The sequence below is a fragment of the Nilaparvata lugens genome, chromosome 4, assembly GCF_014356525.2.
Source record: "Nilaparvata lugens isolate BPH chromosome 4, ASM1435652v1, whole genome shotgun sequence".
In the NCBI taxonomy this organism is placed as follows: domain Eukaryota; kingdom Metazoa; phylum Arthropoda; class Insecta; order Hemiptera; family Delphacidae; genus Nilaparvata; species Nilaparvata lugens.
In genome coordinates, this window is record NC_052507.1 from 56213402 (window position 1) to 56285490 (window position 72089).

Here is a 72089-nt window from a genome sequence, read left to right on the forward strand (position 1 = left end):
AAGGAAATTAGAATAGGAGACTACTGGAATATCTGCTTGTATTTTCCATGCTAAGGCGCAGGTATTAGGGTTTCACAATGCAGACAGACGTCCGTCTTTCTGCATATAACTTTTAAAATCTGCAGACGTTTGATTTTCCTTCATCTGTCTGCATGTAGCTGTGTGCTTACAGTATGAATCCGTATAAGCCAAGGTGCCTAAAGACATGATGTATTCTAGGTACATTGTTATTTATGCTATAGAGAGCATCACTTTAAACTGGCAGAACTACTCCCTAATAATATCAATGCTCCCCATTCAATCAATGCTGACAGTAAGTGATGATGCACGCAGCAGACTGGAGTTGGGCTGACAGCTGACTCATGTTTTTAAATTGAATTAGAAACGAAATGTACATACAGTGCTGTAATTTATACAGTAGTCTATATGTAATATGTGTATATATAATAATATTGTACACACCGGTCACGTAATTATTATAATACCAGATTAGTAGTCGATCGACTATGATGGCGAGGGGAAGAAGAAGAAGAAGAAGAAGAAGAAGAAGAAGAAGAAGAAGAAGAAGAAGAAGAAGAAGAAGAAGAAGAAGAAGAAGAAGGAGAAGAGAAGGAAGAAGAAGAAGGGGAAGAAGGAAGAGAACGGGATGAAAAATGTGTGAAAGAATCCACTCACATTCGAGGAAGAGTTGGAGGAGAAGGTGGAGGAGGAGAATGAAAAGGAGAAAGTAGGAGATAAGTGAAGTGAAATGAACTCACCGATGACTGCATTGCACTCATTGTCACTGACATTGTTGCACTTGCACCCCAGTGCATCCGAAATCACATTGTCAGACACGTGTCACGTATCTGGTGAAATTATGCAAATTATGTTGCCGCTAAGCTGCATCACCGGGTAATGCAGCATCGTTATTTGCAGGGGGTGTGGGCTGTTATGAGCGGGGTGGATTTGTAAGTCGGGAGCAGTTAGACCTGCCTCGAAGCATCGAGATTCGGGAATCAGCTCTGGGACACTTTGAGGGCACTCATGCATGACTCAACGTCACGAAGGTCTCCTGCTATCGTGACGTGGTCCCAGACACTCTAACTGGTTTACCTACTGTAGTTAGATTCACAGAGATGTGTCAGTAATGGTTAAATAGGGAGCATCGATTCCAGTAATAAGGGAAGCTGACACTGGGAAGTTTACCTCGACATGGCTGTCATGTTTGAACGGAATCAAGAGCGCTTGAATATGGAATTCGTATAGATTACCAGAGGTTTAACTTGGACCTCATTACATCATTCTCAGTCAATATTGGGCTGAAATGTTTGGTCATTGTCAATGGAAAATAATTTGATTTTTTTTCATGTGATGTTATAACTTTATAATATAATAATGTGCTGAAAATTATTATAATCACATAGAAAGTGAATTCCTATGGCTCCTTGTTGGTGAGGAGTCCTTTATGGGAAGGTCCTTAAACAGCCTTAATATAATTATAATCAATTAAAACCGTCAATGGATCGCACGACTGATATGTATTACCTGAGACCGACAGTTTAACACGCCCATAATAGAGTAGCCATGCAAAAACCCTTTGATCATATTTCATCGCCTGGAAGCGATATGGTTTCGAAGCCGTGCTGAAACCTTTCGATATGATAAGTTGAGCTCCATGCGCTTGCCACTACCATTGCAAGGGTCACCACCTGAAGAGTTGAATTTCCCTGATATGCCATTAATTAGTTTAAAAATCGCTTCATGGTGCTTGAGAAGTCACCTGAAGCTGCAGGCTCATCTCTCATGATCGTCCGTCTCAGGCCTTAATCTCATGTGAACAACATCCTCAGCAAAAAATAATAAATGGATGAAATAGATTTTTCTATTCATTTATTTATTCATTTGTTGATATAATTACAAATCATATGAATATGATCGGGATAGAAATGGATGAAATTATCACATCATCCACGAAGATTCTCTCCGTTCCTCTCTCTCGCTCGCTCTCTCTTGGTTATGTCGAGTGAGTAAACGTGTGTTTGTTCGGCTCTGTCTTCTAATAGATATTTCGTAGGGTTCAATTCACTAGGATATATTATACATCAAGTTATTCAGTTTCTCAAGCTAAATTCAATAGTGTAATTATATTTTTGATTAACTCACACTCTTTTTATTTATCTTGAAAAAACATTCCTAATTCTTCAGTTCACCTTCCCACCTATAAAAGTGTAAATCCACCTAATGGTACACGATGGTTCGACCGAACAGAGACACGCCAAAGAATGAGGTCAATGCTCCAAAGCCAGCTATTTCTGAAGCATTGTCCGAAGAGACCCTCCACATTATTCGACAGCAAATCGAAGAGTCTGTCCATAGTGCTGTTTCAATGGCTGTGAAGTCTATTTTCGAGGAACTTCAGGCATTGAAGGAGGAGAACAAACAGCTGCACGATAGAATTCGTGAGCTGGAGGTGTCTTGTCACCTGAAGGTCGACGACCTCGAGCAATATGGGCGCCAACATTCCATACATATTTTTGGGATCCCGGAGAGCGACAAAGAAGACACAGACCTGCTGGCACTCGATGTCTTCAACAAGAAGCTGAAAGTACCCATGACTCTGGCGGATGTCAACCGCTCGCATTGTGTTGGAAGGCATCAACCACCTCAACAAGGGCAAGCAAAACCCAAGGACCGACCCATCATAGTTCGACTCTGCAGCTACCAGACCAGGAAGATGATCTTCGACGCTAAGAGGAAGCTGAAGGGTTCCGGCATCACCATTCGCGAGGATCTGACTGCGGAGCGTCTCAAGATCCTCAATGATGCGGCCGACCAGCATGGGCACAGGAATGTCTGGTCATCTGACGGGAGGATTGAGATCTCTATTGGCGAGGGAGGATCTAAGAGGGTCCACACAGTCGAGAGGATGACCGACCTCCAAAAAATAAAGGAAAATTAAATCATTTCAGGATTCGATGACTAAGGTGCCCTTCACTACAATAATGGGAAATTTGTATTAATAGATTTCACAGTAGATATACCTTGGCATTTTTCATGACCTGGCTTCCTGTTCTATAAATGAATCTTGCCACTGCTATTTATGATTATATATAAGGCAATTATTTCAAACTGAAGAGATCCACATTTGTTAATACTGATTAATAATTTATCTTGATATTAATTCCTGAAACTACGTTCAATGCATCAACTAATCTACTCCAGAGGGTACTAAGAAAATCATTATCTCCATTCTTACTAATAATTACATCTCTTACCAAAATTATTTCCATAATTAATAATTATTTTCGAAATGCTGAATTTCAAATAAAATGGATGATTAACATACATTATAGATATAGATGTAATCTATAGGTATAGATAGTAATCTCTTCTATATTAGGTGTACATAATGATATCTTCTACTATTGCCACAGCTTGAACAATAAAAGCTAATGTGTGAAGAGTTATTGATGGAACAGAGAGGTGGGTAGTCTGTTCATATGCTTATAAAGGGGCTGTTTTTCATTTAACGTTATCTTAGACATTCATCACTAAAATATTACAGTACTCAATTTACTACTTCTATCGTTATTGCAGCTCCCAATGGTTAATTATACTTCTAATACTATATAATATTTTTTAAACTTCACCGTTCAATCCTATTTAAAACTCATCTAGAATAATCTAGCTCTTTCTCAAGCGTCTCCTCTACTTCTTATTTTTCTTCCTCATTTCTTGATTTTTGCAATGATGATTATTATTCTTCTCTATTCTTCTTCGTTTTCTTCTTCTCCTTCTCTTTCTTTTTCTTTTCTTCTTCTTTCCTTGATCAATTCAAGATCACAATACGATGTTCTATTTCTTATTCTATAGTTCAGTTTCAGAATTTCTTCTCAATTGTGCACATTCCTTCTTTCTCTTCTCTTCTTCCCCATTATTATCATTATTTTCCCTGTGATTTCCCCACTAGCTATCCAGCATGTTCAAATGTTTATTTCTCTTTCTATCTCTATTATTCCTCTTTCTATCTGATTACTTTCCACTAATATCCAAATTTGATATTGGGCTCTTTCTCACATTAAATCATACTATTTCTCTTCCATTTTATGCAAATATCATCCATTATCAGTTGTATTATGTATCTTTCCTCAATTGATAACTTTCTTAAAGATTTTTCGTTTTTCTGCTGGCTTTTTCTCCTCTTTTGCAGTTTTTAATGGATCCCATTTCGCTCTATCTCCACCTTGAACACGATCTTCCACTACTGAATTCCATCTCTCTCTATCTCAAATTGGACTTGATTTTCCACCACTGAATTTCATCTCTCTCTGTCACCACTTGGACTCGATCTTCCACTACTGGATACCTTCTCGCTCTACCTCCACTCGGACTCGATTCTTCCACTACTGGATACCTACTCGCTCTATCTCAACTTGGACTAGATCTCTCACTACCAGTTCTTCCTCAATCTTCATCTTATTCACCATTAGGATTATTCATCACTGTCACTCCACAGATCACAACATCTACATCTTATTGATGTGTTTAGTGAATTTTTTGAACTAGTGTTTTTAAATGGTGGAGGGAGCCGAACTGTCAAGGCATACAGGATGCACTCGAATCAAGAGACTTTTTCATTTAGGTTAAGTTTTAACAGTTTCATCCCCATTTTCCCCGTCATGTGTCGTTCTGAGGTCGGTTCACGATTGGTCTGCTGCTTCCATGATGCCTCTCACTGACACATCAGCTCACTCGCCCTCAAGTACGTATGATTATTTCAATAATAGTAATAATGACGCAGGTATGTTTCTAGCAAATAAGCTCAACTCTTCCAAAAAACTTTTCAAGGCTACTCACCTTAACGTCCAATCCCTCAGCTGCCACATTGATGAACTCAGAGCAATCTTCCGTTTTCAGGACTTCAATGTAATTGGAATTTCCGAATCATTTTTGAAGCCTAGTATTTCATCAAATTTTGTTGCATTACCTGGATATAATCTTTTCCGGAATGATAGATTAAATAAAGCTTGTGGAGGTGTAGCAATTTATGTGAGAGATGGTATCAAAACAAAAGTTTTAATCACATCTAAACAAGAGTATTATTACAGACCAGAGTTCATGCTACTTGAATTATCCTTATCTAGTACTGATGAATTACTCGTTGGTATCTGTTATCGCCCACCAAAAATAGGTCATTTTACAGATTTCGAAAATGACTTGCTTTCTCTTATGCCTTGTTATAGCCGTATACTAGTTATGGGGGATATGAACACCGACTTGAACATGACAAATCGTAACTTTGACTACTTCCAACTGACTACTATTTTCCAATGCCTAAACATGACTATTTTACCTCTTGATCCAACTCATCATACAAATGAATCTGACACACTCATTGACCTTCTCATTGTTAGTGATCCTAACGAGATTGTTCAAGCAGACCAAATCCCAGTCCCAGCTATTCTGGACATGATTTGATCTACTGTGTACTTTCCCATAAGATACCTAAGCCAGAAAAGAAAATTATCACTCATAGAGACTTCAAAAACTTCGATGAAGCCGCCTTCCTGACTGATGTAGCTCCATGGCATCAAATTGAAGCGTTACCCTCAGTTGATGACATGGTCAAGACTTTCGAGAATTGGACTCTGACTTTGTATGACAAACATGCACCTTATGTGACAAGGAGGATTAATAGAAAACGACGAGTACCGTGGATGACTGAAGACATACTTAAGATGATGGGGCGTAGAGACAAAGCACATAGAAAATATAAAAAGACATTTGACTTGGACAGTTTGATAGAGTATAGGAGCCTTAGAAATAGAGTTAAACAGGAATTACGGAATTCAAAGATTGAGTACTTGAATTCGTTTATGACAAACAATGGACAAGACTCTAAATCACTCTGGCAGGGAATAAAAGAATTCGGGCTTGGCAAACATAAATCGGATCCACTAATTGACTTACCATTGAACAATATAAATGACCATTTCGTTTCGCACTCTAACCAACGTGACGAAGTTGTCATTGCTAATCATATAGATGATCTTGAAGAGCAGTTTACAAACTTAGATTTACCAATTACTGATCAATTTCATTTCCATCCAATCTCAGAAGAAGACCTTTTCAGAGCAATTCAACGTATTCATAGTAATGCTACGGGTGTAGACAAAATTCCCATTAAATTTATCAAGAAGATGTTATTTGCTGTTTTACCAACCATTACATAAATTTTCAACAAGTCACTTGAAGAAGGCATTTTCCCTGAAAACTGGAAGTTTGCTCTGGTTCGCCCTCTAAATAAAGTTCCATAACCCAATAAAGTTGAGGATTTTAGACCAATCAATATTTCACCTGCATTGTCCAAAGTGCTAGAAAGACTCATTCTTGCTCAAGTTGTAAAATTTCCAGACAACAATAGTAAGCTTCATAACTTTCAATCAGGCTTTAGAAAATTCCATTCAACTGAGACAGCTCTGCTTCGTGTCACTGATGATATAAGGTTAGCTATGGACCAAAGGAAATGCACCATCCTCACCCTATTTGATTTTTCTAAAGCATTTGATACTGTTGATCATACAGTACTTATGAATAAGTTGGCTATTCTTGGTTTCAGTCACAACTCATTAGTTTGGTTATATCCTATCTATCAGGTAGGAAACAATGTGTATCTGTTGGTGACAAAAAGTCTACTTGAAAAAACGTTATGCATGGAGTACCACAAGGTTCAATTTTAGGCCCTCTCCTCTTCACTTTGTATGCTAATGACCTTTCTTCCATTATCAAATTCTCCAGTTTCCATACTTATGCAGACGACCTTCAAATCTATTTAAGCTGTCCCATAACAAAAATAATTAATGAAACAGTTGGAATAATGATTCAGGATATCAATTCGATAGTGGAATGGACAAAGAAAAATGGCCTCAAGCTTAATCCCATCAAAACACAACCCATTATAATTGGATATTCTCGTCTCATAAACAATATTGACCTTGAATCGATTCACAAAATTAGTGTAGACGGTAATGACATTCCTTACTGTAGCTCAGTTAAAAATTCAGGCATCAATATGAATAATACTCTTGACTGGTCAGAACAAGTGAACAAAACTTGTAAAAAGGTATTCTCAGCCATGCATGCATTAAAGAAAATGCACAATATTCTCCCTAGAAACATCAAATTATTATTGGTTCAATCTCTCATCTTCCCACATTTAATGTATTGTAATTCTGTTCTTAACGATATGCAAGTCACTCTGAATGATAAACTACAGCGGTGCCAAAATTATTGTCTACGTTTCGTCTACTCTCTCCAACGCCATGATCATATCATCCCAGCCCACATTGCTAGTTCAACATTAAAGCTTCCCGATCAAAGGCTTTTTCGAATAGTCAAGCTTGTTAGAGATATCTTGAAATACGGTAATCCGAACTATTTTAAAGATGATTTCAAATTTGTCTCTGAAGGTAGGAGGATAGATGCTTCACATACTAGAACCGGAGAAAGTACTTTAAGGATACCCAATCATCGAACTACAAAATCCTTCTTAGTCAGTGACTGTCGTGCATGGAATGCACTTCCTGTTTCTATCAGGTCCATCGAGAGCCGAGCGAGCTTCATCCTGACTTTAAAAAAAAACATCTTTTGGAACAAATGACTGAAACTGTCCGGCCCTAGAACGATCACATGACAACCATCCCCCACCCATCCCACAAATACAAACCTTTAAACCTGTTATAGAACGAATTGTATATATATATATATATTATATAAACTCATGTTATTCCAATTATCCACTGCATACTGCTGTATATTACTGAAAGTTATTTAGTAAAGTTATTTAAGTTATAAAGTTTTTAACTGAAAGTTAAAGTAGATTACCCTGATCTACTTTCAGCCTACTTCATTTTATTAATCAATTATTTGATCTTATCTACCTATATAATTATTTTACTTTATCAATTTTCTGTTTTTTTCTCTTAAATATTCATATTGATTAGAACGTTCACAATATTTCCATTAATAAAGAAATCCTTAGTTTGATTAATTAAATTAACGTTTCGGTAGAGAGTTAGTGAGGAGGATATTTTTAATATTCTTCCCAAAGAATGGACATTGATATGTTCCAAAGCTCCGCCAATTTATGTAGATGCATAACAATATAATTATCCATAGTTATTATATTACAAATTACTTTTTCATATCATATACAGTTCAATAATTATTTTCTTAGTCTATATTATGTAAATTCATCTATAATTTTGCTGTATTGTAAGCTATTTTATATAAGTGTATAAGCCAGTATATTGTAATCTACATAAATAAAGTACTCAATCAATCAATCAATCAATCAATTCCTTTTTATAAATCATGACTCCTGAAGCCACCTCAAGCGTCATCCGGTAACTGTTATGGGGTCCTACCAAGTGTTCAATGGTCGATGACATGGGTACCGCATCTTTGCTGACATCATTTCGAGCCTCACAAGTGTAAGCTCCGCTGTCTTGAGGAGTGGGCGACTTCACTGACAGAGTGCTCTTACCTGAAAAAATCAGAACATCTTATCATTGATCGAAAAAGAAACAATCATGATATCTAAATAGCCTTAAGACGGCATATTTTAAAATTAATTGGGGTTTGAAGCAGATTTGGACGCATGCCTTTTGTTTTGACTGGAATAGTGTGTATTGTCTATGAATAATGAATGAATACTTGTCATTTGAAATTTGAGTATATTCTTACTTTTGATCCAACCTATTACTTTGGACTTCAAATCTAAAAATTCATCTATTGAACTGATCGAATAATATTCATATAGACTTTTTTAAATAGTCATATCTGGTTCAAATAATGAGAATCTTTACTTGTATTGATCGTAATTGAAGTAATGCAATTCTTCTATGCCATTACATGACTTGTTATCCACAAATAATTGTTATTGAGAATTTTTTTACTTCTTTGTCATGTTACATGTAGGGAGGAAAGTACAATGATCAGCCAAAACTAGACGTAAGGTAAGCATGATTCATGCCAATAAAAACATGTTGCTAGTGCAAGCTATGAATAATTGTTTGAGCAAAGTCAACCATGTTGTATCCAAGTAACCAAACAGCTGCCTTAAAGCCAAATAGTGAGTATTTGTGTAACGAAGTGCAGTTCTAACAATATTATTTTTATTATTGAACGAGAATCGAATTTTAATGTTCTCAAGTGTCAACAAGCACGAGGACTCCTACTACTCCAAATATTGACAAACAGCAAGAAGCTTTTTGAGAGTTTAATTTGAATTTTCGTTCAATATTATCAGTATTTGAACAAATTCAATTTCTCGTTTCTATACATCTGTAGCCTATCAATTTTATCATTCAATACATCTCTTTCTATGCTGTGGGTTTTAGTTTTCAACTGCTAATTGTAAGATTAGGCCTTTTTGTTACTAGTATTATGCTACATTGAATGTAGTTATTTTGTTTGTTCCCTCCATTCATTTTCCTAGAACTCACAGGTGATATTTTTCTCACAAGTTTCGTTTCCCTTGAGGCATAAAGTTGCATTTCCCTCACATACCAACTCTAGAAAGAAGAATTATCATATTATTATTACAATCAGAATATTATTCACAGACATAATAATATGATATGCTCTTATAAATCATTATAGTTTCACACATTAGATATTCAAGGGAACAATAACTAGAGTCTGAGAGAAATTTCGAAATTTCTTAAAGTCATAATAATTATGATAAACTCCAGGAGTTGTCGCGCCTGGTCATTACGACCCAATCATAAATGGCTTGGTTATTTTTCTGCACTCATAAAAAAGCGTTCCTCCTCCTTCTCCTCAGTCCAATCAAATCTTCTGATAGAATAATTATGATAGATAATATCCCTATCAACTCTGCGGGTCTACTCTTTCACTATACTGTCATGTAATTTTTGACACCCAATATCCATTGTCCCAGTCACACACGTAAATTCACTTGCACTAGTGGAATACACCCAGCGCGATACAGTATAAACTTTGTGATACTTGTACATGTTTCACAAAGTTTTCTTTTTGTAACAGTTGAACATTCAATAAATAATTAAGTTAGCAAATTTTATAGAGAAAATTCATAATAGAGGTTGGAGAAAAACAATTATCATGGTTTTTGGAGATGAAGAACTTTTCTTATAATTCTCACACATGTATTTCGAATCATATCACTATTTTGTTCATAATCTATAATACTATTCCTTTCAACTCTGCGGGTCTATTCATGCACTATTGTCAAATCTATAAAACCTAGAGAAAAGTGGCTATTGAATCTCAAATTTTATCGTTCTCTGTCACGTATTACTTCATATGGTCCAATCAACCCTAACCAGACCACAAACAGTCTGAGTCTTTGTTCTGGTCTGGAAGTGTGTATGGCTGTCTTCAGACCTATTCATGATTTTCAGACCGTCTGCGGGTCTGCTGACTTGAACCACAGACAACAGACTGTTTGTGCTTTAAGAAAAAAATTTTATTTTCAATTGTGAGACTCCTCATTCCTCTATAATGATCATTGGAATAATCATTAGGATTTTATGGAATTGAATAAGATTTTATGTCTATTCAGATTATTTTATAATATTTTTCTTGTGATTGGTGACTTGGCAAGGGTTTCTGGAATATTCCAGTGTGTTGTGGTCGACAGAGTTGTCTGCCAATGGCAAACGCTTCCTAGAACCTTCTGGTAAACAACATGGCGGTGACAGGGGGCTTCTAGATAATTCCCGTGAGTTCACGTCATGGTGCAGGGAGTCATCGACCAATGACTAGCGCGTTCTGGAACCTTCTGTTAATCAACATGCACTGTGATTGTTCGGCCGTGTTCGAGACCTCCAGATCCTCCTCGATTGTTAAAAAAATCACAGTGAATTGTTCACTTCTTCTTCATTGTGACAGACTAGTGATAAATGTTATTAATCGTGACAGACCAGTGATAAAGTGATAATAGACTTTTGTAGTTGTTTAAACAGTTATATTCTTAGTGACAGTTATCCTTATACGGTTCTTATACTAGTAAATGTGAACTTGTGATAATTCGGTGTAATTTATTAGGTAGAGTGAAGCTCTTATTGGGGAATTATATCGCCTCCAAGGTTAGGTCGACACACGTATAACGAATCTTGTACAGAATCACCAGTATTGAGGTTAGGAACTCTAAAATGCGTGCGTGAACGCTAAGTGAACACCAGACTGACTGAGTCACTACAAGATTCGATATAATCGACTGAATCGCGGGAGGCATAAACACTCGCTCACCCTTGATTCTTCTTATGACTGATTGTATAATGATAAAATTTTCAGAGGTAGTGTAGCGGTCGCTAAACACTGAATACAGATATCTTAAAAGTATTACTTGTGATGAAACAGCATATAAAATCATACAGGTCGAGCAAAAATCCCGATGTAGATAATCTACGGGACTGCGTCTCTAATAAGTTCCGGAAGATTAAGATAGGGTACTAAGGACCAGAGATCGTTCGGAATATACTTCGAGAACAGAGTCTTGTCGGGCTTTATGCTCTATTGTAGGAAATTATATTATCTCCAGCTGAATCTGCCATACAGTAGAAAAATTCGCTCCCAAGCCGAAGTTGGTCACAGATAAAAGCTGATATATGAGCAGGTAAGGACAGAGAATAGACAATCTCGATCTGACCCCACACACTACATCCACTTAGATCTGTTCCAATATCCAGGTTGAATCAATCATTTCAATGATCGTACTTGATCGGTTCTTGATAATATAGAACGTGTCAGACACAATAATTGGCAGGCTTAAGAAATAATCGAACTCAGAAGACGAATTGACAAAGTGGAAATATAATACAATAGAATATATAATTTAACAGTGCAGATTTAAAGCTTGGATTACAGATTGAAAATAGTTTAACATTGACAAGATAACTAGAAATTTGCTTGTGCTCGCATGATACTATGCATGATCCAACAGACTTTATAATTGACAAATTTAACAGTTTTTTTGAAACAATGAAAATGAATTATAAAAGATTTTTAAAATTACTCAAGGTCGTGGTTCTGGCAGTGGAGGATAGTTAATCAACTACAAGTTCTTATAAATTCTATACCAGATAAAATCCTTGATTCTAATGGTTTTAAGCACTTGTCGGCGTGGCCATTACTTTAACGAAGAAAATTTTATATTTTTCTGCACTGTATTTTCTTTCGAAGCGAAGATTGGGGCCCCAAAACATGAAGACTCACGTGAATCCCCTTGGCGGTCGTGGCTCCTTTAGATCGAATTTTGTATGATCGGTGGCTGATCCAGGCTTCGGTCTTAGCACGTGTGGAATTTTAATTGAATTTTTCCTTCACCAATTAAATTAGGGAATAATTGAATTAGAATTTCTAGAATAATCAATTGATGAATAATTTTACAAAATAATAGATAAATTAGCCTAAGATATTGGCTCACAGATAAGAAATACAAAAATCGAACAAAATTTCACTAATAGGTCTTTGGTAACTTTTTAACAAGGTCTTAACGGTGAGGATTTTAAAAGGGAAGTGTCTTGCCTTCTTCTAAGCCTTTGGCTAGAACCTTTTTCTGAGAATCTCTGTGTAATTAATTTGCTCGAAAATTCGCTATTGGTAGAATGATTATGACGTAGGCATGACATCAGTGGCAGGCAGTAAAATATAATTCTTTTGATTACAATAATAACTTAATTCGTATAATTTTGTAAAATGCTTAATTCTCTAGATACAGTTCCCCTATACAGTGTACATGCACTAGCATATATGATAAGGCAAGTTTGCTGGCTGATAACAGATAAATATATGATGCTTTCAAACGATCATCCTTTTTGGTGCCATTTCTATAACATATCATTGGCTCAGGCTTGCCAAAGAGATTCATTCACCATGTGACTCAGTTGAAACAATAATTTGTGATTTAATATTCCTATAGAATTCTTATTATATTCAAAACTGTTATACTGGATAAAGTGGATATCCAATTGATGCAACGTCTGGATGCAGCTAAAGACATTACGACACAGACCGTTCCAGCTCCAGCCAGGGACAATAGGACTAGCGGAACTCTGATTGATCGATTAAATACATTCATCGGTGATGAATTATTCACAGACAATGACATTGATGTGTATTGTAAGAAAATTTTCTCTAGATGTAAAGATTTAATTGTCGTTGACACGGCTGTAGTGTCTTTGATTATCAATGATAGTAGTTATGACCTCTCCTTTTCATGCCCCAATTCGTCAGTAAACAGAAATATTGCCTTTATTCTTAATGACAATTGCAAAGTTGATTCTGTAAATGGATGGAGTGGCTCACACTGGAGTCTTGTTGTATTTGATTACATTGATAGTACTTTCTATAATTTCGATTCTATGAGAGAATATAACAAGAGGTCATTGAATATTTTGGTGGAAAGAATGTAACTGGTTCTCAATTCGGATAGGATAGTTCATGTAGACTGTCTGCAACAGCAAAACTCATTTGACTGTGGTTTCTTATCGCTCTTTCACCTTGAAAGCTACATCAAAATCAGAACTAAGAACAAAAGTAAATCCATTAATAATAGTTTTGAATTTGCCAGATTTGATACAAAAAAGTATAGATTGGAGGTATTGAGTGCCATCGTTAATTTTTTAAAGCAGCAGAATGATGATATTGGTAATTTTTCTCAATCTACTGCCTCAACAAATCTTGAAAAAAAATCTCTTGCTCCGAAGTCAAGAACTGTTAAACCAGTTAGAAAAATTAAACTATTCATGAGTAGCCAGGGTCGTACTGTTGTTGATAAATTAATGCGTGACAAAAATGAAAAATGTAAAGTAACAGGTACACTAAAGCCTGGAGCTTGTTTTGAGGATGTGACCAGGAAGAGCGTGGGTGACTGCTCAGATTTGGGGCCTCTGGATGCGGCAGTGTTGATTGGAGGGGGTAATGACATTGCCAGAAATGATGCCAAAGGTTTCATATCAGTCCTGCGTAGGAGGCTGGCTGATTTAAGACACACCAGAGTATTTTTATTTGACATTCCACACAGGTATGGCCTCCCAAAATGGTCTTGTGTAAATGAAGCAATTCAATGGGCAAATTCTGAGATACATAAAACATGTAAACATTTTGAAAATGTCACTGTGTTAGAGCTTTGTAAGTTGGGGAAACGTTTTCATACGAAACATGGGCACCCCATGATTAATGCGCGTAGTGGCCTCTCTATCGCATCGCTCCTACTAGTCTATGCATTCAAATTATGTATTTCAGGAACGCTATCTTATGTATTTTCGGTCGCTGAACACGATTTTTCAACTCTCAAGCCTCAATAATCAATAATTCTCATCATAATATACAAATTATGGTCAAAATTACAAACTTCATCTCATTCTGCAAGGAAACTAAGAAATGACTGTTTGAAATAAACGAAACTTGGGTTTCAAGGAATATATTAAGATAGAATAATGAAAATATTAATATGTGTTTGTGTTTTATTGTTTTATTTCAAAGTCATTTATTGTGATGCGCTGCAGGCTAAATTATAATTACACACTGGCCACGCTTACTTGATATAGTGTGGTCAGTTAATTTCCAAGAAGTGTTTGTGGAATTTCTTAGTTCTTAAAGATGGATATGGAATTCATCATTCATTTTTATCATAATAGTAATTATGTTTATTATGAAAGTTATTATCTTTCATGAATCCTCAGTTTGTCGTGAACTTTCGAGAAATTATATCCAATAAATTATAATAATATATATGTGTCAAATCAAAATGAAATGAAAATTTTAATATTCATTCAAATTATTCCTAACAGTATTATTATAATGGTATTCCACTAACTTTTGATTGATTCATCCATTATGGTATTCCCGTTCAGACTGTTTTGAAATGGTAACAAGTTATTCAGTATCAAAAGTTGGGAATAGAATAGTTTTGGGCCATGCCTGTGATTCTTTCTCAAACATAATATTTATATGATTTGTAATTCAATCCACAAATGAATGAATGAATGTATTCCTGCACATAGCTAACGTATGTTAAACGTATGTTAACGTGCAAATCTTTGCCACAGATTTAGAAATCAAGTCTCGATGGTTTGGAGAGCCTATTATTGGAGTGATTCTTTTACTTTGCTGCTTTTAGTATGTTCACTACTTTTGTTTGAATTTAGACCATATACATGAAAAACAATGTCCACCTGTATCACTCCATCTTCATTGAGAATTTTCATGATTCTTCTCATCACAAAGTTTCTATAATCTTGCAGCGTATTGAAAGTTTTGAAAAGTGAAGTAGGAGTTGAATTCAGGAGAGCCATGTTATCATTACGAGAATTTGTCAACGATATTTGGGGATTTAGTCAAATCCACAACTAGTTCCACTCACAATTTCATGGGCCAAGTGAGATTAATAGTTTTTTTCAAATATCCATCAGATGTTGACAGAGATTGCGGTTATTGTAAAAATGCATGCTGCACTTAAACTTCAATGTTGAATTATCTTTAAACAGCTACCTAGTAAAAATACAGAGATCAGATCTTTTTGTTCTAGAATGAACTAAAACTAGGATTTTTTGTTTAAGTGCATCGTGGAGAATGACAGAGCTCTGTTTTTTTATAGGTGAGAATACACTTTTACAATTTGCCACAACTATGTTAAGATAAAAATCGTTGGAGACCGAATAACTATTTCTTTTTACATTCAAAAGAGAATCACACATTTCTTCACTTGCTTCCAGACCATTGATAATATTATGCAGATTCTGTTTCCATCAGAGTCTTGAAGAAAAATGTAATGTTCTCGTGAGAAGGTTATGCTTCTGGAAATCTTTCTCATCTCTCATTATTATTGTTTTACTTCCTTCAATTTGGCATTATAGTCTGGGGAGGTTCCACAAATGCATCAGTAAAGTGTTTGGAAATAACCCAGAAGCCATTATCAAGGCAGCTCTTTGTGTTCCGATCCGTTACCCCACAGAAGCGTTGTTCATTCATTTAAAGTGCTGGACCTGAGACAACTTTTTATCAAGAACCTGCTTTTGTTTGGTTTTAAAGAAATTTCAATATGTTGCAACCTGTGAACCATGTTTATCCAACTAGATATAGAATTAATGTCGGCATAACTGTCCCCCCTATCAATAGATCTGCATCAGCATCCAACCCTCACCACCTTATCCATATTATCTACCAGAATATCCCAACAGATTTGCGTACAGTTTTACCAAGCACAAATATCTACAAAAGAATGCTTACCTCATGGCTAATTCAAACTGGTAGAGAATCTTCTAAAAATATGTTAAGGTCAGCCCACACCACTTATATTTAAAAATACATTTCATAGTTTCTCCTCCCTTCTGATATATTATCTTCAAATGATCACTAATCTTATTTTTATTCTTTGTATTCTCAGTTCTATAATATTATATCTTCTCTTCAGATTTTAGATCCTATTCTACATTAATTTCCTCATTATCCTTATATTCTTATCTCTCTCTCTCTCTCTCTCTCTCTCTCTCTCTCTCTCTCTCTCTCTCTCCTCTCTCTCTCTCTCTCTCTCTCTCTCTCCTCTCTCTCTCTCTCTCTCTCTCTATCTATCTATCTATGTATGTACGGTATGCATTTGTATGTGTAGGTCTATACATGCATCTGTGAACATATATGTGTATGTTTATTTTTCTTCTTAAAAATAATAATAAACTATTAGACGGTGCAGTACTTGATCAAAATCCAATGCAACTCGGTCCCCGCGCACAGGCACAGCCCATGCGGGGACCTTCCTCCTATCCAACAGTTATTTGTGTTAACAGCAATAATAGTTATCAATGTTTATTAATTTAACAGTCACAGTTTTTGTTAATCATGGTCATGTATTTTTAGTAATTTTATTTTATATACATTATAATATCAACATAGGCTACTAGGCTCATAGTCATGTTATAATTCTGTGTATATCTTGAGTTTTATTGCTCCTATAACATGTATTGTGTTTTTGTTTTTGAGGAATAAACAGTTTGATTTGATTTGATTTGATTTGATGACTTTCTTCACACCCTCCAGTGATATCCATAATGATGTCACATGTCAACATATTTGAACAGAATATCTTTGATGGAAGATTTATTTATATAGTAGCAGCCATTTTAGGAAAGCCTTTGAAGACTAGGTATTGCAATCACTCACCTATGAGTTTTAGATGATCGAATGAGGGTTTGTTCCAAAGCATGAACGGTTGTCACATTATTACATCTTCAAGGTTTCCTTTTGACAGAAAGTCAATGTATTGACTGTATAGAGTAATGTTTCCTTATTGGAAATGATTTTTCTACTTCTGTGGGTATTTTTTCATATTTTCTAGATACAACACAGACTCCATTGCATAGTTTGTGTGATTGAATGAAAAAAGTATGGGATCTTTTCTCGACCAGTTTCTATGTGCAATACCAGAGTCCTTCCTTAAGAGCACGAATACAATTTAAGATAATTCAAACCATGTTACAATAATCAGTCATAAATTTCAAGTAGTCATTGATTTTGCATTGTGATTCTAAAAAAACTCCACAAATAGCTTCAGACTTCTTTCAAATATACGTTGACAATCTCTCATATTTGAACCGTTCATGAGTCCTTCCTATAATGTTTTCCAGCCTTGTTTGCTCTCTTGGCGATTCCTATAATATTCCTATCTGACCTTTCCAAACATCGAATAAACGACACAATCTCGTTCTTCATTATTCATTGATATATTCTTTACTACGACTGTTGAATATTTAATCTTACAAAATGTTAACCAGAAGAAATCGAAATGAACTGTTGAAATTGTCAGATGTGGACTGCATGCATCTGAGTGATGGACTGATGAATGAGGAAGTTGTGCAGTTGGCTGTTCAAATACATGGAGCACTGGGTGTCATATCTTCCAATTATTCTAATGATGCAATTGTGGAAATTGTCCCTCATCTTATCAGTACTCTGAATCGACTAGATGCCTGCCTAAAAGTAAATGACGACCTTCAAGGAATCTTAAGTGATATTTCAACCGAGAATTCTCAATTAAAAAAGAATTTAGATATTGAAAAGCAAAGAAGAATCGATTGTTTTGAAGAGTCATTAAACATGGAAGAACAAACTGATCAGGAGATACAACGATTAAAAAAACAAGTCAATGATTTATTGGAAAATAGAGAAAAACTTGAATTCAGTGCTGGAGTGGAAGTTAGGTCTTTTGCCCATATGTCAACACAGACTAAATCAAAAATGACATGTTCAGACTGCTCTAGACTCCATGAAAAATTAAGAATTAAGCAGATGGAACTTATGGAGGTGAGACAACGTCGGTGGGAGGATCGGATTGAGCTGGAGGAGGGAGCGAAGATGTCTTCAATAAATAATAGGCTTAATAAATCTCCATACGAGAAGCGATCAGACAACATTGTCGAAAACTCAACAACTGTTTTATCAATTAGTAAAGCTCCAAATCCATCAAATATTGAACATACTAGATTGAATTCAAAGGGAATTGTCAAGAAAAATAAGGAGACTGGAAAAATAAAAATTGTTGCTGACAGTCATGGCAGACGTTTGGTGAAGCTGGTGGCTGATGCGTCCGACGGTGCCGTAGAAGGTGTCATCAAACCGGGGGCCACATTCGATCAAGTAGCATCCAGCTGTACCCAGGAGGGTTCATCCCTATCCAACAAGGACCTCATTGTTATCATCGGTGGAACCAACGACATGCATAAGGATCGATCTGGCGACTTTCTAACTTCATTGAGGAATCAGCTGCAGGGTTTAATGCACACTAATGTATTGTTAATGAACATTCCATATCGTTATGATCTTCCTAAAAATTCTTCTATTAATTGTACTATTAAGAATACCAATCAATCCATTCGTAAGCTTTGCGGTGGTTTTTCAAATGTTAAGGTCTTGAATGTTGAAGACATTGGCCGTCGTTTCCATACCCGCCATGGATTGCATTTCAGTTTCATGGGAAAGCGCTACATATCGGATTCTATAGCAAAAGCGTATCATAATTTGTCACTGGATCTTGACTCTTCTAGCACTGTAGATTATTATACTATTTCCACTGATAAACTGGCTGATAACGTTGCTGATGGTACACTACACTCACATAGACGCACTTTAAACGGACAGTAAATGACAAGGCTCAAAAGAGAGTTACTTCTCCTAATCAGACTTCTATTCATAAAAATAGATCAGTTTTTGACAAGATTTCTATATTACATCAAAATGTTCAACACCTACCATCACGATTGGAAATGTTGAAAATAAATTTACAGGAGTTGGAGCCAGAGATACTAGCTATTTCAGAGCATAAAATGTCAAGTGCTGAAACAGAAATACTAAATCTACCAAACTATCTGATAAGTTCACAATTTTCTAGACTTAACAGTACTGGGGGTGGGGTCATGATTCTAGTGCACAATAAATTTTTCTCAATATGTAAACGTGTAAATCTACCTGCTATTCAGTCAATAACGACTGAAAAAGAGTTTGAATGTTGTTTAACTGAGTTTTCACTTGATAATTTTAATTTTGTCCTGGCTTGCTTATATAGAACACCTCAGCATTGTTATTTAGATCCATTCTTAGAAAAGTTAGAAATACTTCTTGAAATTCTATGTAAAAAATATAAAAAAGTTATCGTTGCAGGTGACATAAATATCAATGTTCTGGAGAAAAATAACACATATAATAAGTTCGTGAATGTACTGAAAATGCATAATATGATTTATAAAGTCAATTTCCCTACAAGAATTACTACCACATCTGAAACAGCGATAGATAACTTTATTACCAACATAGCTGATGATAGTTTAAAGATATCGGGTATAATCACTCATATCTCGGACCACGATGCGCAGCTGCTCGAGATCCGAGGTATGAGTGTGTTCCGCGATAAGCCAATCAGGAAATTTTGTCGTAGATTTGATGACTGCCACTTAGAAGTGTTCTATAGAGAGTTAGCTCATTTAAATTGGATGGAGGTTTATCAATCACCAGTGGATGAAAAGTACAATGTCTTTATCTCGACTTTTTCACATTATTTTAATATTAATTTTCCAAAAATCCTGAGAACTATGAAAGAAACTGATAGTAGGAACGGGATGAGTCCAGAGGTCACTGATAAAAAAAGAGAATTATTAGAGTTAGAGAATTTACATAGACAAACAAAAAGAGAAGAATTAAAGATTCAAATAAAAAATAATAGAAAAGCTCTTAAACTTATGATTGTAAAGAATAAACAAAAATACTTTGATGGGAAAATTTCTAATTCTAAAAATAAGAATAAAGTAACTTGGAAAATTATAAATGCTGAGGTGGGTAAGAATAGGAAGAACAACTCAAATCTAAGTGTAATAAGCGATGGTATACACTCAACGAATCCTAGTACTGTGAGCAATATATTTAACGATTTTTTTGTTTCGGCTGTTGATAGGTTTGTTAAACCAGATATTCCCAATGGTTCTAGACCTGTAACTGTACAAAATCCACGTTGTTGTCAATCTTCATTGAGGTTTAGATTTGAACCTATTACTGAGTGTCAATTACATAAAATAGTGATGTCATTTGAGAACAAACACTCTTCTGGGCCAGATGATATCCCAATAACGGTAGTGAAACGAGTTTTACGAGCTATAATCAAGCCATTAACACACATTATAAATTCATCCCTTATAGCAGGTCAATTTCCTGATAAACTGAAGATAGCTAAAGTTTTTCCAATATTTAAAAAAGGTGACATCAAAGATCCAGGTTGCTACAGACCAATAGCGTTGTTATCAGTTTTCTCAAAAATCATTGAACGTGTGGTATATATTCAATTAATGAAATACCTAGAAGCAAACCATTTATTGGATAAAGAACAGCATGGTTTCCGCTCAAAAAAGTCAACAATTACAGCAATGGTGGATTTCATAGATACCATAATTAATACAATAGATAAAGGTGAGAGAATTATTGGCATATTTTTAGATATGACACGTGCATTTGATAGTGTGTCTCATAATGTTCTTTTGCGCGCATTAGAGGAATTGGGAGTACATGATAAGGAGAGGAAGTGGTTCTCATCTTATTTGATTGGCAGACAGCAATTTGTTGAAATAGAGCATACTGAGGAGAAAAACAATCATAGTTACAAATACAGTTATCGCTCTAACCTAAGAAGTTTAAAGTATGGTGTCCCTCAAGGGTCCATTTTGGGTCCCTTACTATTCCTATGTTACATCAAGGGTCTGCCTGATGTGGTTCGAGCACATGCCTCTGTGTGTCTCTATGCAGATGATGCTAACATCATATTTTCAGGAAAATCGATTGAGGATGTAGAACTCTCATCTGCTGTAGGCCTGTCCTCTATTAATGAATACCTGAATAGCCGAAATCTCTTGCTGAACTCAAGTAAGTCTATTGTAGTCCCCTTTTCAACAAGGCAGAACAGGAGTGAATTGTGTCCAAGCGTAGCTATGAATAACACCCTTTTGGATTGTAAAGATCAAACTAAATTTCTTGGTCTGTTAATAGATAGTAACCTTTCGTGGGATAATCATGTTGCCAATGTTGTGAAAAAAATATCCCCAGGTCTATATGCATTGCGTCAAATGTCCAGTTTATGTAGTATACAAATATTAAAATCAATATACCACTCAGTAGTACATGCACATCTATCATATGGTCTCTGCATATATGGTAGTACAAGTAAAAGTAACCTTGATAAAATTCTAAAACAGCAAAAACGAGCAATAAGAATTATGCTGAACCTCAATAGAACTGATTCTGTAAAATTAGCTTTCTCAGACCTGGAAATTTTAACAATATATGGACAATACATATATGATGTTATAGTCTTTTTCAAAAAATTTGGTGACACAAACTTGAGAAATAACACTCACGGTTATAATACAAGGTTTGGTCGTATAACAGAGAGGCACAGATTAGATCTTTTTACGAAAAAAACCATATACAGAGGTAAGAAGTGTTTTGTAAAGTTGCCAAGCAGTCTCCAAATATTAGAAGATCCAACAATGTTTGCAAAGTATCTAAGGGAATATCTGGTAAAATTGTCGCTGTATTCGTTTGAAGAGTTTAACATTGATTTTTGACGAAACGTTTTTGTCTATACTAGGCTAGCCTAGTTATTTATATCTATATATATATTTAATCTATTGACACTGTTCCAATGTATTTCTTACATCTGATGAATAAAGACTATTTCTATTTATATTTCTATTTCTACTCCATTAATTGACTTTCGCAATTCCAAAGTGATAATTGAACTAAATCGAATAATTATTGTCTCTTCATGAAATATTAGTTTTTATCGACTGAGAAACACATATAGGATTCCTAAAAAGATGGTTCTTCATTACAATGTAATTATAAATAATAAAGTTTGTAATTTTGACCATAATTTGTATATTATGATGAGAATTATTAATTATTGAGGCTTGAGAGTTGAAAAATCGTGTTCAGCGACCGAAAATACATAAGATAGCGTTCCTGAAATACATAATTTGAATGCATAGACTAGTAGGAGCGATGCGATAGAGAGGCCACTACGCGCATTAATCATGGGGGAGGACCGCGCCGCAGCGTAACAGTGCTACTTATCCCCCTCCCACCGCCGCATCTATGATCGTAACCCCCAAACTATATATATCATTGGATTCAGGAAGAAACGGCCTACAACGTTTATTGAGAACCTTTTCCTCTAAGTCGGCCAACGACTTAAATATTCGAGAAATAATAAAAAGTCCATAATAAAAAAATACATTTTTCGAGATATTTTATTTTTTTACGGAAAAACTATGCGGTTTATCGCAAAAATGTAGAGAACCACATTGAAAGCCAGTTATGTGTACATAATATTGAGAAAAAATTCAAAGCTGTACTATGAATAGTAACTGCAGGACAGGTGATTTTATAAGCGCGCGCTTTTTACAACTTTCCCCCCTCCCCATCAATTTGTCGACCACCCTGGGACGTGACGACATCGAGTTTCATATACACTAAAGACCCCCTAACAATAATCCGAAGTCAAATTCTCTGCCTCTCTCATGTATGCTCAATGTAAGCCAGCGCCTGGACTAAATAGGACTAGCGGAACTCTGATTGATCGATTAAATACATTCATCGGTGATGAATTATTCACAGACAATGACATTGATGTGTATTGTAAGAAAATTTTTTCTAGATGTAAAGATTTAATTGTCGTTGACACGGCTGTAGTGTCTTTGATTATCAATGATAGTAGTTATGACCTCTCCTTTTCATGCCCCAATTCGTCAGTAAACAGAAATATTGCCTTTATTCCTAATGACAATTGCAAAGTTGATTCTGTAAATGGATGGAGTGGCTCACACTGGAGTCTTGTTGTATTTGATTACATTGATAGTACTTTCTATAATTTCGATTCTATGAGAGAATATAACAAGAGGTCATTGAATATTTTGGTGGAAAGAATGTAACTGGTTCTCTATTCGGATAGGATAGTTCATGTAGACTGTCTGCAACAGCAAAACTCATTTGACTGTGGTTTCTTATCGCTCTTTCACCTTGAAAGCTACATCAAAATCAGAACTAAGAACAAAAGTAAATCCATTAATAATAGTTTTGAATTTGCCAGATTTGATACAAAAAAGGTATAGATTGGAGGTATTGAGTGCCATCGTTAATTTTTTAAAGCAGCAGAATGATGATATTGGTAATTTTTCTCAATCTACTGCCTCAACAAATCTTAAAAAAAATCTCTTGCTCCGAAGTCAAGAACTGTTAAACCAGTTAGAAAAATTAAACTATTCATGAGTAGCCAGGGTCGTACTGTTGTTGATAAATTAATGCGTGACAAAGATGAAAAATGTAAAGTAACAGGTACACTAAAGCCTGGAGCTTGTTTTGAGGATGTGACCAGGGAGAGCGTGGGTGACTGCTCAGATTTGGGGCCTCTGGATGCGGCAGTGTTGATTGGAGGGGGTAATGACATTGCCAGAAATGATGCCAAAGGTTTCATGTCAGTCCTGCGTAGGAGGCTGGCTGATTTAAGACACACCAGAGTATTTTTATTTGACATTCCACACAGGTATGGCCTCCCAAAATGGTCTTGTGTAAATGAAGCAATTCAATGGGCAAATTCTGAGATACATAAAACATGTAAACATTTTGAAAATGTCACTGTGTTAGAGCTTTGTAAGTTGGGGAAACGTTTTCATACGAAACATGGGCACCACTTGAATAATCTTGGAAAGCGGTACGTTGCCTCACAAATCTTAAAAAAATTCAATAAAGACGTGATAATTCAACCAATAAACTTATTCCTCTAAAAAACTACTAAGGCCATCAGCCGAGACTGATTTCAATTCATATCGGCTGAATTATAGGGATGATTATGCCATTCACTCTAGGAGAAGTAATATAAATATCTTACATCAAAATGTACAGAGCTTATCAAATAAAATAGGACTGCTGGAGAAGATTATTGTTATTTATAAGTTGGACATTTTATGTGTATCGGAGCATTGGATGACTGATGCTGAGCTTGAAGTAAACTCTAATATTAAGCATCTACATTTAGTAACCGGCTACTGTCGCTCAATACGAATTCATGGTGGTGTGGCCATATACTTTATTCAAATCATGATGCGTCCCAATACAAAGTATTAAACTATTTGAATAACATTTCGGTTGAGTTGGACTGTGAATTAGCAGGAGTTCATTCCTTGAATATTGATATCATGGTCATTACTGTTTATAGAAGTACTCAAGGTAATTTTGAAACGTTTTGCAGGGTTATGGAACTAGCTTTGAGTTATTTAAATAAGAAAAACCGGAAATCAATATTATGTGGTGACTTCAACCTGCATTTTAATAGAAATAGTAAGGATGCAGAACACTTTGTTAATTTGTGTTGTATGTATGGGTTCGGAATGAGGGTTCATGAACCGACAAGGGGTACCAACTGTCTGGACAATGTGTTCACAACTTCCAAAGAAAGTTTGAGTGTTCTAGTGAGTAACTGTCATGTTAGTGATCACTTGGGTCAACTTATTTCAATGAGTAGAGTGAATTATATCAATACACAGAAATCTAAGACAAACACTGAAAAGATTTATAAAATAGTAATTAAAATTGATGACAGTAATATTAATGTACTTAGGAGTTACCTGTTCATAGAAGGCTGGTCAGATATTTTCAATAATCATGCTGAAGTACATACAAATTTGAAGCATTTCTAAATACAGTTATATATTACTATAAATTAAGTTTCAACGTAATCATTACAAATGGGAAAACTGGTTCTGGTAGACGTTCAAGTAACAATCTAAACTGGTATACACAAGAATTGAAAAATCATAAGAATAGGCTTGGTTTTTTATACTTTCTTTCCAACACATCCTCTGTTATAGAGATATGTATATCGAGAAAAAAGTTATTACAGACTAATGATAAAAAAAGCAAAGAAAGAATCAAACAAAAGTTTAATAGAGAATTCTGAAAATAAGTCGAAGACACTGTGGAACATAGTAAACAAGGATAAATCAGAAAAAAAAGAACTACTCAAGAACATTATATCTCCAGACAGTTTCAATAGTTTCTTTGCAAATATTGCTAATGAAATTAAGAAAAAAACTTGATAAAACTGATACAGTTACATCAGATAATCTACTAAAGAATAAGAATGTTCCTGAAAGTATTGAGATGTTTAGATTCAAGCCCATTACAGAGAATTGCGTTATGGAAGTTGTTAAGCATATGTCACCAAAGATAAGCAAAGATCACTATGGACTATCCAATGCCCTAATTAAAAGAATCATAGATTGCATTGTAACCCCGTTCACGGCACTTATTAATGAAGTGATCGCTAATGGAAAATTCCCCACTCCTCTTAAAATTACCAAAATTATACCAATTTACAAGAAGGGCAAGCATGATGATATTGCCAACTATAGACCTATTGCTTTGGTCCGTATACTGTCTAAAATAATCGAAATTCTGCTTGCAATGCAATTTTGCAAATTAATTTCTTGAAATTAATAACTTGCTCTGCAAAACACAGTTTGGCTTCCGAAAAGGCCTCTCAACCACACATGCTCTTATAAAACTGGTTGAAGAAATTCTTGACTGCTTTGAAGATAAATCCTCTGCTGCTGTCTCTTTCTGTGACCTCAGTCGTGCATTCGATTGTGTGTCACATGATATCCTCCTGGCGAAATTGGAACACCTTCATGTTGAGGGACCTGCTCTTGAGCTATTCTCTTCCTATTTGCGAGGCAGAGTGCAGTACGTCTCCGTGAATGGTGACAACTCTCGCGTTTTGCCTGTGGAGTGTGGTGTGCCTCAGGGGTCTGTATTGGGTCCAGTGCTTTTTCAGATCATGATTGATGATCTTAGCATAAATGTCCCAACAAAAATCTTCATGTATGCCGATAATACCACAGTTCTTAATAAGCATAAGAATGATGCTCAAGCTGTTGCACTGTCAGAGGAATCTGGAGTCGGTGCAAACTTGGTTGAATGCCAACAAAGCCAAAACCACAACAGTCACTTTTAGGCTCAAAAAGGGACCAGCAACAAATGATACTGGTAAGGAGCAGAAATTCCTAGGAATAATTATTGACCCTACTCTAAGTTGGGCACAACACATTGCTGTTCTGAAAAGTGGGTTGAGCAGTGGTGTGTTTGCTCTTAAACGATTATGTGGGGAGCTGGACCAACATGGACTATGTCAGGCTTATTTTGGTATTTTTCATCCACACATTTCATATGGCCTTATAGTCTGGGGCTGTTCTTCACAAGCACAAGACATTTTCATAATGCAGAAAAGGGCTGTCAGAGTCATCGCCAGGGCGCGGAATCGGGAACATTGTAGAGATATTTAAAAAGGTCTTCGAATTCTAACTCTATATTCATTATATATATTGCAATGCTTACTATTCCTGGAAGCAAATCCAGAGAAAATGGAGTTGAGAAATGCAATTCATTCTTATAATACAAGATCCAATCAGACGCTCAATGTAACACGAAGCAGACTGCATAAAACTGATCAAAGTCCCTCGAATCTTGCAATTAAATTGATGAATAGGCTTCCTATTGAGGTAAGGCAACTCAATCACAGGAGGTTCAAAAAAGATTTTAGAAATATTTCTCTTGAAAAATCCCTTCTACTCAGTTGAAGAGTTTATCGACATGAAAATGAATGTGGAAGATTTCAATATTTAGAATTTATTAATATTACTGTTATATGAATAGGATTAATATACCATACATGTTTTTATTGTAAATGTGACTTTGTATTGTATTTGTATTGACTAAAGGCCATTCCACACAGCACGTGGCGTGCGTGGCTGGACGCACGCTAGCTACTATTCAAAACATCGCTTCCCAGCTAATCAAATGAAGCAATTCACATAGCAGCCACGGCCACGCGGCAACGCTTGCTATACTAGCCACGCGTGGCTACCGTTCGCTCTCTGAGCGAGCTTTTCAAACGTGTCCGGCCACGTTTTGGTCCGAGCATGCGCAGAACGTATACCAGACGTATATAAATGTAGAGAAAATAACAACTCAGTACCCTTTTTTTGAAATATTTTATCACAACATGTTTCGGACATTAATGCCATTTTCAAGTGATATCAGAAAAGAGATAAAAATATGGCATATCAACTAGACGTATACTATCGTATAGAATGTATACTATCATTGTCAGCCTCAAGGTCGCGCATTAAATGATGGAATTCGCCATAGGTGTTCCTTTTTTCATTGATTGGATGTACTCACTGGTCCCGTGCTGTCACCAAATACAATAAAACCAGCTCAGTATCACTACTACTGCTGCTGCTCGAGTCATCAAACCAAGGTAAGCCACAAGAAAATCCATATTTACACCACGGGACCGTCGGAGTTGACATCTTCCTGCATACTGACGGGAAACGTGGCCGGTATAGCATCGCAACAGTCGTGGCGGTGTGAATTGGCATGTGGCTAGCGTGGCCGGCGTGGCGTGCGTCCAGCCACGCACGCCACGTGCTGTGTGGAATGGCCTTAAGTGTTTTACTGTTATATTGACTGGCCTATATTTCAAATTGTGACATCCTGTTTTTTGGCTAATAAATTTATTATTATTATTATTACTTAATTTTGCTGCACTTATCAGTGATACAATATTCATGCTATGACCTAGTTCGTTACAACAACATTCAACATTGTAATTTCGTGAGTAATAAATAATTTTAACAATAATACATACATTTTATTTTTTTATTGAAATTCTTTATCTTTTTTCAATAGTTCTTGATTTTAGAAATCTCTATACTTATAAAAGGCTAAGCCCCGACAGACTGAAATCACACCACAGCCCAAACTACTGAGCCTAAAAACTTGAAATTTTGCACGATTGTTTATGGTAGCCTGAAAACATCCACTAAGAAAGGATTTTCAAGAATTTTCCCCCCTGAGGGAGCTGGGGCCCCCCCAAAATTTTGTACTTTTTAACCGCTCATTGCACAGCAAAGTCATGAGGAACTTTTTTGTTCAGCTACGAAAAAAAATTAGATCTATGCAAAAAAATTTCGATCAGGAGCACAGGGGGGTCCAGGAGAGGGCATTTTTCGAAAATTTTCATGTAAAATCACACTACAGCTCAAACTAATTGTCCTTCAGACTTGAAACTTTGCACAAATATTCTTCAAACATGCTAGACGCGCACTAAGAACGGATTTTTAGATATTTTGCCTCTAAGCATTTCAAAGTAGATTTAAATCACTTTTAAATTACTTTTAAATGATTGTACAATGATTTACAATGCTTTAAGTGGGCAAAATTGTGATTTATAAACTACTTTCAAATGATTGGATAAGTTCTTTAGAATCATTTGGAATCATCGATCCATGTACTTTTTAAATCACTTAAAAGCATTTCAAAGTAGATTTAAATCACTTTTAAATTACTTTTAAATGATTGTACAATGATTTACAATGCTTTAAGTGGGCAAAATTGTGATTTATAAACTACTTGAAAATCATTTGAAATCACTTTCAAATGATTGAATAAGTTCTTTAGAATCATTTGGAATCATCGATCCATGTACTTTTCAAATCACTTCAAAGCATTTCAAAGTAGATTTAAATCACTTTTAAATTACTTTTAAATGATTGTACAATGATTTACAATGCTTTAAGTGGGCAAAATTGTGATTTATAAATTACTTTCAAATGATTGAATAAGTTCTTTAGAATCATTTGGAATCATCGATCCATGTACTTTTTAAATCACTTTAAAGCATTTCAAAGTAGATTTAAATCACTTTTAAATGATTGTACAATGATTTACAATGCTTTAAGTGGGCAAAATTGTGATTTATAAATTACTTTCAAATGATTGAATAAGTTCTTTAGAATCATTTGGAATCATCGATCCATGTACTTTTCAAATCACTTCAAAGCATTTCAAAGTAGATTTAAATCACTTTTAAATGATTGTACAATGATTTACAATGCTTTAAGTGGGCAAAATTGTGATTTATAAATCACTTTCAAATGATTGAATAAGTTCTTTAGAATCATTTGGAATCATCGATCCATGTACTTTTTAAATCACTTTAAAGCATTTCAAAGTAGATTCAAATCACTTTTAAATGACTTGAAAATCATTTGAAATCACTTTCAAATGATTGAATAAGTTCTTAAGAATCATTCAAAATCATTGACTTACCGTATGTACTTTTCAAATCTCTTCAAAGCATTTCAAAGTAGAATACACATACTTCCAAATCCTGTTTGAATTACTTTACAATGATCAAAAGTTCTGTGAATGGGCAAAATTTGGATTTTTCAACTACTTGAAAATAATTTTGTATCACTTATATTATTGAAAACGTTCTCAAGAATCTTTCAAAATGTAGGCTACTCTAAAATCACTCTAAATAGCATTTCATGGTATAATAAAATCACATTCGAATTCATTTCTAATGAATTACAATGCTTTAAGTGGGCAACATTTCATGTGTAAACCAGTTGAAAACCATTTGAAAAGCACAGTCAATTGTTGGAATAAGTCCTTTAGAGTCAGTACCGTATTGTTCATTCCATATATCAGTACCGGTACCATATTATTTGGAAGTCGTTTCCAAGCATTATAAAATAACTACCATATCAGTCTGATTAAGATCAATCTGCATAACTGCAGGATAAACCAATTTCATGATCACCCAAGTCATCAAAAGCTATGATAATCCACTTCAAATATTATGTGATGGAAAATATATCTTCAATTTTATGTGACAAAAATTATAATTTACTTTCTAGAATAAAAAGGATATTCAGCTGGATGTGAAAAATTACATGACTTCAAAATTAATTAATAAATCCTTTACTTGAACGCATTCACATCTTATATAGTATATTACTGGATTGGAATTAAATTTTCTCAATATAATATTATAATCAGGCTCAAAAAGTGTTTAGACACTGTGCTTGCACTTCATGGCTGAAGCTCCAAAATCCTCTACTGTCTCGTCTTCATCGACTTCAGCATACAGCGAGATGTTTCTCCTTTTCTCCATGTCTGTGAACAAAAATTAAATCAACTTAATTTTAATTTCATCTTCACTGTATAACTTCAGGTACAAAAATTAGTAAAAAACGGAAGCATTTGCATGTAGGCCTACAGCAGATCAAGTTCAACAGATAACAAAATTGGAAGCTTGAGAAACTTAGTTATGTGCATTATCAATCAATCAATCAATAATAATTATTATGAAGAATGTCGTCTAAATTTGGAAATAATATGTTTACTTTACTTATCTGTTAGAAATACAAAGTTATTGTCATAAGAGCTCGTCGTATTGAATTATTTCAGTTGCTCTCATAAAAATGTAATTTTTGACCTCTAGATAAATACCACTAAAATATTTTAATGACGACTCTGTATTTCAAATCAATAGAACAAAAGAATAGAATATCAAATCATTAGAAATATCCGATTCGTCAATTTGAATGGGCATTTTTCATGTAAAAATTGGCATTTGTTCTATAAAATTATGACCAAATAATATTTCGTTGACTAAGTCCAATCTTGAGAAATTATGATTTTAGTATAGCCTACTGTTAATTGTTATAGCCTTATGTGTCGATTGAAATATATCAATAACTATGCAATATATGAACTTTCATTTTATCTATTACACAAAATTTTTCTTCATTGCCCTCTTTAATAGTAATAATACATTTTTATTGCTTCACAAGATACAAAGATGCAATATAAATTTGAATAAACAAATAGAAAAAGGAAAAATATACCGTATCCAAAATAGTAAAATACGAATACTTGAATGATTATTTTACACATCAAAATAAGTATATTTTGCAAATAAGGTAGGCAACTCCCGAGGTATATAGTATATAATAGTAGAGGCTTTAAAGCTTGAATAAAAGTTATCTCGGTGAATTCGACCTGATATTAACTATTATTGACTATCTATTTATTTGTTTCTCTTTATTAACACGACAAGTATTAGTTTATTCGTTGAAAAATATATTGAGTATCGGTAATATAATATATTACAGGGCATATTATGTAGGCTATAGCCTATATGTAATGTGATAAATTACATAATGGTATGTGCAATTAACGGATGTAAAACATCCATGAGTCATTACAGAACGCAACCCCGAATTTAGAGGCAATTCACTTGACTATTGCTTGGTAAACTATATTCCATTCTCATTTAAGATACAATTAAATCATAATTAACCATATTAAGACTTTTTTCACCTGCGCGCTCTTCTAAATTTCGGTTGCAGGAGCCAATCGTTGACTTCTTCTCCAATGACAGACTCATTGACCATCTTTTAGAAATTTCTTTGGCAGACACCTGGAAGGATGTGATTAGATTTTAGGATTGGAAAGAATCATAATACAGATACTTACAGATATATATATACAAATATTAATGGAATGAGTGAGAAAAACCCCAGACAAGCAATATGGAAAATAGCACATCTTTCATGAACTAATTATTGATATCTTATTACAAAACAATTGTTATTAAATAAGTTGAAGCTAAGAAATGTTCAAGGGTATATTATAATGGATTACAACGTTTTAATAAAATGAAATAATGTCAAGTATTAATTTATGAAAATATAGTTACAGTAAGTGTTAATTGGGCTACTTTTATGGAAGCTGAATTCAAACTGAATGTAATAACAGACTTTTCATTAGAAATGGAAGAAAAAGAGTAAAACTGGAATAAAAATAATTATAAAGAATTCTTTACCAGTGTGGAAGTGGGGTATGCAGAAAAATTGAAATTGGAAAAGAAAAATTGGAATGAAGATTCAATAAAAATTTAAATAGAGAAAAGGTAAAAATAATGGAGGAAAATAATTTATGTATGAGCGGAGGATACAGAGAAATTAGAAAGTATGCAGCCTCTCTTCATAAACTGTTCTGGCAGCCCCTCCAACTGGAGCGAGCTACACGTACATCACACCACACAGGAGGTTACCGAGCGCCAAGCGCGAGTCAAAAAAGGAGTCAGAGAAGAAAAAAATGAAATGAACACTGATAAATTAATTTCCTTAATGTAATTTTTTCAAGAAAAATATGTATTGAAGCTCTTTCTTTGGAAAAATGTAATACCGGTACAGATAAGAGTACCGACAGTAAAAAATACTGTATAAGTTGAAAAGAATTCATCACTTTAGTACTGTATTAATAATATAATTAATAATTCACTATGATTTACTACTTGAACTTCTAGTTTATGAGTTCTAATGATTAAACTATTTTAAGAAAATCTAATGCCGTATTGATACTGACTTGATAACAGAACTTCCGTAAAAGGAATTCGGTTGTCATTGTGGATTAAAGTTATTATTGTGATGATTCTGAAATAATATAATGTATAACGCCAAGTGGATGGTGTTTCTACAACAGCATTACTTGCCACTGAGTGAGTGAGTTGAGGAGTGTGAAATTTAATTTAAAAGTATTTGCGCAAAATGATGAGATGGTAGGTAATTACAATTATCTTACCTAATTATAAGGTGTATCTTACCTTTGAAAGTTTTATTCACATTTGATCCAATGTGTCCTGAGTTTTCTTCTAGCAATTAAATTTTTTGTTGTTGCTGAGATATGCATTATGAATAATTAATGTATGCTTCCACTTTTTTGCTCATCTCTTTTTTCGATACCGTATTACTCTGTAGCATCATTATAATCATTCTCCATACATTGCGGGATGAGAAATTCATGATGATATGACGTGCGGGATGAGAAATTCATGAATGACACATCATCATGTCTGAACTACTGGACTGATTAACTTGAAATTTTGCATCTGGACTCTTAATTAATCGAGGATGGTTAAAGGCCTATTTAAAATTTTTCAAGATTTCAGTAGGTCAAGTTTCCAGTCTGTCAAGTTTTCAATTAGAGGGTTACCTGCTAGTCAGTAATAAGTGCACAGTTCACTCACAACTCCCATTACACAGTTATTAAGAACTCTATACTATATAATATCAGGTCCTACTACGATGTAGCCTACAAGGAACTCCATACGTTACGTTAACGTGTAGTATAGAATTCCGTGCCTGCCCAGCAAAGCAAAGACAAGAGTGTCATCATCAAAGAGCCAGCTAGTGCCGTTGACTCATTCTTTTGAGTTCTGAGCTATTGATAAACTAGAAACATTGTCTACTTTTCAACTTTCTTCTTTCAGAAAATGTTGAGAACGATGTTCTTGCTTTGTAAATACATGTATGTATTGGTAGCTATAGTTACACTACCGGGGGTAGTTGGATGAGCAACTAACAATAGGACAGAAAGTCCTACCTCACTTTCTCACTATCATTTTTCCCTCTCTCTTTCGTCCCCTCAATCTTATTTTGTCTCTCTCTCACAATAATTATCCTGGTCGTGTGGGAAGGATATTATTTTTTATACACTTTTCAGAGTCGACAATTATTTGTTGAAACACCGCCGATTTATGTAGATATATTACAATATTATATTATTGTTATTCAAATTGCATTCTATCTTTATTTTCATCAATTGATTTTTTATACTTTGTGGAATTCATTAAATTTATTGATTAGCAATACTGCCATTCAATGTTAATTAGTGTATAAGCAAGTATATATTGTAACATGGATAAAGAACTGTGATCTTTCTATCTAATTTATCTCACTTTGCTTGAATATATTAACAACTAGCAGGTAACCCGTGCTCCGCAAGGGTCTAATTAGAAACATTTCAAACCAAAAATTGACCTAATGAAATCCTGAAGAATTTAAAATGTGCCTATAACCATCCTTGATAAATAAGGAATATTTATGCAAAATTTCAGTCTAGAAGTTCAGACGTGTTGATGCGTCATTCGTGAATTTCCCATCCCCCATAACAAAAACCTCTTCAGTTTACCCTTCACAAGGTTTTCACAAGTTTATGTGAGAAGTTTTTATTTAAAGTCTATGGTAATGATTTAAAAAGGTTTTCGTTGCTATCTGGGTATTGTAAGAATTTTAAGATAAATTTATGTCAATTGATTAATTTCCTGAAGTGTGATAAAATATGTGGATGAGTATTTTATATAAACGAGGGTTTATCAGTTAATTCACTTAAACAGGAAGCTGATCAGATCTCTCGGATTTTGAATTTGGCGCGCTACCTGGTAATGGTTTTCAGTTATTTTTATGGTTCCTGATGGAAAAACATTTTTGTTTCTCTCGTTATGTAATAGGTGGTTGTATTATATCTATATTCGATTTTGATTTACGAGTTTATTATGATAGGGTCTCAGTTTAGAGAAGGTTATAAGTTTTAAAATTTCGCAAGCTACTAGTTTTACTGATGATTACATTTATTTACAATACTTCCATTAACTATTACTCACATATTTCGTTCATAAGACTGCATCCATTCAGGTCCTGAATTTTACTATTTCCAGTTACAGACTTACAGTGTTCGAAGATTATTACACACACATCGATTTCTACTCGTCCAATTTTTTGCCGTCCCCATAAATTCTATTAGATTAAACCTAACTTGATAAAGGCATGATGTTGTCCATTCAATTTGGTAGAATTATAAGAACGGCAAAAAATCGATGTGTTTGTGTAACTGGCTTATTTAATATTTATCCCTGGTTCAATCACAGTACTTCCAAGTTATGTTTTCCCATTATTTCAATTATTATCGTATATCATAAATCATTACATTTTGGGGTCACATTTGCCACTCTATTCATTGCCTCGTCAAGAATAACGTTAACTACTGATACATATTTTCAAGACTCTGCAGGAGGGGAACCATGTCGAATTGCTATCTCCATAATCTTAATGTTAATTGGGATTCCATATAACTCGGTTGATTTTCATCCGAAAGTTCCAGTCAATATCTCATTTTGAAGGTTTGTTAATTCTCTATTCAAGTTGCGAGGTGAAAAATTGATATTTCTTGAGAAAACATTTATATTGCTCTATTAAGTGGGAAACTTTTATGATTTTTTCCTGGCGTTTTTGATGAATATTTTGGAAATTTATCTTGCAACATGAATTAGTTTTGATGATTCTGTTGAAATCAATGTTTTCATAAAAATCTCCACATCCGTACGGTTTCTAAATGGAATCTAGCGAAGGAATTTATCGTTTGCAAGCCACTGAAAAATGGAGGTGACAGACCCTCACACGCACGCACAAGCGGTGCGTGACCGCCTTCAGTTGACTGAAGGCGACCGGTTTTGGGCTCAGTTTTCCTGTAAACAATAGTTCTTACATTATCCACTCCCTTTTGAAAGTTATTCGCAGAAAGAGTTCATGAGTAAGGTATCTTGACCTGAGAGTGGACAAAAAATAATCAGTATACAGAATGTTCTGAAAAAAGGTGCCCATAAATCAGGGCGTGATTCCTCACATCAAAAAAAGAAAAAAGTTATAATTAACATAGGTCCGAAAATGCTTAGTTACCAAGTGATAGAGGGTGGAAGATTTCGTCTGAATTTCTGTGCCTCTGCTGAAACGAAGCCCTACGGGTATTTGTTGGCTGTTAATTAAGATGTACAATTTAGCGTACTTTATGTAAAATGAACTGAAAAATTCAATAAAACCGTTTCCAGACCTGTAGCTACAGTAATTTTTAAGATATGTGACGAAATATGCGAAACTTGGTCCCGAAAAAAGTTTCTTTTAAGTTTGAAGCAGATTTACTTTGTTAAAAAATGTATCTCTCTCTATATATATCTCTCTATATATCTCTCTCCCGATCGTGTTCTAATGGGAAGGATGTTATGTTATATTCAGAGAGTTGACAATAATTTTATTTGTTGAAACACCGCCAATCCATGTAGTTACATCGCAATATAATACTATTGTTTTTCAAATTGCATTCAATCTTCATTCTCATACTTAGTAAAATTCGTTGAATAAACAGCAATACTGTCATTTATAGTAAATTAGTGCATAAGCCAGTATATATTGTAACATACTGAGACATACAAACAGGCGGCTGTAGAAACAACATTCGTCCAAATTGTCTTGCTACCAATCTATTGCTACTGCTTTGTGGTGAGATTCACTTAAAACTGTCAGCATTAGCTGGAAGGGAACAGCATTGATGCTGTTCAGAAGTATGCTGACACATCAGAGCTACTCTATGATGTCATTCATCTTAACTGACAGCATTGATTGAACGGAAACAGCATTGATATCATTCACGAGGTATGCTGACACTCAACCAAGCTCCTCTATAGTGAGATTCACTCTAAAATGTCAGCATTAGTTGAACAAGACGAGCTTCGATGTTATTTATAAGGTACACTGACACACAACCAAGCAGCTTTACAGTGAGATACTGTCAGCATTAGTTGAAGGTGGGACATTGATGCTATTCATGAGGAATACTGATTTTTGAAAGTGAGCCACACTATAAGTACCTGACTCGGTCAGCATCGACTGAATGGGGAACATTGATGTTAATTATAAGGAATGCTGACAGTAGAAAGTGAATCTGTTCACAGTATAAAAGTGTCTAACAAGACTTTTCAGCATGGCTAGGAACATTTTTAGGCCAGTTCCTAAACCTACAACAATCAATTAGTCACGGAAGCCTGTAACTGTGAATAGATATCTCATTGGTGGGGGGGGGAGTTCTTCTATGAAAGACTGACTATTTCCCTCTTTCTCTCTTCTCCCTCAGGCGCTCTCACACTCACACACATACCTTCTTCAGAGATTTTCTACTTCTTTTTCTTTTAATCCGAGCCTAGTTCTTACAAGAACGGGTAATGAATCCTGAATTTACCCGGCTATCCTGCAGAGCCTTGAATCCTTTGATAACAACTATTAAGCAATTCTAAATTATTTCATCCAAATTATTGTCAAACAATTTCAATTGGGAACAATTTTGATTTTCAAATGATTGGAAAGTACTTTCAAGTACTTCACTTCAATCATTCTAAATGATTCATAAATCAGTTTCAATCACCGATTATAAAATGATTGGAAAGTACTTCCAAGTACTTTACTTCAATCATTCTAAATGATTCATAAATCAGTTTCAATCACCGATTATAAAATGATTAGAAAGTACTTTCAAGTACTTCACTTCAATCATTCTAAATGATTCATAAATCATTTTCAATCATCGATTATACAATGACTGGAAAGTACTTTAAAGTACTTTACTTTAATCATTCCAAATGATTCATAAATCAGTTTCAATCACCGATTATAAAATGTTTGGAAAGTACTTTCAAGTACTTCACTTCAATCATTCTAAATGATTCATAAATAATTTTCAATCATCGATTATACAATGATTGGAAAGTACTTTCAAGTACTTTACTTTAATCATTCTAAATGATTCATAAATCAGTTTCAATCACCGATTATAAAATGATTGGAAAGTACTTTCAAGTACTTCACTTCAATCATTCTGAATGATTCATAAATCATTTTCAATCATCGATCATACAATGATTGGAAAGTACTTTCAAGTACTTTACTTCAATCATTCTAAATGATTCATAAATCAGTTTCAATAATCGATTATAGAATGATTGGAAAGTACTTTCAAGTACTTTACTCCAATCATTCATAAATCAGTTTCAATCATCGATTATAGAATGATTGGAAAGTACTTTCAAGTAATTTACTTCAATCAAATAATTCTGAACAATTTGTAAATCATTCTCATGCAGTCATCAATTTCCAAATGATTGGAGAGTATTTCCAATCACTTGACTTTAATAATTTTCAATGTTCAATAAATCATTTCCAAACATTGGTCCACAAGATCCTTCTACATTATTATGGAGATATACTTCACACTTCATGATCTGTTGAGGATACTCGAAAGTTTATTCAAAGTTTTTCAATTTTCACTATCAATATGGATTACTCATTAGAAATCATTGGAAATTATTTTCAAGTAATTCCAAATCATTCCATTCAAATGATTCCGAATGATTGTCAATGGATTTCAATCAGAAATGAGAAGAAAAAATTCAATGACATGAAATTATTGTAAATGATTTTAAAGTAATTATAATTGTCTCTTTCAAATCACTTCAAAGTACTTCAAATCAGTTGACTCCAATCATTCTAAATTATTCGTAAATCAGTTCCAATCATTGGTCTTCAAGTAATTGAAAAGTACTTCAAAGTACTTCATTCAAATCATTCTAAGTGATTTATAAATCATGTTCAATCATTGGTCTTCAAATGATTGAAAAGTACTTTAAAGTACTTTACTAAATCATTTAAGGTAATTTATAAATCATTTTCAATCATTGGTCTTCAAGTAATTGAAAAGTACTTCAAAGTACTTCATTCAAATCATTCTAAGTAATTTATAAATCATTTCCAATCATTGGTCTTCAAATGATTGAAAAGTACTTTAAAGTACTTTACTAAATCATTTGAGGTAAATTATAAATCATTTTCAATCATTGGTCTTCAATGACATTTCATGGAGAATTAAAAGTAATTTGAAAGTACTTTAAAATGATTTAACTTGCCCTAAAAAGAGGTGACAAATTTTAAATCACTGGCAATTAGTTTCAAGCACTTTCAAATCATTTCCTTGCTGCTTGGGATCTTTTAGTGAAATAACAATGATTTCTGGCCAACAAGAATCGAACTCTTCGTGAATTTAGATAAAATATGACCTACACTTTAGATTTATATAATTATATTAATTGAATTCATGGAAATTGAAGTACTATTTACAGTCAGTTTATGATTAGTTGATGAAATTGATTATCAATAAAAAAATGATTATAATTTTATCAGTACAAAAACTAATATCCAAAATCATCAAGCAGAAGCCACTTTCTCCGTTATCCGTCAGACCAGCTCTACAATGAGTTTGGTGTGATGGACGCAAGACAACTCTACTCCCTAGGAATTATTTGCAGACTACACAAAAACCCAGAAAGCTTTCAAAACAGAAACCACTGTCATAACACAAGGAATAGAAGCCTTCTCATCACGAACGTGGCTAGGAAGGCAACATACCAACAACACTACTTCAACCACCTAGCACCAAAATACCACAATTTACTTCCTGTGCACATCAAGATAATAGAAAACTCAAGAAAATTTAAATGCGCCATTAAAAACTGGATCAAACAACTGGAAGGCATAATATAGGAAATATACATTCCAAACAATATTTGTAAGCTCACTTTCTCAGGGGTTATTTGCACCCTCACTCTAAACTTAATGTATTACTATTACACCTGCTCTAGAACATGGATTTTCCATAGTTGAGTAGGTTAATTTCCGAAAAAATGAAATTTATTTATATTTGTAAAAAAATTTCATAAATTGTATTTGAATATTGTGTGAATTTTATTGATTAGATTGCTTATTTGTATATTAATGGGAATAAAATGTATTATTATTATTATTCATTGTATATTTTTCCCCCCGACTCAGATGTCCGATTGCTGTCTCATTCACTCAATTATCAAATGAAAAGCCTGTTTGACTTATAGTGAAGATAATATGTCAATTTTTTTACAACATACAGTTTTTATTCATCAGAAGCCAATACCAATATCAGTCCAATAAAAAAATCCTTTTCTGTCATGTTCCCCGTAGCAAAGCACGGGTAACTGCTAGTAATACTATAACTTGCATTAAAACCTGGCATGCCATTCATAATATTGAGTCAGTCAGCTGTGTCAGAGCTGTTACAAAACATCTGATCAATTGTAAAAAAAAGTGTAACCTCCAAAAGTTCAATGAGCAATCCATAAATGGTTTGTACTTAATTGGCAAAATAATTATAATTTTATTAAATAATTCTTTGAAAAAATGCGTAGTACAAAACGGTACTCTTATCTTATACTCAGCTGTTGATAAGGAAGCCTTTACTCAAAAGATTCATCACAGTAGTTATCAGTTTATAGTTGTTTTCTAGTTTACATCCATGTGTTATAGTGTTGTAATTAATAAATCTAATCAGCATAAATCGCATCGTTTTATTAGTGTAGAAACCCGTAGCAACACTATGTTAGTCTATCATATTAAATTGTGATAAAAACTGGATTTTTTTTGAATTCCCGATGAAACTCCGAAGAATTCCTATTCAGAAATCTTTCTATTGCGTGTATGTTCAAATTCTTGGAATTCGCGCCTCAATATGATTATTCATCATAACATGATGAATGTGTGAAGAATAATTTTAACCTTATTTAGTACTCAACCAATTTGGAAGTTCCAAAAGTTGAAGCGATGGGTTTTCCTTCTCAAACAAAATTCTCATGAATTGAAGCCAAAACAGAAAAGCTCATCAGTCTCCAAGTAGATGCTACAATGATGATGAAAAAAATCATCAACGAGCATATGGATCGAATACAGTGCTTGGTTTTAATTCATTTGTACGCAATATGTCATTGGGGATCAACTGTGTCAATACGAATTGTATTATTATTCCATTCCAAACGTATATTTCATGAAGCCTGTATAAACAGTAACATCCTGTTCACCCAATTTCCTCAACAGTTTCGCCGTAGGCAAGTAACGTGCCAAAAGTAAAATAACGAACCAAACTTTAATAACTTTGAAAAAACTTTTTTTTTGACATGAAAGACACTACCAAGTATGCATAGAACACACATTTGGGACAACTTATCTCTGCTATCAAGCAATTCTCTAAATTATACAGTCGTAATAAAATTGGTATTTGGGCCACAGTCACCGTGCAATCAATATCAACAGTGCTAGAGTATGATATTATCATCTTCGAGATTGATGGAATTTCTTAATTTTGAATTTCTAATTGAAGTAGGCCCTGTAGGAAAAAAATGTTGTTGAGGAAATTATGTTACCTGTTGGAAACGAATAATTATGTGAACATCATTGACATCCTAATTCATTAGCTCTGTGTATAATGTTCACAAAGTGAACTTTGTGACGAAAGGAGAGTTATCTCATAGGTTAGTGGTTGATAAATGAAACTAGAAATAACGTTAGGACCCCGCAAACACCTATTTCAACTAAAACATTCTACTTTTATTTGAAAAAACCTCTCAATTCATAATCATGCATGTTTAATGTAACGAAAACAACCTTTTCATATTTGCGTGTCATTGACAGTAAATGGCGACTCTTTCATTGTATAGATTGCTATTGTTCACATTCTCAGTTACTGTACTCAACTTATGATGTTTGTTTTCATGATCGCGAAAGTTGCTTTTTCTCATTGGTTTGGTTTGTGATTGGTTGAATTCACAAGTGTTATTGGAAAAATTGTTAATCTCTCATTATATAGCTTGTCATTTGTTTAGTTTTCATTGGCTGTTACCATGTCGATAGAACTGCTCTCTTATTGCTTAGCTTTTGGATGACTAATTTCTCCCTTATCCAACACCCATTGTCTATGGCTGTGTACATGACGAAAACATCGCTTCTCTATAAATTGGTCAGTTTATGCTTAGTTAAATTTTATATTATTGATCCCCCATTTGCTGTTTTCAATATGACCGTGAAGCTTTCCACTGTAGATTGGGAAGGCAAAGGTGATCCGTACTAAATAGGGTATTACGATGTGAGATGCAATTCTGATGCTGAATATAATATTGAAATATTCATATTGATTGTCAATTGAAATTTTGAGAGAACAAGTTTATTTATTCAACGAGGATTTGAACAATAATGTAGTGAAAAAATCATGAAATGCTGAGGAAATACTGTTGCTCTGTCTGTCATGAAGACTTAAATTTTTCTCATTTTGATGTTACCGAAGAGGATAGCTTTCAGTAACTTCATCTGTAACGAGAAAATCTCCTGATATCCAACAATAAACTATCATCTACAAGAAAAACTTATAATATAGGTGTCATCCCTGTCAAACATACCCAGAACTGAAACTGTTGTGGAATCTGAAGAGGAGCCGAGTTCATTTTCTGCTTGGCAAACGTATATTCCATTGTCAGAGAAAAATGTCTTCATGAGAGTCAACATTACATGTTGACATCAACATAACATGTGACTTGAACTTCTGGAAAAGAATAATACGATAGAAAATATTATCACAATTATGGAACACAGAACATCGAGTGAAATCACTGCTCTCTTCAATATTGTGGAAAGTAGAGAAGGAAAAATGGGAATAAAGAATGGAGAAATTGTTGAAAATGTGTTAAAATTGAATGAATATAATCATTATTAAAATCTATATTCCAAATAAATATTCACCACTGATCTGATTATTTATGAATTTGAATCTATCTCCTTCTGTTAGAGGTTTCCCATCTTTGTAAAATGCAACGTTTGGAATTAGATATCCAGTTACATTGCACTTCACGCTGACTGTTGATCCAACTGCAACATTTTCGGCGATAGGTTCTATCCACGCGAATGCTCTCCCTTTCTCTGTTGTAAAAACCAATCACAACTTTAATCCCACGCCAATTTCATCTTTCGTTTATTGTGAGATTCACATTTTCAAGTCAGTGTGAATGAATGGACTACAGAGTTGCCAATTTCCACATTTCCATGAACTTCTATAGTGATTGTAGTCATCTTCGTATATGTGATATGATATTAATTGTTTATTCTCGTCGATAAAGATGGATCATTTATCATTCCTCAAGGAAATATATTTCTTCATGAATCTTTGATAAATTTCCATAATAATTGTTATTGAATATTCAATAGTGTAAATGTATCATATTCCTGCTGAGTCCAAGAACAATTCGGCAACAGTGTGGAGCTAGAAAAGGATAAAGCTATCTGGTTTGTGTAATGACAGACGAGGATAGCAAACCATATAATAACCAGATTAATCAGGTGCTAAGAAAATAACGTGAATTTCACTAAAACAGTGAATGAGAATAGAGAATCAGGAAATTTGATATTGGATATTCTTCTACCTAATTGAAGATTTCTTCTTCATACGATTTTTTCTTGAATACCACTGAAAGCCAATGTATCATTGAACGTAAATTTTCATACTGTTCGCACCAGAAACCTGAACATAGATAAGCGTTAGCTTTCCCATGTATATGCATTGAGCGTTCGATTTTGTGCTCTCTTGCAAAATTATTCTATTTCAATTGAGTCAAGAAAAAAAGTTAATGACATGCTTTAGTGTCATTGGCATCAGGTTGAAATGTTTAATAATACAGTAAATTAACGCTGATTAACAAACAAGATAGTTCATTATTGTTGTTATGACTCTTTATTGATTAAATAAGTGGAAGGTGACATAAATAAAGGGAGTATGAAACATTTTTCATTCTATATACTGTACATTTCATACTATCTGGTTATAGGCTACTTCTATAAACTGATATTTCGTTATTTTGATAGATCTGTGCAATCGACAATTTTGAAATTTTTCATCAAATATTTCTTCTATTCAACTTAATCATTTTATTCTTTTATTGTATAAATAAATGACATACGCATTCTCATTGAAGTAGCTTATTTACTCAAACCTCCGAAGTCATTATAACATCATAAGGTTCTGGTAATAGTGATGTTGTTTTGCAGGCTCCAATATGACAATAGTCATTTGTGCAACTAGTGCGCAAAGTGTCAGTTTGCTGCACCGAAAGAAACGTTTACTTGAGTGCAGCAGAGGAACTTTGCGCACGTATTCCACATTAAGTTTTTCCTACAGTTACCATTGAATATGAAAAGTGGGTAATTATGGGTAAAATTGCCTGAAATCCATCAAATGTTTTTCTGTGTAATTTTATTATTGATAAAAACCTTAATCCTAAAATCCTAAAGTCCTCGTTGTCCTTGGTTATAATATATAATGAATAATAATTAGCGCGTTGTGCTTCGTTGCACCTCTGCTCACTATAGCAGCCCAGTCGCTGTTACCAACTTCATTTTGATTTTGCTGCACTGTTGCTCCATATAACCTACTAAGTATTTTGCGTTGCCATGTTGCAAATCTGGAGTGCAGGAAAATTTTTCCCGCACTAGAGCGGAAAAGTGATTCTTTGCGTTCTGTAATCAGTGCAGCAATGGCCACTTTTCAACGTAACTGTAGGAAAAGTATTATATTCAACAAGCAGGTGCTACTCGTGCTCTGCAACGGACTGTTTAGAGAATAAATGGATTGATATAGTTCTATAGTGCAATGCTTCATACAAGTATCAACAACTGTAATAATTTATAATAGAAAAACCATTTGATTCGGCTTTCATCTTATCTGAATTCTGCATCACAAATAGAAAATATTAATTTTGATTATTTGAATTTCAAAGTTCCAAATGATATGTGGAGATATCAGCAGGACTCTGGGTAAAAAAGCCAGAACAGATACAATTATGACATTTTATAAGGTAATGGCCGCTCCAGTCCTCCTCTACGGTAGTGGATCATGTGTTACTACGAAGCCACTTGAAAGTAGAGTCCAGACAGCCGAGATGAGATTATTTCTCTGAAGAACCAAGGGAGGTGACAGAAGAGATCATTTCAGGAATGAAGATATTAGGAAAGAATTGAATATCTGCAGCATGAATGAAAGAGTTACGTCATCAATGGAGGGAGCCCATGCCTATGGGAGTCAATGTTCAAAGCCTTTAATATTATCAGCCAGTAGGCAAAAGAGATGTTGGCAGGCCAAGCAAGCGGTAGCAATAATAGGATTTTTTATGTTTATTTGAATAATTAGCTAGATGTAAGACGGAACAGGTTGAAGCCTAATCCTTGTTTGTAAGAAGAAGATTATATAATATTCGTATTGAAAGTGAGGAGATCGACCCATAATAGTTCTCACACAGGAAACCTAAACATTCTCATTCTCGCAGAAATAAGTAACAAAATATTTCTGCAAAACTTTCTTGTTCAAATAATTCACATAGTCAATCTGCAAGCTTTAACAATGAGAAGCTAAATAGTTTACTTTTTAGCCTTGGATTCAGTACATTTGGTCAGAATAAGAATATCAGTTCTTATGAGAGTGTTCACAATTCATCTGAAACATCAAAATGGTCCACATCCGGCCTCACCAAAATTGCACCAGAGCTACCACAATGGTTGACAGTAATCCTATTTGACCAACTAATTGGCTAGGTTAATTACACATTAACTGATCTCACAACAATAGGCCTTTATGAATAGCTTGATGTATATGTACGCTTTGACGAACTCAACACAGTAGGCATATTATATTATACTCATGTAACTTATAATGTCATGAACGTGGGTTGATAACCTACCATAAACTCTCATTCACCATCAACTTCAGTAATCCGCGAAGAGTGAAATATTGTTCTTTCATACTTTCTTTCCAGAGAGCATTCTTATTTTAGTAAGATTTTCTCATTCTAGAGGATGACTGAGAAAGAAATTGAATATTCAATTATTTCAATTCAATCCAATTGTCTCAAATTATTGAGATTTCTCATTTCAAAGATACTTATTGCTTCAAATAAATTGGAATATTTCAATCTTGTAATAAATAACTGTTGCTCGGTAATTCTACAAGGGAATGATAATTCATAATTTATTTATCCACTCCAATCTGGCATCATTAGTTGAATGTGAACCATTGATGTTTTTCATATGGATTTATGATGGAATAAAGTAAATCTCACTAGAGAGGTAAGTTACTTACTACATTCTAGAAATTATACTCTCATTCGATTTTAAAATTTCCAAGATTCATCAAGCTGAGGGGTTTTTCTCCATGTACTATAATATTTATATTTAAGCCTTTCTATCACAGATTATGTTTACTTAGTCTATGCTACTATGAACTCAGCGGAATACGTTCGAAAGTTGTTTCTAAACGTTAGAAAGTGATGTATATTGATGCTCAAAATTGGAAACTCCAGTTTTATAAATTATTTGTCAAATTTTTTTAAGAATTGAATGCTCTCATTCTTCTAGTCTTTCCATTACATCCATATCTCTTTTCAACTGGGAAAAGAGAAAGATACTTTGTCACCATGTTGTGACGGCCTGCTCCAGGGAGGGCATGGACCACACAAAAAATGGATAAATGTATGAAAGTTCTCACTTTTATGGGTACATAAATATATGCTTCTCTGTGTGATATCAGAACTGAGAATCTCTTTAATTGGTCAGAGTCAACGGCGGTATACTGATAAACACACCTTTATCTCTTATATGAACCGATAAATTTGTAGGTTATCCCAGATTTGGGATTGGAATATTTCAATTGTAATGAGCTTAAATAAAGCAATCTTAAAACTATTACCTGTTTGTTGTTCTGATAAAGAGCCAATGCAACCTGAACAGAGATATAGATCACAAATCCATGTATGATTGTGCCTCTCACCGCTATCAGAATTAATAATGAGTACTTTATTGAATAAATATAATTTCCGATAAGAGGTTCGAGTACAGAATCTAATCCTATCAGTGTTGGGTTACATTGACTTAAATCCTGCAAAATGCCGCATACACTGTTTAATTCAGTCTGGAAACTATGAGCTAAGCCCCCGACAGTGACCAATGTAAAAGCAAATGTAAGCAGAATTATATTGATTGATTCCGCAGTGATCCACTGATACATTAGCAACCATCTACAACTTTCCACTCAATTAATTTCCTGACTTGTTTCACTGACCATATGAGGTCTACCAAAATACTAATGGTAATGTGTCAAAGACGATATTAAGGTTTTTAGAAAGGAAATGAACTGGAAGATATGCTCAGTTATTCCAATATAATATTATAAAAACACAGGGTTTGCGACAATTTTCAAGATAAGCAGATAGTAAATTAAAATTTTCAAGTGAATAGTGGTGATCAGTATAACGTGTTCTGGTTTAACAATACCAGACATGTACCATTTACAATTCAATAAATATTTATAAATCAAAAGAAAATAATATGATAAAATGATAATTACAGGGTTGTGAGTTCTGCGTTGGAATAGCTTGATCGATAAACAGATTATAAATTAATTTAATTCAATGATGATTATTATAATGTAGATTAACGTTAAATTTCCCCTGTTTGCAATCTGGTCATTACCATCAATTTTCTCTAGAATTAATATCGCTTTTGAATCGTGGATGGGGCCCCAATTTATTTACTAGAAGAATAACTCACGCTTCTCTGTTTTCCTTTTTCCTTGATTCTCGAATGTCTATTCTTCTGCCATGTGCTGGATTTTCTGGCCTCCAAGTAGAACTTGTTGCTGATATATTACTCGGCAATACATGAAGATTCAATCGGGTATTTTACATTGATGATTATTTTTACAGACAAAAGGAAATTTACAATTAACATTTAATTATAAAACACAAACAATTGAAAAACAATTTACGTAAAATTTTTCAACAAAATGCAAGTTTACTAGGAACGTGTGACTAGGACAAGGTCAGTGCTAGAGAAGCAATCTTCTTCCACGAATTGAGCTTACAATTCTTTGAATCTCTCTGTTTCTAATTTGCATAAGACAATTGCTATTGGTTGTAGCTGAGTGATGTAGTGCACACGTCATATTTTTATGAAAAATAGTTCCTTTGTTTACATTCAATTCCCTGACTCACAAGACAGATAAATACATTAAAACATAAATATAATTCAATTCCAACAGTGTAGGTGAATTTTAATAGAAATAAAATTATAACAATATAGATCTCTAGAAGATATAGATGTGATCAATATAGATGATATCTGAATTTGTACAGAAACAGTAGGTAAGGGTTAAGATACAATCAGCAAATGGAAAGTGAAATGCGCGTGTTCGTGTGATACATTCGAGTTCGATGTAATGTGTGATATATTCAATAAGCTATACGATCAACAAGGAACCCAAGAACACTAACCATTCATTCAAAACCAATCAAATTTCTCAATTCGACGTCAGTTGAACGGTTGGCAACCAATCTAAAATTCTACATCCATGAAACCTCACACACACCACTCATTTAGAACAAATCGACGTTTTTGATTCGTCGTCAGTTGAATAGTCGGAGAATCTCTCGAGCGAGCAATTCAAATGGCACAGGCAACTGTTGAGAAGTGCTTAGAGAGGGTTGAAGAGCCGAAATCGTCCCTTGAGGGACCCAAAGGGTCTGGTTGCACTCTCCCTAAGGGACGTTACCCGTAAACGTTACATGTTACCTCTCTCACTCTCCACAGAAGGTTACATGCTATCTCACTATCTGTCTCATTTCATCATGTAAAGTGAGTAGCTATCTCTATCGCACTCCTGTATGTTGTGTGTGAACTCCCTTTGCCACAACAGCAGGTGCAATAAGTCATGGTTTCTGATGTATGAGCAATAATGTGTAGGCTATTTGAGAAGCGGTATAGCTCCGTGGAGAGTCTAGTGGAGTCGGTCGGAGTTCAAATCCACCGTGAGCTGCCAGTATACACAGTCGATCAACACACAAATCCCTTATTCAACTGATGCTGACAGTTTGAAGTGTTTCTCAATCTGAGGTAGCGAATGTGCTGATTCAGAACGAGGTGACAGTGTGGTGGATAAGGGAAAATGGCATTGTGTTTATTGGTGAAAGAGGATTCAAGATGCAATCGTTTCCTGGTGGGAAAGAGGGTTCCAATTCGAGTCAAACATTGGAAAAACGAATAATATTCATTTTCAAAAAAAGTTGAGAGTAAAAGCAGAGGGCTTATAGAAAGAGAAGAAGAAGAAAAAGATTCAATTTCCCATGTTGAACTACTGTCTTGGATAACAAAGAGTATTACAAACATTGAAAACTTTTCAATATCTCAACCTTGATTATGAGTTCTCTTATCACACAGTGATTGATCTCACAATAATTATTGCCAAACTAACCCTGAAATTGAATACGATGATAAATCACATCATATCCTTACCAAAATTACATTCTTGAAAAATGGACGATGTCCTGATGACTGCATTAGCATACGACTGTGGCTGCTGGAATATACCAGAACACACCAGAAAAAATCGCTTTGCTATGTGTTATTTTCCCACTGCACATAATATATTTCTACGTTGTTGAATGAACTCATTCATATACGATGCTTCTACTGTTGCTATGTGTAAGCTAAAGTTATATATTCACGTTGTTGTTACGCTATTCATATAGTAGAGTTGTGTGTTAATTTGTATGTTATAGATATACTCATGTTGTTGTATAGTGTCATCTATTATACTCCATTTATAAAGTGTCACTATGTTTAACTTGTACACTATAGATACATTCACGTTGTTTCACACTGCTATTTATACACACTATAGTTATATATGGTATTTATAACACTAACGCTATTTATAAAGCGCGATATAACGCCCGCGGAAGGCAGAGTAGGGCAATCAAGAAAATTCCGTTCCATTAGGATTTTGTAGGGTTTTAGCAGTGTGCAGTCGCTTTTGCGCCCTTTTATATTAGCTGGGCCGTAAATTTGTGCGCGCACAATGGACACATTGTTCCGGCGCACACTGGATGGCGCACACTGGCGCACACATGTAGTCATTACTGTTTTTAATAGAATCAACCCGCGTAAATTTCACTTCAACCTTTCAGCGCTGCTTATGGATAACATCAACGCGGTTTTCATACAAACAATGCTGACAAAACTATGTGAATATTACTGTAGTGAAATACACTCCAATCTGTCAGCGGTCTATATGAATAACTTGAATGCGCACCCCATTCAAACAATGCTGACAGGTCCATGTGAATCTCAATAAAGTGAGGGTTCCTACGATGTGTCAGTACCTTCTACGAATAGCATTAATGTGCTTCTCGTTCAAATAATAGTGACAGTTGTCAGTGAAACTTACTGTAGGCTAGTTGACACAATGAGGCGAACCGCAATAAAGTGTATGGACGCCATTGTTCACACCGGTCTTGCTGGAGAGAGAGAAAGATTCAGAGAATGAGTGAGATTTCAGAAAAGAGAGAGTAAGAGATTAGATAAGAGATATTTATTCATGTATGTTACATATTTATTATTATTGATAGATATATCTATTTATTAGTGATGGACATACGATAAAGAGGAGGGAGGGACATGATAAAGAGTATAGTGATTGAAACAGATGAATTGAACATAACTGGGAGGAAATTCTTTAATGAATCTGAGAAGACCTTTCTCTGCAGGTATCGTTGTCATTATTATTTTGATGGTTGGTGTTCTCAGAAAATCATGGAAAATATTGAAAAAATCCAACTACTCCTTCATTGTGTTCGGACGAGTCTCTACTTAACAGATTAATGCATACTGAATAGTATTATATATTGAAAATAAAGTAACTGGCTAATATCGCCAAATAGATAATAACTAAGATTAGATAGCCTCAGCTTGTTCTGGCTAAATGGTACAAAAACCTAAAAAGGATTTGAAGGAATTTTATTGCTCATAAATAGATTATTATATAAAATATTTGAAGATTGAGGTTAGGTACACGTATTCACGGATCGGTGACCTAGAGATCGATCAAATCAAGAAACGTAGAATCTGACCAAAACCCCTTGGCAGAGCTCTATTGCAATCAAACGGTGTGCAATGTGAAAAAACACCTGATCACGTGGCTGATTATTAGGTAGCATGAAATTAATATTAATGTATAGAATATTAGTTAGCATGTAAAGAGCATAACAAATAAACCAAATAAAAATAATTTAATGTATTCAGGAAATAAGAGGTACCAGGCGCATGAATACCGAATAAAATTTGCATGCACCAATAGTAAAACGGCAGTTAATAGGCGGCAATTGTAGGCCAATTCAAAAATATTTATATATATTTCTATAAATGTTCGGAATCTATGTTGAATTGTTGTATAGTCTATGTTATCGATATGGCTCGAATGCAAAGAAATTATTAATCATACAATCTAAGCAATATTTTGATATTTTTTGTAAGATCTATTTGACCCTAAATGGCGGAGGACTGAGATATTCAAATTTTATGTTAATTTGAAAGTCGGAAATAAGATTTGTAAAATTGAGAAAGGAGAACCAGCACTCGCCAACCAAATGCCACCAGGAGAGGACCCCAAATATTGTAGAGCGTAGTACCTTGATAATGATTTTGTAAAAGTTAAAGTTAAATTAAATTATTAAATTTCTTAAAAGACTTCGTGATGCTATTGTGAAGCAGAAGTCATTTTCATTTTTTAAATAAATTTATAACCCCTTGGAGGAGACGATTCCGGCTACCATATTCCCGGACCACATGGAGTTGGATCGACATCGGCGGCTTACAAGAAGATTTTCGACACGTGAGTGATAAATTTGAATTAGTGATGGGCGCCCTAGTGCTTCGAATTAATCCAATAATCAAAGCTAGCTCGTCGAAAGGGTTTTTATTATAAATTAAGAAATTAATAAGAGTAATACTTGCGCAAGTAAAATTGGTATTAAAGGTATTTTATTGAAAGAAAAATATAGATCAATATTTCAGAAATTTCTATTAAATCAAAGAAGTATAAAATCTAGGCTATTAAAACATATGCATATGACATTTAATTTTTGCAATATAATTTGCGATAGTTTATTATAGCTCTAATTCACTGGATGAATGGCTCTATCTATTCCGTCAGGTGCCGAATCTTGCACCCTGAGATAAAAATATATATTCGATACAAAGAAATCTACTAAGTACTAGAGATTTTAATATATATATATTTGGATTATTAGTGGCTAATTTATCAAGCTGATCTTAAAGCACACATTTTTAATTGAATTGTCCAAGTCGACAAGTATTAGCAAGCGCATATCGCAGCTACATGCAAAAGAATGCATATGATTTTAAGATAAAGGCACATGGTAATGATTCGTGCCATAAATCTAGGATATAAAGTTTAGCCTGTGATATTTTATGATTTCAATTATTGTTCTATTTTTATATTATATTTTTTATCGCTCTTTATATATTTTTTGCCTCGATTATTTTTGCATTACTTGTGTAATATATGTATGAAACGTTTATGGTGTGCAATTTATTTATTATTCCTCAACACTATGTATAAGTATCATATTTATATATATTTATTTTTTATTGAATTACAAGAGTTATAGGAGAAGCCCATACCTAGGCCTATCAAGATTTTTTAAGACTGAATACTATTAGAAAACCACAACCTAATTATATTATTATATCAAATCTCATGCTTTACCGACTGATGCCAAGCAGGAGGCTAATCGTTATTTAATATAAAGAATAACGTGACATAAAAACATGCCGTACCAACGTGGGACTGATGATGAGAGCCAAGCTCATTGAATAATTATTTGAAATTAAGTCAATAACCGTATTGAAAATTATAGATAACTTATACGAGTTTTGAGGAAAATGGCGAAGTGAAATTTGTATTACTTTTTGGGAATCAATAGCTTTAAATAAGAGAAATTATATGTTTTAAAGAAAATTTTATATTATTAGTACTGCAAAAAAAAATACATGTTTATAGAGAGAGATTATATTTTATAAGCCTAAACTGCTAGTCAGAAATCAATGAATAGTATTATTATATATAAGAGCTTAAGTAATAAATAGGTTACCTGGCTTGTAATGTCCATAGGCCTATCCTCATTTGTGTCCTTATTAATGCCTTGTTGGCCAAAACTTTCACTTTTTTAACAAACACTTGACACTTAATCCATTTTAAAATATGAGTCTCTTTTCGTCCACGCAAAGTAAGGTAGCAGACACACTGCAGACGGCGATAGTAGCGGAGATCGACGCTGAGGGGGGCGCGATGGAGTCCAACGCCCAGATCTCTTCAATCACCGCCAAGAATCCTGTGAACAGTAATAAACCGTTAAATGTCTCCCAAGAAGCAATAAGAAGTGTTATAGTAGAGGGGATGATCAAGTCATTTTCTAATAGTTTAGAAAAAACAATGACCATGGTAATGAAGGACTTGAAGGCGGAAATGAAGGAAATGCGGGAATCATTGAAGGATACACCGGTAAGAACGGGTAAGGAAACTGCGGACACAATATCAGCATCTACCGCTGAAAATCAAGAACTAATTACAACCGATTTAACAGCAAAAATAGATACTGTCACTTGTGAGTTAAACGAAAGAATAGATAACCTACCAGCACAAAACACTTCGCAAATTCATGAAATAGCTCACCCAAATTCTGATATAAATCAAAACATAGTACAACTTAATTCATTGGAGACAGCCGTTGGAGAACAGCAATTATTTTCATCTGAATTAAATGCCGAAGTAGTAGTTAATGAAACAGAAGCTTCTAGTCATTGAAAACAGGCCCAAGAGAAGTTAGTACAACTTGAAAGTCAAATACATCAATTTCCGCACGAGAATATAGAGCCTATTCCCATAGCAACGTTTGATTCACTACACAGTTTCAATGAATTAGGCCGTTTTGACAATACAGACTGCTATCTCCAACCTAAAGAATTTATAGATCAGATAAAACTAGTTCAATCATTAACACCCACCTCTTGGAATTTTGGCGTCTTCGATTATCCAGTTTGTTAAGCGGTGAACCTCTGATGTTCTTCCAGATCCATAATCACGAATTCAGGACGTTAGACGAGTTCAGTGCAGCTTTCCTGGAACAATATTGGAGTAAAAATAGACAAATGGATGCACTAGCCAATATCATTGCTTGTGAGTTTAATTCTAGGACAGACGACACATCCATCAATTTGTTAATACCCTTAAACTGAAAAATGCTCAATTAGATGAGCCAATGTGTGATTCAGTTTTAGCAAATATAATCGTAAAAAAGCTACCTTTCCAAGTCAGAACAGCATTGGCTACACAGCCAATAACTAGTTGCAAACAGCTGATAGATTATTTATACAATATACAATCTATGATGGCAATATCAAATCACCGGTCAGATCAAATGTATGCACAGAATCAACCTAATTCAAAAATTAATCAGTACACCAGCCAAGCCTATGAATCAGTACCATATGATTGCTCACGACCTACTCCTCAATTTGAACACCGAAATAATCATAAACACAATAATAATTGGAATGATAGAAGTTTTCAAAATTGTCAAACAAACCATTATCCACAGCAAACCTACAAAAGAAATTATTATTATGGCCGTGATCGATTTAACACAAATAATGATAACACTCAGAATAATTACAACAGAAATTACAAACCGCCACCTCAGCAAGTAAGCACAAACTACACCATAGCGCATGCAACAGGATTAAATCAACAAAAAACACAAGATAACCCACCACCAGACACACAGGAGCCCATACAAGACAGCCTACCGCAAAAAACCGCCGCCCACCATGCACCAAAAACCAGCCGCAAGCATCAATCCCTACTAAGCATCCTGTTCCCTACCGAAGATCTCTCACCGCCGGCGAACACCAACAGCCACCAGGATCATGCTCTAATTCAGGAGTTGGTGAATACAAAACAAATTGAAAATGTAACAGATCCGCACACAGAATCCATGCACCCGCACCAATGGACACCACCGAAGCAGACCAAGGACCCCAAGATAGAAGACCGAAAGGACGGACTACCGGACAAAAGGAGCGACCACCGCAAGGCCCGGAGACGGAAGCGCCCGAGGACACCCGACCGGCATCAGGACGAGGAGAACGGACTACATGACCGAAGATACCAGCATCATAAGGCCCGGAGAAAGAAGCGAAAGAAACGGAGGAACCACGCGCGCGCATACCGGCCGCATGCACGGTTCAAACGCCCAAAGAGGACACCGGACCGACACCGAGGAGGACAGGAGCGGACCGACGGCGTGCATCCGCGGCACATACGCTTCAAGAGGGCAAATCAGCAATGTGACCGGCAAAATGGACCAAATGAATGGATTAAAAATGGAGCTGCTCATGAAACAAATATGGAATCATGCCTGGATAATAATGGAATGGATTACTTGTGGATATTGATGGACAGAAAGTGGTTAATAAAATCAAGAGCAATAAGGAATTATATTAATAAAATGGAAGTACCTGGCTACTATCTGATGAGAAGTTATACTATTAAAGAGATGATAAATGTTTTGTTATGGTGTTTAATGTTTGTTATAATGGCTGTGATATTAATAAAAGACTGTGTTGTAGATAGGATGGAAAATATTATATTGTTATTATTAAAAGAATCTATTATTGATAATTGGGAAGCTAATATTATAAAAATGTTTATTGTCTTGAGCATAATGAGTTATAATGAACCGAGATCAAGAATATTAAATGAATATAAGAGGAAAGATGAATTAAAATTACATGATGATTGGAATAAGAATGGATTGAAAGGAACTACCATTAATGAATCAAGGAATTGTTTAAAAAAGTATACAAGATTCCAGGGCTTTAAATTCATGAAGATAAATTATCAATTAGGACAGCCTCACCAACGGATAGCAGATAACCTAGCCGGCCTAAATCATGTCAACAAACAGAATGCAAGAAGATGCAAGTAAATCACAACATTTCTACATGCAATATCACAGAATTTGAAATAAATACGATAAGCAATCAAAGAAAACACCACTATCAAGCCAATTACTAACCTTCCCTAATAAATTTAATCTTGGCATAGGACCGCATGGCAACAATCCAGTGTTTTAATTCCTTCCAGCCGTTAGAAGCCTGCAATAAGAAAAAGAATAATTTTTAAATGTGTAATTAAATTAGCTACATCCACTAAAAAAGGACACAAGCGGGGATAGTATATTTAAAATTTGTAAATTACCTTTAAAGAGAAAAAATGCAGCAGTTAGGTTAATTATGAAATTCGACAGCAAATTCTGTAGAGCCAGTGACCAGCTGGGCAAAGCCACCTGAATCAAATATGTAATGTCTGTAAACATATGATTATAAAAAAGTATGGTAACCCCAAAATTGTTATTTATTATTGTTATTTATTATATTATTAATGTCGGTATATTTATTTATATGTTTTATATTTATTACTTTTAATTATGCCACGTTTGTTACCTGAAAAAACTAAAGTGAATGCAAGCTACCAAAAAACCAAAGAGCCATCAGCAAAAGAAAAGTATTGTACCTGATGTATAGAAAATTATTTATATTAAGACCTAAGAAATACTATAAGATATAAGCCCAGAAGTTTTGTGAATCGAAATTATTGTCTAAAAGGAATCATTTGTGAGAATCATGAAATGTGTGTAGTTAGGTTGGCGGCCCTGCAAGCGGCGAATTTAAAAATATTATGTTTTAAGTGTTGTCAGGAGGAGTGCGTTTAGAAGATTATATTTATGATATTTTATGTGTGTTGAGGAGGAGAATTTGTTAGTGTATTTGATAAAGTATAAAGGAGATGCAGCAAATATGTCTGCGAACTGTGATAGAAGTATGAGAGTATAATTTATAATTAAAGTATAGTGTATATCGATGTATTGAAGGGTGGGTTTTCATTAAAAACATTGTGATTCTCAAATATTTTGAATTCAAACCCAGGGGCGCGTGTAAAGTATCAAATTTGGGTAGATAAAAATCCCTAACCGAAATAGTAATAGGTCTGAAAATAAAGTAACTGGCTAATATCGCCAAATAGATAATAACTAAGATTAGATAGCATCAGCTTGTTCTGGCTAAATGGTACAAAAACCTAAAAAGGATTTGAAGGAATTTTATTGCTCATAAATAGATTATTATATAAAATATTTGAAGATTGAGGTTAGGTACATGTATTCACGGATCGGTGACCTAGAGATCGATCAAATCGAGAAACGTAGAATCTGACCAAAACCCCTTGGCAGAGCTCTATTGCAATCAAACGGTGTGCAATGTGAAAAAACACCTGATCACGTGGCTAATTATTAGGTAGCATGAAATTAATATTAATGTATAGAATATTAGCTAGCATGTAAAGAGCATAACAAATAAACCAAATAAAAATAATTTAATGTATTCAGGAAATAAGAGGTACCAGGCGCATGAATACCGAATAAAATTTGCATGCACCAATAGTAAAACGGCAGTTAATAGGCGGCAATTGTAGGCCAATTCAAAAATATTTATATATATTCTATAAATGTTCGGAATCTATGTTGAATTGTTGTATAGTCTATGTTATCGATATGGCTCGAATGCAAAGAAATTATTAATCATACAATCTAAGCAATATTTTGATATTTTTTGTAAGATCTATTTGACCCTAAATGGCGGAGGACTAAGATATTCAAATTTTATGTTAATTTGAAAGTCGGAAATAAGATTTGTAAAATTGAGAAAGGAGAACCAGCACTCGCCAACCAAATGCCACCAGGAGAGGACCCCAAATATTTTAGAGCGTAGTACCTTGATAATGATTTTGTAAAAGTTAAAGTTAAATTAAATTATTAAATTTCTTAAAAGACTTCGTGATGCTATTGTGAAGCAGAAGTCATTTTCATTTTTTAATTAAATTTATAACCCCTTGGAGGAGACGATTCCGGCTACCATATTCCGGACCACATGGAGTTGGATCGACATCGGCGGCTTACAAGAAGATTTTCGACACGTGAGTGATAAATTTGAATTAGTGATGGGCGCCCTAGTGCTTCGAATTAATCCAATAATCAAAGCTAGCTCGTCGAAAGGGTTTTTATTATAAATTAAGAAATTAATAAGAGTAATACTTGCGCAAGTAAAATTAGTATTAAAGGTATTTTATTGAAAGAAAAATATAGATCAATATTTCAGAAATTTCTATTAATCAAAGAAGTATAAAATCTAGGCTATTAAAACATATGCATATGACATTTAATTTTTGCAATATAATTTGCGATAGTTTATTATAGCTCTAATTCACTAGATGAATGGCTCTACCTATTCCGTCAGGTGCCGAATCTTGCACCCTGAGATAAAAATATATATTCGATACAAAGAAATCTACTAAGTACTAGAGATTTTAATATATATATATTTGGATTATTAGTGGCTAATTTATCAAGCTGATCTTAAAGCACACATTTTTAATTGAATTGTCCAAGTCGACAAGTATTAGCAAGCGCATATCGCAGCTACATGCAAAAGAATGCATATGATTTTAAGATAAAGGCACATGGTAATGATTCGTGCCATAAATCTAGAATATAAAGTTTAGCCTGTGATATTTTATTGATTTCAATTATTGTTCTATTTTTATATTATATTTTTTATCGCTCTTTATATATTTTTTGCCTCGATTTATTTTTTGCATTATTTGTGTAATATATGTATGAAACGTTTATGGTGTGCAATTTATTATTATTCCTCAACACTATTGTATAAGTATCATATTTATATATATTTATTTTTTATTGAATTACAAGAGTTATAGGAGAAGCCCATACCTAGGCCTATCAAGATTTTTTTAAGACTGAATACTATTAGAAAACCACGACCTAATTATATTATTATATCAAATCTCATGCTTTACCGACTGATGCCAAGCAGGAGGCTAATCGTTATTTAAATATAAAGAATAACGTGACAGAGTATAGAGTATTCAATTATTATACTCTCTGCTTGTGTCATCCTGTTGAATGATGAGTCTGAATGTTATTCTTGGACTGAATCAAATATTAAAATACAGAATGTATAACTAAAACAATATCATTTTCAACAACTACTCAGGAAGTTTATTCAAGGCTTGGGAATCGTGAAATTCTGAAGTTCAAAGTAGGCCTATTAGCCTAATCAATGAAACAAATCAATAAGATATAATAAAAGCTCAATGTTTTAACAGCTAAACGTCGTAGCCACATTTTTTATTGCATGATGAATATGACGTTTCCAAATTGAATGTATTATGAATAATCATAACTTCAATAAATTATGTGAAAAGCAATAACCAATAGTTATGTTAGCTTTTCAGCTCAAGTCCATGATATACAATATGCATGGTTGCACTTCATGACATTATGTATCGCAATAGAATAAAAACCATCTTGTCTCTAGCTCTAGTGCATGATCAATAAAATTTCTTCATCCCTGGTTCAAAACCAGAAAAAAAGAGTTTCTAGCCAGGTTACTCCCGTGAAATCGGAAATCGGATGGACAAATAGATGAATAAGTAGTAGAACTCCACAAATCACAATAGATTTATCAACATAAGTTTGGATCAACATTCTGTTACCTTGATCTCTATGTCCAGCGGAGGATGATTCACCTCCAAGTGTCAGATTATTTAACGGGTGAGCATGGTGTTATTTATGAAAGCCGACTGAATATAGTATAGAATAACAAAGAACTATTCTTTCCAATCAAGATATAAGGAAACCTTAAACTGAATCTTTCATGAATAATAATATCATCAAACAACTCAATATACCCTACTATTCATAGATAGTAGTACTTTGTTGCTTATTCCATATCAATATTGTAATTCACGTGGGCCCACTCCCTATGCAGTTGCTCAAACTGTGATTTTGAACATCAATTCAGGCTTATTAAAATAAGATAACTCAGGGCAGAGAAAACTTCTCTCATAGATTATTTTCAGTCTATTGTCAGGAATTACAGCACAATGAATTTGTAAAGTTCCTCTGAATCTATGGATTCCCACGTATCAGTATCAATGTTCGATACAATGGAGATATTATTTCCATGTGTTCTAGTGGGACTATCCCCACTCCGCCCGGTCAATTGTATAAAAAGTTCCATTGGCACACGAAAATCATATTTTCACTGGACAGGACACGGACATTGATTCAGAGTTGGGAATTCAGATCAATTATAACTATCACAATGCTATACTTCAATCTCGGGACTCATTATGAGAATGGTGAAATCACTCATTAGGCTACATCTTTTGAAAGAAAAATAAATGCTCCTCTTCAACCAATGCTGACTCAAAGTGAAACACTATTTTTGGGAGTAGCGCAACAGTCCCGTAACCTTTTCATGATCATTTCTCGAATGAAACCAGATCAAGGCCAAGAAATTGGATGAATCTGGAAAAAGCTGTGAAGCCAAGCGGAGAATGTGATGAATCTGTAAGGAAAAGAAAACAAAACTAGCCTTAGGCTGCGAAACCATGCCACATGGCCTTCAATATTATTGATGGTTTTCAGAAAAGCCTTGAATAGCATTGATGAATTTGAGACGAGCTTCGCTGGCCGAGTGGAGTATGTTGAATTATTGATTAGAGTCAGCGGGAGCGTGTGATTTGAACGGATATTATGTTGATCGATTCAGTATGGGTGATGTGAAGGAAAAGGGATAAAACTATGAGGAAAATTGGATAAATTCGATGAAGCTGAAGGCAGAGAGAATGTGGAACTGGAGGAAGAATGTGAGGAAAATTGAAAGATACAGATCATGATAGAGATTGGATACGAAATGATGATTTTTGTCTTGACTGAGTTAATCATTCATTCGCACTTGCACTTTCAATAAGATCTTCATAGATTCTAGATTACCAGTTGACCTTATTTCTGGTTCATGATTATCAACTACAGCGCAAACTGTTTATCTAATACTATTCCCACTTGAACAACAGTTAAAAAAACAGTATAAGTGGAAATAGTATCTTATTAGATTTATTGTACTACAGTTCAAGAGAGAATTAGAACCGCAGTATAAATTCGAATCATTCGATGCAATAAACATAGTATGATGAACTTCAACCACATAAATATGAAATGCAATTTGATGTTAATAATACGCCTACCTTGGAGTGGTCTAGTGAATAGAGTGCTGGCATAACAGCCTAGAGATCCACAGTTCAAACTCGCTCATCACCAACACTTTTTGAACAGGTCACTCCCGTGTTATAGGATGGGCAAGTTTTTATTGTCGGTCCCGGCTGAAGTATGACATTCCTAAGGCCCATTGACGGCCTAAATGATAAATTCAGGCGAGATGGAACTTCCGCCAGGAACTCTCCACCAATGAAAGCCATACGAATATAATCATTATCAAAACAGCATCAAGTTTTACCTACAAAATCGGGAAAGTTTAAACATATCTATGCTTATAATTTATTGGAGAAGCATAATATGCTATTGAATAATTCTAAAACTCTTGATTGTGAAAGAAGAGAAGGATAACCCCTGAATTATTCACTCTTCGATTGATAATGATGGTTCTATTGGGAATCATCATTTTATTCATTCAAGATATATCGCAAGAAGGATATTATTGTGAAAGACGAACTTGTGAACCCTTAAATTGAATAATCCTTTCAAGATTTGTCACGTGGTAAATTAATACCACCAAATATTTTAAAATGAACCAATGAAATATAATAGAACTATAAAATTGGAAAGAAGGTTAGACCTAGTCAAAGGATAAATCAACTCAAATCAAGTATTATTAGCGATTAGGAGTAATAGCATTATCAACAATGATAAGAAAACATGTATAATTGTGATTTAATAATTATGAGAACCCATTGGTAAGATCAAAAAATTATAAAGCGGCTTACTTATTATTGGCGGATTATAAAAAATAAAATGCATGAACATTGAGGTTAGAGTTACTTGTTTACATTTTGAAAAGAATTAGTCGATCTTGGATAAATCGATAATTATTAGAATCAATACTGAGCGAATCAGCTGATTATTCGATCAACCCATATGACAGGTTGAATTATATAAAATTTACTCATAAAGGATATATTATGCATACTAAAGGAAGTCGATGTGTAGAAATACAGACACCCATTATTTTTGTATAAATCAAGATAAATCAAGAGTATACAAAACTCATATAGAGACTGAATGTATTAACATCGCATGTTAGGATTTATTTATGAAATCAATTTTAGATAAACACTCCATACATTTGTATAAAATTCTTTTTTATTTAATTTTTTCTATTATAAAGCCGAGGAAGCCCTGATTCCCAAGGCAACCAATTGTATTGAGTCTATTAAATTGAAGGCCAATCAGAGAGTAGCTTACAGAATTATTCGTGGAAGAGACAAATTTTTCTAAAAACCTCCTTCTTCTGGCTTAAGATCCCGACCTGAGAGGATGCACATGGAGTTTAGGGTTCTTTCTTCTTCCTTTTAAAATTTTAATAAACTATTAAGCCAAACCCTTTTTTAAATGTAAAGTATTTGTATTAAATGTCAATTATCTGTGAACTCAGTGCTGTCAAAGAGTTCGTAATTTGTAAAGATTCCCTTAAAAATATCTTTAATTCGAAAGAAACTTATAAGAATCTGGATCACGCGCTAGCCCAGCAGAGACGAAAGGAGCCCACCTAATTAATTATTGGAAATAATTAATTCAATCCACGAGACCATCTAGAACTTCAATTCAGTGAGTGATAAGTCGAACGAGCTCGTTTTTTCTACGTTCAGTGGGGTAATTAATAAAAAAGCGCTATTCCAATTAATTTGAATTTAAATAAAAAGTCACCACGTGTTGAATAATATCACATAGTTCATAAGAACATTTATAAATTTATTTGATATATGTAGGAAGCTTACTTCCATGCACAGCCCGAATTCATACAAATCCCTGAGATCTCATGTTTGAATATTAATTTATTAATTATAATTTTGTTAATTGAACAAAGTATATCATATCAAACTTATAGACCGAACAGGTTTTTATTTGCAGAATTTTATATTGATTGGAAGTATAAGTACCAGTATTAAATATAATATATTTATGAATTTGAAACTCATTATTGTGAGTATTAGCAAAGCCTGTGATAATTATTCAGATTTTAGAAATAGATTATTTAAGTGAATTATAGATATATCAAATATTTTATGCATATCTTTTTTATGGGAATATATTTTGTGTTTTATGTCAGCATACAAACTTATAGAATTTTTTATTATATCCTAACTCATCTTGTGTTATATAGTTTGAGCTGTTTTAATATCAACAATATTTAGCAGCACTTAAAATTATTGAATCGAGTGATATTAATCTTATTCAGAGCACTCAATATTTATCATCCTTTGATGATATTCATCTCATCTACCAGAACAAGTATATTAAGAAATTATATTAATAAGGTTCCAGTTATATCATATAAGGATCCAGAGAGCTTCCAGAACTGGCGTTGTAATTTCTAAGGAATTTTGGAAGGGTATATTGGTGAATACTTGTATTCACGACGAGCGTTTTAAGAATCAACTAGAAACAACTATAGTTGGTCCTTATTATTCTCTAGTGGTACATGGTTACTGATAATCAGTCATCAAATATTCTTTTATTTTCCGTATTGGTATTCTTCAAGAACTTCATAGAAGCAGCGGTAAGAATTATCAATCACCGGTCACTGAACCTTATGGTGATTATTTGTATTTATAAAATTCATGTTTCTACCACTGAGCTAGAGCTGAGGTTTGAACCCAGTAATTTTGCGAGCCGGACGGCCTTAATTTTTTGTGAATTTATTCGCAAAAGAGGGAATTTAGAGACTGCTCTTATAAATATCAGAAACATTGTATTATCTGTGAAGGATTTACAATCCACAACTTCACACAATGGCTTCACAACGTGGGACTCTATCATAAGAGATAACCCCTCAGGAAGCACCATTTCACAGATTGTAATTGGAAAATTGAAATCGTTCATTCCTCTGTACAAGTATTTGTAATTGGAGCAAAATAATATAAGAGGGAGAACAAGTTAATAGAACTTGAACTTTTCACTCTGTGATGATTTTAGATGATTTTTTCTTATTCACTATTTCGTACAACTATTCATTTAAAACAATATTTGAATCAAAAGTGCAGTGAATTAAATAAAATTTCAATGGAAGCATACAAAATGGAGAATGAGGGTAGTAAATGATCGTTTGAAGTGATTCATTCATTCTTTGAATTCTTGATCATTAGAACAATAATTTGTGAGTGGAAATATAGGTTGAATAGTCAGGTAACCTTAATCAGTTATGATATTAATCGCAATTCCAATACCATACCAATGGTGGAGGTCATAGATTGGCATACATTAACGCATCATACACGAGCATTCATATTCACACACTCTGGCATTACGTACTTTGACTATTTGCAGTGCAGTGTTGCAGCTCTGAATATTCATCTGCGAGCTCCAGCTTGGAGAGGTGCTAGAAACCTCTCTCACCAATTTCATCCCTAACTGAGCAAGCACCATAAACATCATTCGGCTCATATCAAACCGAATAGGGAATAGGAGCACATTTATGCTTCCTCATTCTCTTTGCTTTATCGTTCTCAGCTCTAGTACTCTATCTATTCCTCTATTCTACATTAATTTTACCTCTTCTACAAGTTATCCATGCTTCAATCCCCTTCAGTCCCCAATTCTCAATCATACTCATTCTCATTCTACTCATTGGTCCTTACTCAAATTCGTTTTCGGATTCATATTCAGAATGATTACGGCTAGGATAGTAGTAAGAAGCCTAATTCTCAGCATTTTCTCCTCTTCTCACACCTCTTCAACCCTTCTTCCACCTTCCATATCACACACTACCATTTCCCACTAGTTGCAAACCAGACCTCTTCAAGCAATAGAAATATACAGTAATACAGATATAGAAAGTGAATACAGCAATAGAAAATACAGGAATCAGATATTCTAGATATTACAATGAGGTATGAGGAAATGTATATTATAGATACTCCTGAAATAGTCTCAATCTTACTTTCTCCTTCCATTCCACCTATTCTCCCTATTCCGTTTCCTACTCCTCTTCCTCCTCCTTTACTTCTCCTCTTCTTCTTCTATGACTCAATTCCATGTGAAACTCCAAGCAGACCACTAGGAACGCTGCTAGTAGAATACAGTAACTACTTTAGTAGGAGAAAGAGGGACTATAGTGGGGAACAGTTGTTTGAATTTAGCTGTAGTGAGTTAGTAGGAAATAGCTGTAGGGAATATTAGGAAGTAGGTGTTGGGAATAGTAGGGGATGAGCTCTAGCTAAACATTTCCTATTCAGCTGCTTTTAGCCGTTTGCAATTCTGTTTATAGCACTCTATGATGGTGACTTCACAATGACTGAATTTATAGTTCTATAGTAACTGTAGTTCAACCCGGCCTATAATGAGAATCACTTCATACTGACAGCATTCCTCAGATATGCCACTCGTTCAAACAATGCTGTCAGTTCACGGTGACTCTCACTGCAATAAATTTCGCCTATGTTGCAATTTGAAGCATGCAGGTCACCATGATTATGTTACGCAACTGCAGGACATCATTTGTATTGATGTCCGGTCCCAGTAATAGGCTATAAATCATGAGTGGGATGAGAATGCAATAGTAATGAATTACTCATAGTGATTATTACTACAGAGATTAAGGAATAATTATTCTACAAGAAAATAGAAAATCATCACCAGTAGTTATTACTATTGAAAAGATAAAGCAATAATATGATTCTACAGAAAATATAGCAAATCATGGGGGCTTCATGAACTTGTTCATGATTGATATTTGTTCATGGTTGATCATCAATCAATAATTATTATTTACATGCTAATCATCAGAATGTTACTGAGATAATTTCGAATCCAGAAATCAACACACAATTCAGCAAGAAATCATAATTTATCTCCATCTTTCTCTACTCTGTTGACGATGAATAGAGACTGTTTTATTCGCTGTTTACATTTTTCTTGGAATTATCATTATCATCTTACAATTAGAAATCTGATGTATCGCTACGAATCTTCGTGATTGAATTTTTATTGTTCTTGAATGATTCATTAAAATGAATGGTCAATCAACAAATAATCAATTAAATATTCAATTAATGTGTTATAATGAATAAAATATTAATATTAATATTACCTTCATAAATGTGCATGAGTGATATGAGTAATATTATAAGAGACAGCTTTTTCTGCTGCTGGCACTAAATCCTAGACTATAGTAAATCTTTACACTAAAATACTCTGCAGTTGGGCTGTTAATGAGATTTTTGAATGAACCAATACTGTAAAGTATTGTATCGGTATCCAATAAGAAGCTATTTTCAATATTCATTTTTTTGTTATGTTCACAGTTCAAGTACTTTAAGGGAACAGTATTCCTTCTCAGAATCCTCTATTGATCAAATTATAAGAGATCATCAAAGAGATTGATCAAATTATAATGATCAAATTATAATTATTGATCAAATTATATTTGTAAATGAATAAATAAATAAAAAAAAAAAAAATTCAATGATACTGTACGTCGCTTTTATCGAAGCAAAGCGGCCGTGGACAACATACTGAGCATACTATTGTGACATCTTAAAATTATTGAGATGGAGATTGAGATAGAGGTTACAACTTTGTTTATGTTAGTGAACAGCTGTTTTGAATGCAGTCAAGAAATTAGTCAAAATGAATTATTTGTACTGCTGAACTTACGTTTCAAAACGATGATATAATTACTTCTAAAAACCAATGATTATTGTAATAAGGATAAGAGTTTCAAAATAAAAAAATAATTATTATTGTTAAAATAATTTATTAATGGAAATATACAACATGTTAGATATTATAGAAGCGAGCATGGTCATGATACAAGCATTATCATTGACAAGAACTGTAATAATAGTTTTTTTACTTTCCTTGCCCTATTACCATAGGTAAGGAAAGTATTGCTTTCCGAAAAAATTAAGGTACCCCAATTTCTAAATTTCTATACGTTTCAAGGTCCCCTGAGTCCAAAAAAGTAGTTTTTGGGTATTGGTCTGTATGTGTGTGTGTGTGTGTGTGGTGTGTGTGTGTGTGTGTGTGTGTGGTGTGTGTGTGTGTGTGTGTATGAGTGAGTGTATGTGCGTCTGTGTACACGATATCTCATCTCCCAATTAACGGAATGACTTGAAATTTGGAACTTGAGGTCCTTACACTATAAGGATCCGACACGAACAATTTCGATCAAATGCAATTCAAGATGGCGGCTGAAATGGCGAAAATGTTGTCAAAAACAGGGTTTTTTGCGATTTTCTCAAAAACGGCTCCAACGATTTTGATCAAATTTACACCTAAAATAGTCATTGATAAGCTCTATCAAATGCCACAAGTCTCATATCTGTAAAAATTCCAGGAGCTCCGCCCAATCTATGCAAAGTTTGATTCTAGATTCTTAATTATCAGGCTTCAGATAAAATTTAAACAAAAAATCCTAAGTGGAAAAGATTCAGCATGAAAATCTCTACAATAATTAATGTTTAGTAACATTTTCACCTAAAATTTAAAATAAGCTCAAAATTCGAAAAAATGTTATTATTTCAATTGCAAACTGTTGGCAACTGTTGTTTCCATTGAATCATTCACTATGGAGAGATAGCAGACTTCGTGTGTCTCCAGTGTTATTGTCTTGTCACCAGCTGTCTTGGATCTTTCAATAGTAGACTTGAGATGCGCGGGAACACTAGCGTCAGGTGATAAATTTTCTTAACGGCAAGGAAAGTTGTGTGAATGCGCCACACCAGATTTTTGTTATATCAATCCTAGCCTAGACCTTCGGAATATATTAGTGGCGCAATCCCGCAAATTATATGCACCAAGTTCCTTGCTCGACCTGTTCGATTTTGTGCACTGTCCACAATACAGGTAATAATTTAAGGTCTCTGAATCTGGTGTCTAGCAATTGCTACATTACGACATATGCTTGCAAAGAATATTATTTTCATAGAGATAGTCATTGAACAGATCAAGGGTTTGCAGGAGTTTGTGCCTCCCGCGATTTGGACTATTTAATTAAATCTTATATTGAATCTCTCAGTCTGGTGTTCAGTAGAATTCATACACATACTGTCACGTGGTAATTTGAAACCACCAAATATTTTTAAATGAGCCAATGAAATGTAATAGAACTATAAAATTGGAAAGAAGGTTAGACCTATCCAAAGAGTAAATCAACTCAAATCAAGTATTATTAGCGATTAGGAGTAATAGCATTATCAACAACGATAAGAAAACATGTATTATTGTGATTTAATAATTATGAGAACCCATTGGTAAGATCAAAAAATTATAAAGCGGCATACTTATTATTGGCGGATTATAAAAAAAAAAATAAAATGCATGAACATTGAGGTTAGAGTTACTTGTTTACGTTTTGAAAAGAATTAGTCGATCTTGGATAAATCGATAATTATTAGAACCAATACTGAACGAATCAGCTGATTATTCGATCAACCCATATGACCGGTTGAATCATATAAAATTCACTCATAAAGGATATATTATGTATACTAAAGGAAGTCGATGTGTAGAAATACAAATAACTATTATTTCTGTATAATATTTATTATAATCCAAAAAAGCATGATAAATCAAGAGTATACAAAACTCATATAAAAACTAAATGTATTATCTATTAAAATCGTATGTTACGATTTATTTATGAATTCAATTTAAGATAAATACTCCATATATTTGTATAAAAACTTCTTTTATTTAATTTTTTCTATTATAAAGCCGAGGAAGCCCTGATTCCCAAGGCAACCAATTGTATTGAGTCTATTAAATTGAAGGCCAATCAGAGAGTAGCTTACAGAATTATTCTAAGAAGAGGCAAATTTTTCTGAAAACCTTTTCTTCTGGCTTAAGATCCTGACCCGAGAGGATGCACATGGAGTTTAGGGTTTTTTCTTCTTCCTTTTAAAAATTTTTAATGAATTATTAAGCCAAACCCTTTTTTAAATGTAATGTATGTTTGTTGAATGTTAATTATTTGTGAACTCAGTGCTGTCAAGGAGTTCGTAATTGTAAAGATTCCCATAAAAATAGCTTTAATTCGAAAGAAACTTATAAAAATCTGGATCACGCGTTAGCCCAGCAGTGACGAAAAGGAGCGTACCCAATTAATTATTGGAAGTAATTAATTCAATCCACGAGAACATCTAGAACTTCAGTCAGTGAGTGATAAGTCAAACCAAATGAGCTCATTTTTTCTACGTTCAGTGGGGTAATATTAATAAAAAAGCGCTATTCCTATTAATTTGAATTAAAATTAAGAGTCACCACGTGTTGAACAATATCACATAGTTCATAAGAACATTTTATAAATTTATTTAATATATAGGAAGCTTACTTCCATGCACAGCCCGAATTCATTAAATCCCTGAGATCTCATGTTTGAATATTAATTTATTAATTAAAAATTTGTTTGTTGAACCAAGTATAGTATATCAAACCTATAGACCGAACAGGTTTTTATTTGCAGAATTTCGTATTGATTGGAAGTCTAAATATCAGCATAAATATAATATATTTATAAATTTGAAACATACTATTGTGAATATTAGCGAAACCTGTGATAATTACTCAGATTCTAGAAAACATTTATTTAAGTAAATTATAGTTATATCGAATATTTTATGCATATCTGTTTTATGGGAATATATTTTGTGTTTTATGTCAGCATACAAACTTATAGAATTTTTTATTATATCCTAACTCATCTTGTGTTATATAGTTGAGCTGTTTTGGTACCAACAAATATTTAGCAGCACTTAAAATTATTGAATCAAGTGATATTAAGCTTATTCAGAGCACTCATATTTATCATCCTTTGATGATACTCATCTCATATACCAGAATAAGTATATTAAGAAATTATATTAATAAGGTTCCAGTTATATCATATAAGGATCCAGAGAGCTTCCAGAACTGGCGTTGTAAGTTCTAAGGAATTTTGGAAGGGTATATTGGTGAATACTAGTATTCACGACGAGCGTTTTAAGAATCAACTAGAAACAACTATAGTTGGTCCTTATTATTCTCTAGTGATGCATGGTTACTGATAATCAGTCGTCAAATATTCTTTTAATTTCCTTACTGGTATTCTTCAAGAACTTCAAAGAAGCAGCGGTAAGAATTACCAATCACCGGTCACTGAACCTTATGGTGATTATTTGTATTTATAAAATTCATGTTTCTACCACTGAGCTAGAGCTGAGGTTTGAACCAGTAATTTTGCGAGCCAGAAGGCCTTAATTTTTTGTGAATTTATTCGCAAAAGAGGGAATTTAGAGACTGCTCTTATAAATACCAGAAACATCGTATTAACTGTGAAGGAATTACCATTAACAACTTCACACATGGCACCCAACCGGTGGAGCGTGATGAAAAGCTTACCTACTCAATCTCACTATCAATGATTAATGAAATTATTGATAAACCTGAAAACTGCAAGAAGCATAATCTGAAGTTGATTCAACAAGATATATCTGATAATCTATTGTAAGTTTCTGGCTAAAATAATTGAGTTGCTCTTCAAATTAAAATTTTTCAAGCTGCATAAATACAGACAAACTATATCACACGAGTCTGATAACATAATTCTCATAATAGAGGAAAAATTGGATGGAAATTTCCATAAAAGTTATAGTAAGATTTTGATTTTGATTTTTGAATCTAGACATTGTATGCTGACCAGGGCTATAGGTTATTTGAGGCATCACAATACTGTTGTTAGTAAGGAAGATAAGACCCTAACTAAAATTTTAAGAACCATATTAGTGTAATTTGTAAGCCATACCTGTCTATTGATGTCCGTTTAGTAATATATGTACATGACACTTGAAACTTTTAACACCACACAATTTTATCCAGAATAGGCACTATCACTGAATTCATTTTGATATTTCTGAAATTTGGCAACACACTTGGCACTCTATTCGAAGTATTCCATAATAACGTCACCATGAACCAGTCGCCAGCTAACTCACAAATTTCCTACTTCAGCGACACCCCCAAAATTATGTAGCTACGACACCGGCCACTCAACAACCTCAGGACAATGCAGCGGAGACCCCACGAGAGAGAGAGGGAGGCAGCATATGCTCCATCAATTTCGACCCGCAAAACTTGGCCCAATTGTCTTCTACGAAGATCGATAACGTCGTTGACGCGATTAATCCGATGAGAGTCCGGCTGAGGGAGATGAGGGAGTGAGGGCGTCCAACTCGGTGCCGGCGTCTCCGCAGATCGCTCCAAGTGTCGCCGAGGGAACAGAGAGTGCCGCCACCCAATCGCCACCTGACATGACCAGTCAACCACCACCCGCCGCCACCAACCTGGAAAAACGCAATATTACCTTAGACTCTTCAGTTGGCTGTGTTACAAATCACCTAATGAATGATTCCTTGAGTGAGTTTAAACTCATGATCAACCAAGCCATGGCAGAGTTGATGAAAGAGATAAAAGCAAGCCATGATAAAGGAAGAAATTATTATAGGAAGCTATTGGAAGATGGAATATGTGCATTAAAATTTAAAGAAGGAATGAATTGTTCATTGAAGGAAAGAACATCTGTGTATTGTTCACCAAGAGGTTATGTTACAAGCTTAACAATTATGCTGATTCATTTTGTTATGACTATTAGTACGACTATGATGTCAGGTAAAAATTATGTTGCAAATATATAATGGAGGGTAAAACGTGTGAACTAAAATCGAAAGGAATAGTACATTGTTTATCGAAAATGGAATTATACGATTGTTGTTTATGGAAAGGTTATGTTGGAAGAAATACAATAAATACATTGATTTATTTCGTGAATATTATTATTATTATGGCTGTGATAGCAATTAAGAAAATATTATTAAAGTACTGATGAATGAGGGCGTGATATATGCTAAGAGATCAATTCAAAAATTTTCAAAACCAATTTGAAACCCAGAAAAGTTGAGGATAGACAAAGCAAATATTCTAAATTATCCAAGATAAGAGAGCTGATGGAGAATCGGTCGTCAGAGCCGCCAAACAATTCACAGAATCAAAACAAAATATTTCTAATCTCAAACAT

At 34.1% G+C, this 72089-nt stretch overlaps 1 protein-coding gene across 1 annotated transcript; it reads right to left on the reverse strand.

Moving 5' to 3' along the window:
• Nucleotides 1-2839: 2839 nt before the first annotated feature.
• Nucleotides 2840-42586, reverse strand: LOC120351072. The gene is made up of 3 exons (XM_039427029.1): nucleotides 42389-42586; nucleotides 8409-8527; nucleotides 2840-2917 (listed from the first exon to the last, which is right to left on the reverse strand). The coding sequence occupies exons 1-3, from the start codon at nucleotides 42492-42494 to the stop codon at nucleotides 2840-2842; spliced, it is 303 nt and encodes a 100-aa protein (XP_039282963.1). The 5' UTR covers nucleotides 42495-42586.
• Nucleotides 42587-72089: the final 29503 nt, after the last annotated feature.

Bases quoted from the DNA above. Each gene is read 5' to 3' on its own strand.
- LOC120351072 (XM_039427029.1), bottom strand. From the start codon at position 42,494: ATGTTGACTCTCATGAAGACATTTTTCTCTGACAATGGAATATACGTT. The intron at 8,528-42,388 runs GTATGTTTGACA...TGATTTTTTCAG, and splicing joins CACAACAGTTTCAGTTCTGG to GTAAGAGCACTCTGTCAGTG. The intron at 2,918-8,408 runs GTAGGACCCCAT...TATTTTTTGGAG, and splicing joins CATCGACCATTGAACACTTG to GTCGGTCATCCTCTCGACTG.